The sequence below is a fragment of the Cnephaeus nilssonii genome (genome assembly GCF_951640355.1).
Source record: "Cnephaeus nilssonii genome assembly, chromosome: 3".
In the NCBI taxonomy this organism is placed as follows: Eukaryota; Metazoa; Chordata; class Mammalia; order Chiroptera; family Vespertilionidae; genus Cnephaeus; species Cnephaeus nilssonii.
This window is the reverse complement of record NC_137074.1, coordinates 37643303-37715391: the sequence shown is the minus strand read 5'-3', so window position 1 is coordinate 37715391 and position 72089 is coordinate 37643303. Positions and strand designations below refer to the sequence as shown.

The window sequence follows — 72089 nt, the reverse complement described above, 5'->3', positions numbered from 1 at the left end:
AGCCAGCCCCCTGTTTTTGTCTTCAGATCTGTTTGAATTTTGAAGGAGGCACAAAACCTAGTCATTGTCTGGCTGCCTGGATTTCTCTTTCGGCAGGTGTTATGTTTCTGATCTAATTTCTCTTACAGTATCCTGAGGCTCTTTCTCACGGATAGAAGTTTCTTATTGTGAAGAAAAAGTGACTTCTAGAAGGAGGGAGGAAAGGCTCAGTGTGACAGTTCATTATTTCTGGAAGCCAAGGTGAAAACAAGAGGTGTATTCAGCCCACCAGCAGACTGCATTTGTTGGGCCAATATACACCCTTGGCCCTGAGAGAAATCCATCAATTCTTTAGCCCAATTACCATATCAGCAGACTGCCCACTTGGGATAACAGCACAATGTGATAACTGACTATCAGTGTTTAGTGAAAAACTTGGTACTGGAGAGACAAGGGCACTTTTGAAGTTATGTTTATAATTATCCATAACCAGAAAGCAACTCTGGAAGGAAAATAATGCGACTTCTCATTCTAGCATGAAGAAGCCGATTCCAGGGTTTTAGCATTTAAAGGAAAACTTTACTTTTGAGATGAATATTCCACTGTATAGGTACAAAATTCATTTTTTAGGAGTGTCACCTTTTGTTGATGGTCATCAGCAAGAAGAATGTGGTACCCAGAAGTTATAGATGTAAGACAAATAGTACTGAAAACAGTTCATATAATGACACAAAACCTGCCTTGAACTTTCTCTTGAAATTAACTAAATGTAACTGGCTCTACCAGATAAATTACTTTATGTGTATTTTTTTCCAATGTTGTATTTTAAATGTGAAAAACATATGTGAAAGTGTTACAACTGAAAGAGATTTATGTGCAGCTATTATTTGTTTTTCTACTGTGTAGCAATCTACTCCATAATTCAAAACATTTTAGGTCTGAGCTTTCAGACACTGTGAGTAACCATGATGACTGGGCTAAATTGATAGGGTAATGTGATGGTATTTTTATGGACTACACAGTATTTAACTTGTTATTTCTTTTATTCACTAAGAGAATTTGTTCTTTCTCCCAACCCTCTTCTTTCTTTCCTTTGTTCTTCCTTTTTTCCCTCTTTCCTTTCTCCCATATCTTTCTCTCTCCATTCCTTCCTTCCTTTCCTTTTCCTTATGGGCCTGAGAAGGTTTTAGTTTTACCCCTTGCTATATAATACTAAATTTTATAAAATCAGTTAAACAGTGTTTACTGAATAGCTTCTCTGTTCTAGTCATGGTTCTAGGCACTACTGATACAGTGAATGAAAAAAGGTATATACACCTCTGTTCTCATGGAGTTTATATTCTCAAGAAAATCTCTAGATCTTGTGGGGCTTCTTTTGAAGCATTTTGGAGGGTTTGTCATAAACTGTAAAGGAAAATTCAATTTCTCTGGTTTTCAGAGAAATAGCACACTCAAAAGCTATTTCCACCTACTTAATGAATTGAAGATAGCCCATTATCTAAAGCTTGGGAAGCCTTGACCTTAAGACCACTGTTATGGTCAAATGCCTTGAAGATCTCTATCCTTAAACCTCTCATTTCAAACGAAACCCATCTAAAACTTCTAGAGTTATAAATCGTTTTTTTAAACTAAAATTCTTTTTCTTTCTTTTAGCCTTGATGGATTGTCCTATTTCCTGTTTCTACTGGAATGTCTATAAGGCAAATGCAACTCAAATACTAATTTATCTTGTTCATTTAGGTTCTAAATTTATATCCCTTTTCCTCTGACAAACAATAGATGGCAACACGTTCTGCATCCAGATCATAGCCATTCTGTTTTTCTTATGCTTAATATATTTTTGAGTTCCTAAGCATGAACTGTCCAACTCTCAGACTATATGTTAACAAATTAGATGACAGAATTCAAAATGCAAGCAAAAGAACGAGCTCTCAATGAGATCCATTTTATATAATGCTAGCATTTATGAATGGCAAGTTTAAGACAATTTAATGGAAGTAATTACCTCTGTCTCCCTTATTTTAGAATCTTTTCCCTTGTACTATTTTCTGTCATAGTTCACTGAACTATTCCTAGCAATTCAGACTGTGAATAAACTTAGCTAAGAACACACTCAAATGATACCAGGAGAGGAACCTACTTGTGTGTAGGACCATTTTCATTTTTCATATTTAATGTTTTCTTTCCCTTTCAAAAAATGTTTTTTTTACCTAATTATGGAAGACAAATTATCCTTTAAATGACATAAATTTGATTTCTGATATTCTACTTACTGACTTTTCTGAGTACAACCATCCTATAGTTTGACTTCTCCCTCAATGAGAGGTGGTGCATGCAATCTGAATTTGGTGGTCATATTCCCTTTCTTCTAATGATCTAGGTTCATAGGAGAAAGTTTTTGGTACTTTTTTCTTGGAAAGCTTATATCTAAGGCAAAAAACAAAACAAAACCCCAAAACAAAACAATTAGTTCTCTTTTCCCTCCCTCCCCTAACTTTTGTCCTCAAATATTTAATAAATTCTTAGTATGTATAAAGCACCATTCAAGGTGCTATTCTTGGAGGTAAAAATTATTAGAAATAATATTATGCTTTTAATAATAAACATACCATTTGGTGCCTATTTTTGCCATAAAGCTTACATAGTTTATTCATGAACATATTTTAAAGCCTGGCTTGCATTTTTATATACTAACAACAAAATATCTGAAAAGGAAGTTAGAAAAACAATCCTATTTACAATATTAGTAGGCCAAAAATATTTAGGAACAACCTTAACTAAGAAGGTGAAAGACTTTGGCTATAAGAACATTGATGAGAGAAGTTAAGAAGATACAAACAAATGGAAAGACATACTGTGTCTATGGATTGGAAGATTTAATATAATCTAAATATCCATACTACCTAAAGCAATATACAGACTCAATGTGATCCCTATCAAAATCCCAATGGCATTTTTTTACAGAAATAGAAAAAGTAATTCTACAATTCATGTAGAATCACAAAAGACCATGAATAGCCAAAGCAATCCTGAGAAAGAAGAACAAAGCTGAAGGTACCACACTTTCTGATTTCAAAATATATTTACAATGTATTATGTTAATCAAAGCAGTATGGCACTGGCATAAAGACAAACATGTAGATTGATGGAACAGAATAGAAACCCCAGAAATAAATTTATTCATATATGACCAACTTATCTTCAAAGGTGTCAAGAATACACAATGGGAAAAGTATAGTCTATATAACAAATAGTGTGGGGAAAACTGGGGATCCACATGAAAAAGAATGAAATTGGATCATTATTTTACATCATACACAAAACCAATGGAAACCGTAAAGCTGCCAGAAGAAAACATAGACGAAAAGCTTCATGCCATTGGTCATGGCAATGATGTAAAGGACATGACATCAAAAGCACAGGCAACAAAAGCAAAAATAAACAGGTGGAACTATATAAAACTAAAAAGCTTCTGCCAAACTAAGGAAAGAATGACTAGAGTAAAAATGCAACCTATGAAATGGGAGAAAATATTTGCAAACTGTTTATTTGATAAGGGGTTAATATCCAAAATACATTAGAAACTCCTATAATTCAATAGCAGAAAACCTAATATGTAACTTGATTAAAAAATGGGGTAAAGACTTGAATAGACATTTCTTCAAAGAAGACACACAAATGGCTAACAGCTATGAGATAAAATACTCAATGTCACTAATCACCAGAGAAATGCAAATCAAAAATCACAATGAGATAGATAGCTCCTCACACTGATCAGTGTTATAAACAAATGAACAAACAACCCACCCCCCGCTCAAATCTGCAATAACCCCTACCTCCCAAAGACAACAATATGGGAGAGGATGTGAAAAAACTCTTGCACACTGTTGGTGGAAATACAAAATTCAGTTCTATGGAAAACAGTATGGAGGTTCCTCAAGAAATTAAAAATAGTTCTATCATATGATTCATCAATTTCATTTCTGGGTATTTTCCCCAAAAGAACTGTCATCAGGATATCAAAGCAATAGCACTGCCATGTTCATTGCAGCACTATTCATAAGCTTTAAGATGTGGAAACAACCTAAATGTCCATTGACAGATCGATGGATAAAGAAAATGTAGTCTTATGCCTACAATAAAATACTATTCGGCCTTCAAAAAGAAGGAACTTCTGTAATATGTGACCACATAGATGAACCTTACAATATTATTTTAATTGAAATGAACCTGTCACAGAAAGACAAACACTGCATGATTCTGCTTATATGAGGCAACTAAAATGGTCAGAATCATGCAAAGAGTGAAATGGTGCTTGCAGAGGATAGGAGGAGAGGGAATGGGGAGTTACTAATCAGTGGGCACAAAGTTTATCAAGATGAATAAGCTCTAGAGATCTGGTGTAACATTCTACCTATAGCCAACAAAAATAAATTATACCCTTAAAATTTGTTAAGAGGGTAGATCTCATATTAAGTGTTCTTACCACAATAAAATAAATTTTAAAAAGGCAAACTTTATTTTTTTAAATAACAGCTTTATTGAGACATAATTCTCTTCCCTATAATCCATTCGTTTGAAGTAAACAATTTAATGTTTTTTAATATATTCACAGAGCTGTGCAACCATCACCATAATCAATCACTGTTGACTTTATCTTTATTTCCTCCAGAGACTTTCATGGTTTCATTGAGCCATTAAAATTTTACTTAGATTTAAGTTTTGAAATAGTGATTTAACTATATTACCTTTCCCAAAACTGATAGCTAGTTATCTCATTGCCATTTATCACCATCATTATTTTTCTATTAACTTGAAATCCCATTTGTGTCAAATATTTTATGTATTTCTGGACTTTGTATTGCTCTACTTACTTTTCTGCACGGGTACAATGCTGGTAAATACTCCATCTTTACCATCTGGCAGGGCCAGGCTCTCTGTCTTAACTTTTCTTTAAAAATTTTCGTGAGTAGATTTTTAGTTTATTACTTCAGAAGAAGTTCGGAAATGCATTTTCAAGTTTCCCCCTCCATTCTTTTGAAAGTTTGATTGCATTAAATATATAGATTAATTTACTGAGACTTTACAATAGCAAGTCTATTCATACAGGAATGTGGTCTCTAATAAAATCTTTTATGTCTTTTGGCTAAGTGTTTAGCATTTTCTTCATACAGGTTATATGCTTTTCTTTTTTGCCACCGGGGAATGGCATTTTCCCCATTATATTGTATAACTAGATATTGCTGGTATAAATAAAAGCCATAGCTTTTTGTTAGGTAATGACCGCCTACAAAACTTGATTATTGTTTCTTATAGGTGAGACTATTGTGGGTGTTTTAAAGAGGAAAGCAGGTGCTCTGGGAGCCAGGAAGGGGCTGCTGACTGGCCACCTTAGAGGTCTCACAGGTGAACTTCAGTCTTGCAGTTACAGAAACTGGACCTTCACCAGTACCCTCCTCAGATGGATAAAAACCACATTAGCAGATACCTAATGGATAAACCAGAATCCTAACTTATTAACACACTATGGAGGATCGTCCCTTTGTAGGGATGGGAATGACCTTATGTGTCAACCCAAGGCACTCTCATCCTTTATTTTATGACAGCTAGGGAATAAAATTAATAATGAAAAATTTGTGTGGGGAGCAGAAAAATCATTTCGATTGGGTCATATTGGAATTGAATTTTCTCAAATCCTAAGCAGATAGCTAACATTTCTCCAAGGTCCAGAATGTTAGAGTTCTGCCTGAGCGAATTTCATTCTCCTGGCCAGTGTTGGACAGGTGCTCCTAAGATTTGCCTTCTGGATCCAGCAGTTTTCTGCTGGCCACTGACTTCTGTTAGTACATTCTTTGTTTAGACACATTCTTACTATCAAGAAAGTTAGATAGTTGTTTTTAGAAGAGTGAGTCTTTCTATGGGGACAAAGAGACGGTGTCTCTTCCTATTATGTGTTGATTTAATTACATTAACTTTCAGTAGGTTGCCTTAATTTTCTAATGTCCCAGTTTAGGGTATGTGTCGGGAAATTTCCTAACTATGAACTTCTCCATCTATGGTTTCTATAGCCATAGTGAAAAACAAAAACAAAAAAACACACACAAAACACAGGAGGATTGGTGGCTATGTTGGTTTTTCTAATTCTTTTTGTGCAAATCAAGGTTGGTAAATACACAAAGGTAATGTTAATAAATACATTGGGTATTGCCAAAGGTTGGGAAATATGGGACAGATAAAGTTTGAATGTATGTACCTATGACCTCCACCTCAGTTCCCTTTCTGTGGCCAGTACCAGCACCTCATCTGCAAGAATCCCAATGACATGAAGGATGCTCCAGGGAACAAAAGGCCCAGATACTTTTGAGAATATTGTTGAATAATAAGCAGAGGGTTCTGTTCCTGTCTGTGCCTCCGCAGAGTATGTTTTGTTTTTCCCCTCAACCAGAGGAGGAGAATCAAGCCCCTTAAGAAAAACTGGGCAGATAAAACTGCTCAACTTAATAAATAAACATAACCTCATTACAGTTTGGCTTAATGCATTTATTGGAGTCAGTCCATTGGGTGTTATCTGAAACATTCGCCAGAAAAGCAGTTTCAGCTAGGCTTGCTTAAGCTGAGAGAGCACACAAAACACCCACCATAATAAAAAAGAAATACAAATGGAAAGAAGAGCAAGATAGAAAGTAACATACACTGTACATGTAATCTTCTCAGGAACAAGGGCTAATTAACCTGAACAGGTGCATTTTTCTTGGTCCTGCTGTTTGAACATCGATTACTGGCCCTCTGCTTATTTCCTTTATGACTTGCATATTTCTGTTTATAAATTATACTCTAGACTTCCCACATGCTGCTGAAGTGGGTTGATGGTCTTACTTCCACTTTATAAATAAAAAAGAGGTTCCAGAGGGTGCCTCCCTCGACTGAGTTGGGATGGTAATAAGGTACAGAAGAGAGTCTAGAACAAGCATGTCAAACTCAAAGGCTAACACGGGCCAAATAAACAAGGTTTAAGTTTATGTGGGCCGCAAAAAAACAAAAAACAAAAAACAACAAAACAAACCCTAAAGCTTCAATTTTCATAAAAACATAGGTTTATTTTGAAAAGTATAGTATAAAAAAAAGAACAAGAGCAATGGTAAAATTAATGTTTTCTTCCTGACACTTGGCAACTCTTCTCTGCTACTATCTTTCCTACTTCGGGGGAAATCTTGTTCACAGCAATTACTTTCAAAACTGACTCAAGGTGAATGTCAGTAATTCTGGATCTGACAGGAGACTTATTTCCTTTCATAGTTGTAAATAACTGCTCACACTGTTATACTGGCTGGGCCGCAAAAATATTCGTTGTGGGCGGCATGTGGCCCGTGGGCCATGAGTTTGACATGCTTGGTGTAGAGAACTGGGTCCTGGAGGGCAAGGGAGAGCATGCCTGATGTCCGATTGTGAGGTCCAGGTGGGAAATAGGCCAAGTGATGCTGGAAATGAGATGTAGGTCAAAGAGACTAGGGAATGGAAGGGTAGGTGGAGGTGGAGGTCAGATGGATGTTTTACTGCATCTTTCCAGAATTCACACTAACTTCCATGGAGTTTAAGAGACATTGGCTTTTTGAACACACCAAGGCAATTTTTACAATAAAAAACAAAAAAACAACTTGGCAAACCTTTACTAGAAACAGAGAAAAGCTTTGAGCCTGTTTCCTTTTGATAAACACTAAAAAATGCACGGAGGTCATTCAGTTTTCTTGGCCAAATGCTTTAGCTGGATATTGACTTCAAGGTCAGAAAGACAGGAAACTCTTTATATCCAACTCTTTATATATCCAACCCTAGGGGGACGTATGGGCAGCAAATCTACTCCACATATGGAGAACTGGATACACAGAAATAAATTCTCTACTTCAGGATTTTTGAAAATATGAACAGTTGAAAGAAGTATTTTTGGCTTATAGAGACAGTTTATGTGTAGATAAGTCACTTCCCAGATCATTTTTAAAAAATAGCCTCTTCTAATAATAAACGTACCATGATGAAAAGAACACTTTTAATCCTCACAACTCTGATAGGTGGGTACATAGTTTTCTGTGGCTGCTAGAACAAGTCACCCCACATTTAGTGGCCTAAAACAACGCAATGTTTTACAGCTTTGGAGGTCAGCAGTCTGAAATGGGTTTCACTGGGTGAAAATCAAGGTTGTGGCTGGGCCTGCACTCCTTCTGGACGTGCTAGGGGAGAATCCACTTAGTTGCCTTTCCAGCTTCGAGGCTGCCTGCATTCCTTGCCTGGGGAGTTGGTACTCCACTTTTAAAGAAAGTAACACAGCATCTTCAACTTTTAATTTCTCTCTCTGACCTCTGTTTCCATTGTCATGTATTCTCTGACTCTGGCAATTTCTGCCTCTCTTGTCTGAGGAAACTTGAGATTACACAGGACCGACTAGGAAAATCCCAGGTAATCTTCTTATTTCAAGATCCTTAATCACATGTGAACAGCCCCCTTCACCATGTATGGTAGCATATTCACAGGTCCTAGGAATTGGGACATGGACATCTTTGAGGCGATTGCCTTGCCTACCTCAAAAGTTATTATTACCCCATTTCGTGGATGAGGAAACTGAGACTCAGCATTTAAGTGATTTTCCATGTAGGTAGTGATGAAGCATGAATTAGAGCTCGAGGCCATCTGAGTTCAAAGATCCCATCATTTTTATGATACCACGGTCCCTTCTCTAGTCATGACAGAAGTCTTTGATATTTATATACAAGCACTACATGAATATTCCATGTATATTAGTTTCCTGTGGTCACTGTAACAAATGACCAAAAACATGATGACTTAAAACAATAGTAATGTATTCTCTCACAGTTCTGGAGGCCAGAAGTTCAAAATCAGTGTCCCTGGGATGAAATCAAAGTGTCAGCTGGGCGTTACTCCCACTGGGGACTCTAGGGGAGAATCTGTTTCTTGCTTCTTCCAGCTTCTGGTGGCTGTTGGTAGTCCTTGATTTGCAGCCACATCACTCCAATTTCTGCCTCTGTCTCACCTGCTGTCTCTCTGTGTGTCAAAACTCCCTCTGCTGCTCTCTTATAAGGACACCTGTGATGACATTTAGGGCCATGTGGATAATCCAGGATGATCTCATCTCAAGATCCTTAATTTAGTCTTATCTATAAAATAATACTTTTTAAAATAAGATAGTACAGGTTCTAGACATTAGGAATGTCTTAGTCAGGGTTCCCCAGAGAAACAGAACCCATAGGAGACATCTATCTATCTATCTATCATCTATCTATCTATCTATCTATCTATCTATCTATCTATCTATCTATCTATCATCTATCATCTATCTATCATCTTAAGTAATTGACTCATAGGAGAGCTGGCAAGTCTGAAATCTGTAGGTCATAGGGGCAGGCTGGGAATTCAGGCAGGGATTGATGCTATTGTATTGGATCAGAATCTCTTCTCTGGGAAACCTCAATTTTTACTCTTAAGGCCTTAACTGATTGGATGAGGCTCACCCACCGCTATCAAGGATGATCGCCTTTAAAGTCAATAATCAAGATGTTAACCACATCTATAAAATATATTCACAAGAATAGTTAGTGTGGGATAAATAACTGAGTACTAAACTCTACCCAAGATGGCATATGAGACTAACCACTATAGGACACATATCTTTGAAGGCCTAGTACACCATGCTTTAAAGATAAAATTTAGGTAACAGAGAAGAATAAAGAGTAAAAAGTGAAAACCCCTTCTTTATTTTTTGTCCTCCATCTAACTCCCCCAGGAGAAACCACCGTTAACTGTTTGGTGTTTATAATTTCAGGTTTTCCCCATGTCATTTATATATTTACATAATATACTTATATGTGCGTATATCTTTTATGTGTTATAAATTGGACTTGCTTTTTAAATATTATGTCTCAGAGAAATGTCTACATCTGTGCATACAGGTCTACTTCAATTTTTTAACTTCTGTATGGATGTCTAAGGTATGAATGTACTGTAACACATTTAACTATTTTTCTTAGTGATGGACCTTTATTTTTAATTTATTTTTATTATGAACAACACTATTACAGTGTACAATCCTTGCTCATATGTCTAAGTGTAATTACATTTCTAAGAGATATCCTTAGCCATGGAATTGCTAAATAAAATGGAATTTGCATTTTAACATTTGATAACACTTCTAAATTATTCTCCATAAAGGATATATTAATTTACACTCACACAAACAGAAAGAATACTCATTTTTAAACATTCTTAAGACTGGGAATCATACAGTTTTAACACTAACAGAAAGAATACTCATTTTTAAACAGTCTTAAGACTGGGAATCATACAGTTTTAACATTTTACAGCCTGATGGAGAGAAAGTAATATATCATTGTTGTTTTAGTTTGCTTTTTCTTGATTAGTAATGTGACTAAACATCTTTTCAAACATTTATTGGCCATTTTAATTTTGTTTTCTATAAATTACCTATGCCTACTAGTATTCTTTGCTCATTAGCTGTTGCCATGCCTTTTACTCATTGATTTTTAGGGGTACATTATTTATTAGACATAGAGTTAATTTGTCTATTTTATGAATTACAATTATTTTACTTATATCTTTCACTTGTTTATGAACTTTTTTTATTTTCTGGATGGTTTTGAATATGTCAGTGTTTTCTTCAATGGCTTCTTGGTTTTGTGCTTTGCTTAGGAGAGTCTTACCAATGTTCTATTAGGATATGAGTAGAAAATGTAATGATTTTATATTTTTTGTAGAGGGTTTATATTTGACTGTCATAGTGCTAGCAAACCCAGCTGATTGTACTATGGCCTGAGAGTTGGCTACGGTTGTCACAATTGTCTATGGACTGTTCGTTCGTCCAGCGCTTTATTAGAGCCAACCTCTCTAGGAATCTTTGTTATAAAATAACTTTCCATGCTGATTAATTCAGATGTTATTTTAATTACTTTTTTTTCTGAAAGCACCAGAAACTAGTTAATTCAGTTCCTTATTTCATATCCTATAATTCACAGACATAGCTTTTTGTTTTCTTCCCATAGAATCAGTGACAAAGAAAGCAAAATAAATAAATAAATAAATAAACAAACAAACAAATAAATAAATAAATAAAATAAAATCAGGGGATAAACTCACAGTCAAACCTCCAGTATTACACTGGTAATGGGGATATTTCTTAGTTTCCTTCTGTGTCATTTGTATTTTGGCTTTTTATTCTCTGTCATTTCATTGATGGAGAGTTAGTTCCCTATCACTTCATTTTTTATAATAAGTTTCCAATTGAAGATTGTGTCTGAAATTGTATCTTTTTAAAATAACATCTGCCATTTCACACTGCAGAAATTGGTCTTGATCAATGCATCACCATCAAGCTACATGGCTTTAAATGACATTCCAAAATCCCAGCAATCACTAAGTATGAATGATTATCCTGTGACTTAGTGCAATGGGGCTCCCTGTTGGGCTGAGATTGAGTGCTTTCTTGTTTCTTTGATGTTTTGCTCATTTCAAAGTAATTCGCCAGAGACATTTTTATACACAACACTGAAGCAACTAAAATTCCATGTATTCCTTTATGTCTGCTTGTAATCCCAAAGTTTGGCGCATATAGATTTTGGAACAATTTCAAGCTCTTTTAAAATTATGTTGTCCACTGAACCTTTTAAGTCATGGATAGTTTTTTATTTATTTTTATTTTTAAAAGTATGTTTTTGTTGATTTTAGAGAGAGAGGAAGAGAGATAGAAACTGATGAGAGAGAATCGTCAATTGGCTGCCTCCTGCACACCCCTAATAGGGATTGAGCCTGCAACCTGGGCATACACTTTGATTTGAAATCAAACCAGTGACCTCTTGGTTCATGGTTGATGCTCAACCACTGAGCCACACCCCTGGTGGCATGGATGGTTTTTTAAAAAGTGATTTTTTATTTTTTAATTACAGTTGACATAGGGATGGTTAGTTTTAAGGAGTCACTTAAAACTTGAAAGTTATGTGTTTAAAAAGTAACTTTTTGGGGGTTTGTTGTCCCACTTATTTATTTATGCTTTTTGTTGCACTTGCTCTAGGGAGATCTAACAAAAAAAAAAAATTGCTAAAACCAGTGTCAAAGAGTTTACTGCTAATATTTTTTTCTAGGAGTTTATAGTTTAGGTCTTACATTTAGGTTGTAAAATCTAAAAACAAAACAGAGACTCATAGCTACAGAGAACAAACTGATGGTTGGAGAGGAGAGGGAAGTTAGGATAGGTGAAGGGAAACAAAAGATACAAACTTCTAGTTATAAAATAAACTAGAGGCCTGATGCACAAAATTCATGCAAGGGGCTTGGCCCTCGCATCCCCAGCTTTGTCTGGAAGATTGTCCGGAAGGATGTCCAGAAGGTCGTTCAGCTGTCTGGTCTAATTAGTATATTATGCTTTTATTATTATTGACTAGAGGCCCGGTGCATGAAATTCGTGCACGGGGGGGAAGGGGGTTCCCTCAGCCCAGCCTGGACCCTCTCCAATCCGAGACCCCTTGGGGGATGTCCGACTGCCGGTGGATCAGGCCGAAACCGGCAGTCGGACATCCCTCTCACAATCCAGGACCACTGGCTCCTAACTGCTCACCTGCCTGCCTGATCACCCCTAACTGCCTCTGCCTGCCAGCCTGATCACCCCTAACTGCCCCACCCCCATTGGCCTGGTTGCCCCTTAGTGCCCCTTCTGCCAGCCTGGTCTCCCCTAACTTCCCCTCCCTGCCATCCTGGTTGCCCCCAACTGCCCTCCCTGCCAGCCTGGTCACCCCTAACTGCTGCCCCCCCCCGCTGGCCTGGTCACCCCCAACTGTCCCCCCCACCCTGCTGGCCTGGTTGCCCCTCACTGCCCCCCTCTGCTGGCCTGGTCTCCCCTCACTGCCCCCCCCTGCCAGCCAGGTTGTCCCACACAACCTGCTGGTCAGTCATTTGGTCATCCCTCGCTAACCCCCCTGCCAGCCTGGTCGCCCCACGCAGCCTGCTGTTCAGTTGTTATTGTGAGGGCATCATGAGCAATTTGCATATTACCCTTTTATTAGTATAGATAAGTCATGGGGATGTAATATGCAGCACAGGGGATGTAGTGAATAGCACAGGGAATATGAAGTGAATGAAGTGAGTTCCTTTATCAGAAGCAACACTGTGTGGAATACCATGATAGTGGAGAAGGCATTGTGCAAGTCCAAGGATGGTAGTTTTGGCAGAAGCATTTGTGCAAAGAAAGCAAATCCACATCCAGAACCAGTGTCTATTTCAGCCCGAGCAAAGGGCTGCCCCTTCCATGATGGAAGGGTTCTGATGTAATCATCCTGCCTGCCACTAGATGGCTGACCGCCCTGAGATGGCGCCCTCCTGGGGACTCAGTATTGGTTTCTGTTGCTGGCAGATTAGGTGCTTAGCAGTGGCTGTAGCCAGATAGGCCTTGGTAAGTGGGCGTCCATATCGCTGAGCCCGTGTGTAACCTCCGTTTCTGCCACCAGGGCCATCTTGTTCATGAGCCCACTGGGCAATGATGGGGTGGCTGGGGAAGAGGCTGACTGGTATTCACAGAGCAGGCCATCCTATGTACTTGAAGCACGTCCTACATACTAGCTTCTCCTTTACGATTTTCACTAAATAAGTCCTTGACAAATAATCCATATCAGTGCATTAAGAGCTTTAAGAACACGTATCTTTCCAATAAATTTTTTTCTTCTTTTGTATAATGTGACCAGACTGGATTTACAGCAGTGTGATTTAGTGGAAGTTAACAATGAGGGTCAAATGCATGTCTAGACCTGAACTGTGTGGTATTTTCTGATGTATTGATTTGATTGCACAGAATTAGAAACAGCATTCATTTAGGAAGCCTGTGCCTTCAAGATGACAGGGAAGTGGCCAAGCTTCAGTATCTAGGCCAGGTGAGGTCATGACTTTAGCACATAGATGGTGAGTAAAAGCACTGAGCTAAACCAGTGACTGCCCTGGGATCCTCGTCTCTTCTCAACTGCTCTCTAACTTAACAATGACCATTCCTTTTATTCATGAATCTGTGTATTCAGTCTGCAATCTCGTGGGCAGGGACCTTGTCTTAATCATTGCTACATTTCAAGTGCTTTGCATAATGCTTGATACATAGTAGTTCATTTTATAGTCATTTATTACTTTTTCAGCAAATATCAAGGGAGCCCACTAATATTATTACATCTTGAATGGACACTCCCTTTCTCTTTTCCTCATTTGTTTTTCTGGCTATAACTCTTATTCATTTTCTTTACTTAGCAAAAAGGAAAACAAGTTTCATTGAAAGGCAACCTACTCAATTCAATTCTACAAACACTTACTGAGTGCTTACTTTGCGCCAGGCATAAAATTGGGTAAGAGACTTTCCCTCAAGTCACTGTTTGGTAGAAAATAAAGACACATCCTATCTAATAAAAGAGTAATATGCAGATTGACCATCACTCCAACACACAAGATGGCTGACCCCATGTGGTCAAAGATCCTGCCCCCATGTGGACACAAGATGGCTACCACAAGATGGCCAGCAGGGGAGGGAAGTTGGGGGTGACCCAGGCCTGCAGGGGAGAGCAGTTGGGGGAGACCAAGCCTGCAGGGGAAGGCAGTTGGGGGGGACCAAGCCTGCAGGGGAAGGCAGTTAGGGGTGACCAGGCCTGAAGGGGAGGGCAGTTAGGGGCAAACAGGCTGGCAGGGGAGCAGTTAGGCATCAATCAGGCTGGCAGGGGAGTGGTTAGGGGGTGATCAGGCTGGCAGGTGGAAGCGGTTACGGGCAATCAGGAAGGCAGGCAGGCGAGCAGTTGGGAGCCAGCAGTCCTGGATTGTGAGAGCGATGTCTGACTGCCCGTTTAGTCGGGAATCCCTCGAGGGGTCCCAGATTGGAGAGGGTGCAGGCTGGGCTGAGGGACACGCCCCCCTCCCCCGTGCATGAATTTTGTGCACCGGGCCTCCAGTAGAAATATAATCAAATATCATCAAAAGTAATATGACAAATGCCATGATAGGAAAATGCTTTTGAACCTAGGAGAATGTCTTATAGCTACTATGGAATACAGTATCAAGGGTCAGCAACCCCACTTCTGGGTGTATACCCAAAGGAAATGATATTAGGGTCTTCAAGAGGAATCTTCACTCCTATTTTCATTGCAACATTATTCACAAGAGCCATGATATGGAAACAACCTAAGAGTTTGTCTACAGTGGAGATAAAAAAGATGATATAAATAAGTAAATACAGATAAATGAATAAGAAGTAAAAGGAATAAAATCCTGCTATTTGCAACCACATGTAATGACCTTAAGGCAGTGGTCGGCAAACTCATTAGTCATCAGAGCCAAATATCAACAGTACAACAATTGAAATTTCTTTTGAGAGCCAAATTTTTTAAACTTAAACTTCTTCTAATGCCACTTCTTCAAAACAGACTCGCCCAGGCCATGGTATTTTGTGTAAGAGCCACACTCAAGGGGCCAAAGAGCCACATGTGGCTCACGAGCCACAGTTTGCTGACCACTGCCTTAAGGCATTATGCTAAACTAGAGGCCCGATGCATGAAGATTCTTGCAAGAATGAGCCTTCCTTCCCCTGGCTGCTGGCACTGCCTTCGCTCTGGCCCGAGCCGCCTTTCCGCCTTCCCACGCTGCCCAGAGGCCACGCAGGTGTCCTGCCCCTGCCACTCGGTGCCTGTGTATGCAAATTAACCTGCCATCTTTGTTGGGTTAATTTGCATACTCACTCCTGATTGGCTGGTGGTACGGTCAATTTGCATCTTTCTCTTTTATTAGTGTAGATGAGATAAGTCAGACAGAAAGACAAACTATATGACATCACTTATATATGGGACCTAAAAAAGCTAAAATCATAGAAACAGAGAGTAGAATGGTGATGGCTAGGGGCTGGGGGTGAAGGAAATGGGAAATGTTGACCAAAGGGTGCAGGCTTCCAGTTATAAAATGCATAAGTTCTGGGGATCTAATGTGCAGTGTGTTGACTATAGTAGATAGTACTATCTACCTAATAAAAGAATAACATGCTAATTAACCATACCTTCGCAACACCCACCAGTCAATCAGGAGTGAGTATGCAAATTAACCCAACAAAGATGGTGGATTAATTTGCATATGCAGGCGCTGAGCGGCTGGAGGCGGGGAGCTTGCATCATTGCCATGGTGACGACTCAGGCGTTCCACACCACCCCTGCCGCTCCGGGCCTCTGGGCAGTGTGGGAAGGCGGAAAGGCGGCTCCAGGCTGGAGCGGAAAGGTGGCTCTGGCCGGAGCGAAGGTGGTGCCGGAAGCCAGGGAAAAGAAGGCCCATTCTTGCACGAATCTTTGTGCATCGGGTCTCTAGTATTACATACTTGACAGTTGCTAAGAGAGTAGATCTTAAATATTTTTACTGCACACACAAAAATGGCAATGGGGTGATGAAGGTGTTAACTAAATTTACTATGGTTCATTTCACAATATATATGTGTATCAAACCTCCAAATACACTTTTGGCACTTGAACCCTTGTCAGAGTCTACTTCTGGATGTATCTAAACCAAGACAAGCCTAAGATAGGATTTGAACCCAGGCTCTTAGCTGTTCCTCAACTGACACTAGGAAGCAAGCTGGCAGAGAGCAGGAGCTAGTGCACAGGGGCTTGGGAAAGGCTGGTGGGTTTGAAGAAGTGATTCAGGATGGCTAGAACAGAATGACATGAGTGGGATGTGGCAGTGGGGAGTGAGGCTTGAAAAATGCAGCCTGGGATGAATTCACGAAGTACTTGTAGGTCAAGTGAAGGTATTTGAGCTTTATCATAAAGGCAATGGGAAGTCATTGCACTGTTCTACTCAGGTATGATATGATCAAATATCCATTTCAAAATTTCTTTTGGTATAAGGAAAATAATGAATTGGGGCAAAGGGAAATGGAGGGACTGGAGATAGGAAGACTGAGTCTGAGGCTACAGCTATTAGGAGAGTGACAGTGTGGATAGAAGAGAAGGAGCTGGCCTGACAGATGCTTAGGGCGTAGTGTCAATGCAACATGGTGATGGGTGGGGTTGGATGCATGCACAGAGAGTGAGAGATGTAGGATGGATGGCAGCAAGGATTGTCTGTGTGGCTTTAGAAAGAGGACAATTTCAATTGGAGCTGAAATTGAGTTGCAAGTGGCTGAAGGGCTACCCAGGTGGAGATATCCAGAAGCAGATAAAGACAGAGCTCTAAGGTTTAGGCTAGAGCCCACAACTAGATACACAAATTTAGGAATATTGATTGATATTTGAAGATCTTAAACCCCTGCGCATGGATGGAATACCTTAAAAAATGGGAAAAAGGCTATAGAAAGTATATGAAATATTTTTGTGTACATTACTCCATTTGATCTTCAGAAAAACCATCTGAAGCAGAGAGGAAAGTTATTTTCACCATCATCTTTTAAGGGGGAAATTAGGACATGGAGCGAGGTTAGGTGACTTCAAGGAGTAGGCTTACTGGATTTACGTCTAGTTTTCCTACTGTTGCACCACTCTGTCCCTTTCAGAATACATTTGCATGCCTATATTGAGTGATCTAGGTCCTTTCCAGAAAAGTATTTTAGAGGAGGTATCATATATTTCCCCATGTTATGTATGTCTCCATTATATTGTAGAAGCCTGTCAAATGTCTAATTATGACATATAATGTTCTTTTCTGTAATTTTTACTTGTTTGCTGATAATTGGACAGGCATTTAATATAGTGATTGGACACAGGCATAGACGACACCCAATCCCATTTTTCAAGGTCCTGCTGGCTTTGCAGGTGAATTCTTGGAGGCTCAGTTAATTTAGCCTGCTGCTCATTTTTCTTGATCCATTTATTCCTGCATCACCTGTCACCACGGCTGTCTCCGTTTTCATTATTTTTGATTATGTGCTAAACACCCAGCCTAACTCTACAGAATGAAGTTTTAGGCAGTAATCACTCACATTTATCCGTGGACTCCCTAAATGCTTACAGCCGATCTTCCTGAGGCTTTCCTCTTGCCCCTTTTAGGTCCTGGGGAAGACACTTCCCAAACAGGACCATAAGTTACATCACAAAAGGTCCCTGGAGCAGAGCCACCTTGGAATGCAGAGAACATAAACATTTTTGGCCAAGATGTTAAAAAACCTACTTCCCTCTCTTACATGTTATGGAGATGACACTGAGCTTTGGAACCTGTTGCAGAAGAGCCTTGTATATGTGACAAATTATGACATAGTTTATTACATGATTTGTGGCCTATTTTATCTATTTTGGGGGAAACGCTGGCGATGTCACCTACGTGTGAGCCAGCCCGTGTAACCTCCCCGGGGCAGTCACAGCCAGAGCTGGGCTGAACAGACTGAGGGGCGGCTCTCGCTCACAGACAGCAGAAGGGGGCTGTCGTGTTCTGCTGTGGTTGGCAATTTGCTCTCCCACCTCTCGAAGCATATGGTACATGGTGGTGGGAAGACACATCCCAGATTATGGCAGAACACCCTCTGTGTTGTGCTTCCTCAGCTTTCTGCTGTTTTACCCAATTTCCAGTCAATTATACTGGTGTCTGGGGGTATTAATGAGTTTGTTTTAGGCAGAAAAAAAACCCACACCCGTACATTCCCATCCTGATCCTTTTCTTTGATCACCATAATGTGCTTATTTTATTTTAATTTTGATAGAAATCAGGTTATGAGTCATTTGTGAGAAGGGACAGTTTCTGGGACTTCTGTCCCTTACTTTTTCCCACTTTTCTCCCTTTCAGATGGTGAGAACAGAGCCACTGCATGATAATGACTCACGTAGGGAGCAGATGTGCCCTGCCTGATGGAAAACTCGGATAAGCTATTTTCTCCAGAGGCGTGTGTGTTTGTGTGTGTTATGTGTGTGCGTGTGTGTGCATGTATGTATGGGCTTTTTAAGTACTGTGACCCTTTCCCCACCATATCAGACCTCCTGAGTATCTAAATTATTTTTGTGAGGGCAGGGAGTATTCCACCTATAGCCATCCTTTCCTTGTGGGGAGAATAAAAATGCTTCCAGTGTGATGATATTTAGCTATATAGTTGGTCATTTTCTTCTTACTTTTTCCAGTTAGCTGAAACTTGGAGGCAGAAAGTAGGGGAAGGACAACATTTTCCTTTTCTGAGTTGACAGCTCATGTTTATTGTCCTTAGTCTCAAGTTAAAATAAGTTGCCTGGGCTGGTGTGGCTCAGTGGGTTGGAGTGTCATCCGGTCCACCAAGAGGTTGCATTTTCAATTCCCAGTCAGGGCACATACTTAGGTTTCAGGTTCGATTCCCAATCCGGGGTGAGGATTAAAAAAAAAGTCTCCAGAATCCTTTGCATAAGTATGTCAATATACTTGGATAAGGTGCGTGGTTAATCAGAGCCTGTTTTTTTTACTCTTTCCTAGGAAGAAGCAGGAACTCGGACCCAGTCTCTGACACTCTTGAGTGTAGCCTTGGTGCTGATGACTCTGGTTCAAGTGTACACATTCCCCTTCTCCTCCTCTGCCACGTCTCTCCCTGAAACTCCTGTTTCCTTTATGGGTGGCTCTCTGGTGTCCTGCATGCAGATGCTTGTTCATTCAGCCTCTTAAGTCCCTATTTTAAAAAAGGTTTCTGGGATTTATGCCCTGGCTAGATGAGATTCAATACAGGGCCAGAATCTCTTCTCTCCCTACTTGGAGAGGACCAGCATATCCTTCTTCAACAGAGAGCTTTTTCTTTCAGAGAAAGTAGGAAGCATGTAATGTAATATCTCAATTCAAGCTTTTGATTCCCCAGCTACATTCCTCCATTGACAGAGAGGCTTTTAAGTCTCCCCAGAACTGACCTTAGTTCTGAGGTTTTCTTTGGCAGGGCGATATGGCTGGGGCCAGTCCTAGGAAAAGTTGTAGGAGAGATGAAGCTCATCTTAAGGATCTTTTATTGCCCACACTGCACCCACCTTTCTACCTTTGCCTCCAAACTCTTAGGGCCTAGTCCTAAAAATAATAAATCTCTATCTTTTATTATTAATCATCATAAAACAAGTGCTGTCATTTCATAAGTGTTTATTATGTGCTAAACATCTTGCTAAGCACTTTATATATCACCTCATTTAATCTTATGAATTAGATGCTATTACTATTGCCATTTGCGATGAAGAAATTGATGTATGAGGAAGTTAAGTATATTTCCCCAAATTTCACAGCTATTGAGTGCCAGAACCAGGCTTCAAACTCATGCCTGAATGATTTCAAAACCTGTGTGCTAATCACTTACATAGACTACCCTCTCCTTCTTGAGCATTATTTCATTTTATAAGTTTAAGACTCCTACTGTCGCCCATCAGCACTTACCTTTTATGTTCTTGTGCAGCCCCGCTCCTAGGTGTCTGGGGTGATGTATGGTTCTAGGGTATATTAGTGTGCTGAGAAATTGATGGCTGAGAAAAAGCATTGTCCAGGGCTATCTGCAGTTTCATTGCCAGGAATAAGAATCTGCACTTAAAGGAACAGATCCCTAGTGGTAGATTTTCAGGTATTGTTGTTGTTTGGGAAGATCTTCAGATCATACAACAGAGAGTTCTGCTTAATTTGGCTACTTTTTATTAAGAATTCACTTGAGTACCTTTATTGAACTCTTCCTATGGGCCAGGAATTGTATCGAACTAGGTGATGAGAATATAACAACAAAATAAAACAGAGATGAATAAAATAAACCCATGTGTTCAAGAATCTTATAGGAATACCAGAGAAATAAACCATGGCTATCATGTGGGTTGATACGTGTTTTTATAGAGGGATGTATGGCGTGTTAGTGAAGCACAGAAGATAGGCACCTACCCTGGGCCTGTGGGACTCAGGAATGACCCCCTAGTGCAGATGAAGTTCATGCTGAATCTTAAAGAATGAGTATGAGTTAGCCAGGTGGGTGGAAAGGTCAGAGGAAGGAGGCAGGTAGAGGAAACGGTAAGCACAGAAGCCCAGAGGTGTGAATGAATTTGGAACGTTGGGATGGCCACTGGTTAGAGGGCTGAAACATGAGAGGTGTGAGGATGACAGTGTGAAAGAGACTTAAGGGCCAGTTCACTTCATGACCCAAGTCATTTGAAGATGCCAAATGTTACTAGTTCTTGGGGGTAAGTCTCAAGTAAAGGAAGAACATTAGGCTGGTCTACAGTCTGTTGTTGATTGAAAGCATCCTCGTTTTAGCAGACCTTGATCCCTGCAATTTTCAGGCCTGGGCTGGGTTTGGCTGGCTTCTTTAAAAAAACAAAACAAAACTTTATTGTTGAACGTATTCCATATGTCCCCTTTTTTTCTCCCATTGACCTCTTCTACCCTCCCTGCCCCCCGCCACCGCCCCATGGCTTACTTCTTTATACAAAATAGAAGTGAAATTGGGGGGAACTATGTAAAGATGGCTTGTAGTTTTCCCAGGGCTGCTGTTCTGGGATCACAGACGACATTGATATCAGAGGTAAAGTAAACTGCTGGCTTTACTGGGTCTTCCAAAGGGCCCTTTGTTCCACTTCTCCATAGGGTTTTTGAATCGGGTTTAGTGGTAAATGCTGGCAGTTTATGGGGCTCCTCAACTATTAAATACTTCATTCTTAAAAGTGGAGACAGTTGCTGTTCACTCTTGGATGCTTTGGACATGAGGCTTCTCAAGCACACCAAGTGGAACTTTCTAAAAAGTCTTGGATGTTTGCCAGACTAACTTGAGGGTTGTTAGTATTCAACGGGTTATGTATTCAGCCAGATAGTGTGACATTTTCAAAGACACAGAGAGTTGGAAAGCCTCTCTGTTGTAATAGCGCAGTTGGTTGTAAGTGGCCTCAACTGGCTGAACTGGACCTGGCTGCTGGGATTTCCGCCGACAGATGCCCAAGCTGTATTTACAGCACACTCTTTTCTAGGAAACCTGAAATTTCCCAGCTGATTATGACCAGAAAGAGAGGGACATAAGTGTCGCATTGGCACCGAATTCTGTTTCTGGCACCACTGTTGGAAAGGAAGGGATATGTTTTTCACACAGTATGAGTCCCCAATCTGGACTCGGTGCTTTCTTCTCAGTACAGCTAGATGTTAGTGACAGCAGCTGAATGTTATTGGTTAGAGACAGACACTGTTAATTGTTCCAAAATGATACTTCTGTCACGCTCAAGGATGACACAGGGACGGCCTGTTGTGTTTGCTCACCACAGGAAGGAGCTAAGAGTCAGGGTTTGCAGCTGCTGGATTTTTAATGCAGCACATAAAAAGGCTGAGCTTTGATGACTCTCCAACTGGTGGAGGCTGGTGAGTTTGGACAGACCTAGGTTGAGGGAATTATACGTGTGTCTAGATGTTGTGGTCACCACGGTGGTGTAGACAGTAGGTGAGGTTGCAGATAGATGGTGGGCGAATGATGCTTCCTGTTGGTATCTCTGTGACAAGATCTCTCACTGCCTGTTCAGGAAGGAATCATTTTCTTAAGTTTTATAATGTGTAAAAAACCCAAGGGGTAGTGAGAACCCACCTCTTTATCTCTTCATATACTCCTTAAATGAATTTACTCCAAAGTAAGCAATACATGGGGCAATTGAATGTGTGCAAGTCCAAATAGGTATTTACCAACCCTGAAGGATTAGTAAGGCCCTTACAAAAAATATAGAGACATTCTTTAGTATTTGATAAATAGCAATAGTTGCTTAAATTAGATTTTCTAATTCCCAATCTCTTCCCCCCCATGTATTATTACTCCTCTCCTTTCTTTCCTCGCATTGTGATGTCAGATGCTGCTAAGGGAACCTATTGTCTCTTGCTGAAAACAAATACTCCTGTATCTCTCATTGAGTGCCAATCAGAACATTTTTTTCTTTTAAATTTTATGAGATAACCGGGGGAGTCCTAGAAAAACTGCCAAGTTAATTCTGAGCACTGGTTCTTTCTGCTCCTTTGCCCTCTCAGTAACATGAGTTTTTCACCCCATAGAATCTTTCAGTGTTATATAAAAGCCCCTAAAGCCATGAAAATAATTACCACAATGGAAAAGCTAAAGGCTGGATATTTTCTCAATTCTCCACCATCTTAGTATCTGTGTAACCTTGGGGAAGTTATTTAACATCTCTGAGCCTCAACATTCTTATGTATAAGATGGGATAATAGTGGTCCTCCAATAAGGTTGTTAATTAATAAGACATTATTTAACACTCGCAAAGCATTTAAGACATTGCTACTAGTCCCAGTTCTTCCTCCTTTAATAATGAGCACTTAATGGTGTATACATTCAAATTACTTGAAGGGGGTGTTGTGTTATTGGAATTCAAGAAGGCACTAGTTAACTTCTTTTTGGTGTCATTATGTTGAAATTTCTACATTCTTATCACAGCTGGGAATTTTTAATTTAAAATACAGAGGAAAATAAAAATAACTCATCTAAAAGTTCAGTTGCATATTTTTCACACCTTGATCGCTGAAAGGAGGCTCAAGGAACATTAAAGATGTCTCCATAGTCACAAAGATTTCTCTTTTGTCTTCAGAATTATTATTTTCTTCTTAAATATAGTTTTATTCATATCAGAGAGGAAGGGAGAGGGAGAGATAGAAGCATCAATGATAAGAGAGAATCATTGATTGGCTGCCTCCTGCATGCCTCCTACTGGGGATTGAGGGTGAAACCTGGGCATGTGCCCTGAATGGGAATTGAACCCTGCCTTCCTGGTTCATAGGTTGATGCTCAACTACTGGGCTATGCCAGCTGGGCCAGAATTATGTTTTTAAGATGTAGTAGGAATTGAGTTTTCCATCATATTTTTCAAATATTCATAATATTGCATGGGTATATGCTTGGGTGTTACAAAAGGAACTTTCTTTATAATTTCTTTAAATATCTTTGAACATAGTGAATCATAGGTTTTTGGATTACCATGTCTTGTCAGCTTAGAATGCAAGAGGTATTGATATCTTGCTGATGTGATGGATTTTTCCCCCTAAATTTTAATTACACATTTGAAGTCCTGATTATACCTTAGGGGTTTATTTGCTTATGAAAAGTCAAACTATGAATTACAATATTGCAGAATACTTTCATTTCATCAGATTAGTTTCACCATTCATTTCACAGATACGATTTGTAAAATTTTGTAACACCTAGAAAACTACATTACAAAAAGGTATTTAAATATAGATGAGAAAGACAGATGTTTGTCTTCGTTTTTTTGATGTTGATGTTAAATAAAAGATGGAATGTTTTTGTTTAAAACCAATCCCTCATCCCTCCCTCTACCCTCAACCACAATAAGTAAATGGAAATGTGAACAAAGGCTTTCTTTAAATCTGTTATTCAGTTCAAGTGTGTGTTAGGAAAAAAGGTCTATTTTGTGTATAAAATCTAGCAACAAAAAAGGCAATTGTAAATAGAAAAATAAAACATGTAGAGGAGACAAATATTCTGCGCACACAACTTTAAAATCCCAATAGGGGACACATGTTAGAAAGAGAGAAACTACACACTCATTAACTTAAACATAAATTCCCAAAGAGCAATATTCCAGCGTGTTCATTTGCCACAATAGATCTACCCATTGAAATAAGTCCACTAGTCTTGACCAGCAAGTAGGATCTTAATTTTACCATCTAACAGTTCAATTGAAATGGAAGAGAGATTTTCACACAAATATCTTAGTAACATAGACTTTCCTGGATTGGAAAAGAGCATCTATTCCACATTCAGTCAGTTCACAGGTAAGGAGATTCATGTAAGTGTCATCCCCTCACACAGTAGCAGGGTCTTACATGGAAAAGGGCTCTGTTCATTTTTTATTTAAGTCACAGGAAATGGTTATAGAATTGGTGAAAGAAAACAGCTTTCTTTTTTGGAAATTAGTTTGAAAATCTGAAGTTATGAATAGAAACTAATAACAGAAAAATAGCTGGCTGGGTCTCCCCACTTCTTTACAGTGATATGGTAGAAACACAGGAAAAATGCATTAACATCTTTTAGGAAATCTGGTCCCTTCACTTGCTGTGGGGCTCAGTTCAGAATAGGAAAAGAAAAACAGCATTTTTGGCTGCAGCTCTAGTAAACAATGAATGATGAAAAATATTGCAGAAATGTCTTCAACACGGACCTTATCACATTGATATTGTCTACATTCCTCCGGAAACCTTGGCAAATGAATAGCTGAGCCCTATTTTGGTGGAATGAGAGAAGGAAGCACTAGTTCCAGCATCGAAACAAGATTATGAAAACAACCAACCAACACAAAACAGTATTTCTTTTCCTGAATAATAAAGACGTCATGTTTGCATATAGAACAGCTTTTGCATTATTGCTCTATGTATAAGAATATATTAAGGAACTCATAATAGACTGCACATTACAAACTTAAGGTTCTTTGGTGAAGAATGAAAGAAAACAGTATTTGAGCTTTAAAGAAAACGATTTCGTCCATTTTGCCTTTATCTATTGATCCGCTGGATCCTGTCACAGAGCAGGGAGAGGTACTGTGTGAGCTTCACCATGGCAACGATCACCACGCCCCCAGCCATCATACACGTGGGCCAGAAGAGTGAGTGGAACAGCACGTTGGAACTGTAGAGTTTGGTTAGGATGACACTCTTCTGGTTTCCTTCTGGGTCAGAATAGCAGGAAAAGTGTTGGTACTTCCTGAAGTTTTCCATGACAACACTCACCAGGGACATGGATTCTTCAAAATTTTTTCCACACTTAGGTATATAGGAGCACTGTGGAAAAGGAGATAAATTGTCACCAGAAGATACTGTGTGTGTGTGTGTGTGTGTGTGTGTGTGTGTGTGTGTGTGTGTCCATCCGTGTCCAGTACAGGCGGATACCTAGGCCAACTTAATGATCTGTGAAATAACCATGATGGTTACTCTTTTCATATTCAAACTAGTGCCTCCAGAAACCCCAAGAATGCACACATTAATTAAAACAATGTTTTCAAGGATCCTTCCAAGATGTACTTTGATAGCTCACCCAATAAGTTTAAACATTGATTAAACTGGATGACATCAATGGAGTCTTTTTGCCATAGCTAAGCATAGTGGGTATTAATTATTCCCTATGAACACACTTTTCCATGGGATCAGAATGTCAACCTTTCTGTCTTTTGTCTGTCCACAGCTGTCCGTGTAACATCAAAAGCTACCGGGAAAGTAGTTTCTCTTATCTTTTTGGCTAAATTAAGCCAAGCCACCTTGTTCACCTTACTACTATAGTTAAAAAACAAACACCCAACAGTTATACCCCTAGTGAATTGCTGACAAAGAATATCAGAAAGTGTAGGAATATTGAATAAAGAGCTCTGATGAATGTTTTATGCCCAGTTAGCATAATAAAGTAATTTTTTCCATAAACCTAGAAAAATTAAAACAGTACCAAATCAGTTTACTCTTCAACCAGCACCCACCTGAGAACTTGCAGTATCTTTGCTTTGAACTGTCCCCTTCTCTCTTTCTTACTATATCTCTTGTACTATATGTCTCTCCTTTCTTCCTTTCTATATACTTAAATGTTTGATTTGATTCTTTCTTTGCATCTCTTTTCCTTCCCTGCCTTTCCCTCCCCTTACCTTGCTTTAATTTTCCCCTCCATTCCTTCTTCTTGTCCTCCTTTCTCTTTTTCCTCTCTCATCTCTGAATACAGATGGCATTAATAAACTGTAGTTTTTTTAAATTATAATTTATTGGATATGTTTTTGAACACATTTTCCTAATTATAAAGCAGTCTCTGAGGAGATGAAATCTCTGTGACCGTCTTTCCTGGGTTGCTAAATGGGCAGTGACAAAACTTATAACAACAAATCTAACTTTTTAAAAAGCTAGGAAAAAAGTGATTTAAGTCATTTTTCTGGGAGATGTGTGAATCCTTGGTTAACTCTTTACCCTTCCTATGGTAAGGTATATCCTAATAAGAAAAAGAAATCCCTGTCTCTTGTTATATTCATTATCAAATAATTAATTTAATTGATTTATTTGAATTAAATTGGTTTCTGACAAGATCACGGCTAATCCAGTGTTTTAGCAAACCAGGCCCTCTCTTCAAAATTGTTATTTTTCTGTTGAAAAACTGTCATAATACTGATTTTATGAAAACGACAACAACAAAAAAACACCTCACCCATTTTACTGTTCTTTACCAATTTATTAGTTGTTATAAATAATCACATCTATGACTTTTGCAATGTGACTGACACTCCTGGGGTTGTGCAATGCACAACTCACGTGACTCTGAGACACCCGGATGAGGTGGGCTGCTGGAGAACACTGAGGTACGCCCAGGGCAGCTTCAGGTAGGATCCTGGAACTGCACCATTTAGACTTGTAGATTTCACAGGAAACAACTATAAAATAAATGGAGTGCCTTTTGCTAGTGGAGTATGTTTGACTCACTCTTTCCTCTGATGTTTTAGTGGCTACAGTGGTATCTTGCTTTGTTAGCCAAGCTGTGCTATAATCATTGGATTATTTGACAGCAGGAAAATTCTTCGATTAGTTAAGAATGGAGGATGAACATGCGGGCTTTTATCGTAAACCAGGCTTAAAGTAATGTTTTCATAACAAGAGCTGGTTGGCAGCTTCAAGTCTAATCGGCTAAGAATAAATGTGAGTATACTCATAAATGTGAGCACAGCAGAAGCTGGTACTAGGACAACATTAAAGGTCTGAAAGTATCTCCAGGAAAGCACAGTTTCTCAGTGAGTTATAATTTAGTACGAAAATTTGCCTATAACTACCATGAAGCAAATTTTCTACCAGCAGGATGCATTCTGGATCAAAAAGATTTAAGGTAATAAACAGATACATTTTTTTCCTTCTTCAATGCAGCCATCATGCCTTTAAAAAATTTAAAAATGTTTCTGGAAGCAAAATATTAAAAAGAAAAATCACAGACAAGCCATTTGTGGTTGAATTCAAAGAGAGTGGATTTCGATTCTGAATGCATCTGGCTTCTGTATATTTTTGTGCCAAGACTGTTTATAGTAGTAGATTCAGTGGCTAAGATTACTAAGTTATTGAAAGGATCTCAATAAAAATGGCATTTCATTAAAAATGGAGGTTTTTCTTTTCTTATGCTCTCATGAATTGATGAGGCTTTAAAATATTTTTCAAGAAGCGTTTGTCAGCCAAATGACAATAATTCTGGCACTAGATAGGATTCTTCCAAATAAAATGGGATATAAATTACTTTTGAGACCATCTAGCAAGGTCATAATTTAGAGGCTGCTTATTATAGTTTCAAGCCATCAGGGTCTCAAATGTACACATTTGGAGTGGCCAGACGAGGCATATTCCATACCTGATTGGACTTGGGTCCTGGGGCCAGTGGTACATACAAGTGCAGCTCCACATTGCTGGTGGAACAATGATTCCTTTGCCCGGGTGTTTTGAACTTTTCTAACCTTGCCACCTGCCACCTTTTAACACACATAAATCAGCTCCCACTAAGTCTGTTACTGATCCCTGAAAACTCTACCCTAGTCATTCCTTTACTTTTCTTATTGCTCAGATCTCTGTTGTGAAAATGAACACACCATGTGGTCTGACGAGCCCCTCCCTGACTTGTGTTCAAGAGATCTGGGGACTGTGTTTTTATAAGTGAGCTACTTGGCTCCTCAGAATCAACTTCTTTATAGAGCCTTCCTGGCAGGGTTTGTGTGAAGATTAAATGATGAATATTAAAAGCCTCATTGAATTTTCCCTAATGTATTTTCTTATTGGAATATCACACTCTCCATGTGATCTCTCAAGTCTTTAACCAAGTGCACATATTAAACGATGAAAACTCGAAGGAGGGCAAAACTCCTAGTTATATGGTTTTACAGGAGCAGTCCTGTTGGATGGCTTTTGTCTCATATTCCTTGTTTTTGTGTCCGAGGAGATTTGACATTATGCTGAGTAATCTAGTATTCGAATTCTAGATTTCTGTTTCTGTGGCTCAAACTATAGCCATGTGTATGTTTCTGAGGCTGATATGAAATTGTGGTGAAGATTTAGTGATCTTATGATTTCATCATATGTTTCAAGGATAATTTGATGTGCTTGGTTAGATTACATAGAATGCATTTTTTAACAAATGGAAACTGTACGGAGTGATCTATACTTAGCTGGAAAAATGTAAGTAGACCAAAAAGATAAAAATCTTGGCATTTTTATTGTATTATATATATTTATTGATTTCGGGAAGAAAGGGAGAGGGAGAGATAGAAACATAAATGACGAGAGAAAATCATTGGCACACTCCTGCTGGGGAGAGAGCCCGAAACCCTGACATGTGTCCTTGACCAGAATCAAACCTGGGACCCTTCAGTAAGCAGGTCAATGTTCTATCCACTGAGCCAAACTGGCTAGGGCAAAATCTTGCCATTTTAGATCCTTTTATATTTTTAGTGGGAGGTGTGGGATAGGAAAGATTAATTTTCAGACTGTGTGATATATAATACCAAGCAACATATGAATAATAATTTTATATACACAAGACACATAAGTACTAATCCAAATCTATATATATAAAAGCCAAGCGACCCCTCTCCCCCACCTCCTGGCTGTCCCCATCCCCAATGGGGGGGTGATCAGGGGCGGGGCCAGCTGGCCAACCACCCATGGCCCCTCCCCCTGTCACCTGGCTGATCGGTCCCCATCAGGGCCGGCGGCTGGACCCCACCCATGTATGAATTCATGAACCTGGCCTCTAGTATGTTAATATATATATATATATATATATATATATATATATATATATATTTACCATGGCTATAGGTTATTCTTTTGTGCTTTAACATGTAAATATATAGACCTAGCAAATCTCTGAGGCAGCCATTCAGCAGAAGATTTAGTCCCACATCTCTCTTCATCCTGAATTTTGTTAATAAACCTTTCTGCTTTCCCAATCCCTTAAATTCTCTTTAGTATTGAAAACCACAGAGATGGCCCCACAACATGACCTTTCCTCTCCCAGATGAGGACACCTGGCTCCTGTCACCTACCCCTGACTGTCCTTTCCCGACATGGCAACAAAGGTCCAGCAAGTACATCTTCTCCCCAGTTCTTCAGAAAGTCACTGAACATTTTTTTCTTGGGCTCATTTCTAGAATCTTTTACACCAGTAGAGTTATTTTTAGTTTCATGATAGAAGTTTTGAGAAACTACCTCTTGAGCTTTGCTTAGACATTCTTTGTAGGCCTGTGTGAAGCCCAAAGTGACAGGCCTTCACCTGAAAATAAAGGACGTGGGGAGGAGTGGGGGCCAGGCGGAGGGGGTGTTTGGCTGAATAACCAACCTCACCTGTCAGCCTCCTTTTCCATCTGAAGGTAGGAAGGGAACTATCAATTCTTAGGATCATCTTAGGGGAAGGTCTTGTTCTTTTATAAAAAGAAGGGTGTGTTATTTCAGAAGGGTTAGATGTTAATAAAATCCAATCACTATTGTCTCCAATGTGCCAGGGGGTGTGCTAGGCATAGGCATCAAAAACATAAACATGCCCTGGCCGGTGGCTCAGTTGGTTGAGCATTGTCCTGCACACCAGAAAGATTGCAGATTTGATTCCAGGTCAGGACACATACCTAGGTTTTGTGTTGGATCCCTGGTCTGGGCACTTATGATAGGCAACTGATTGATGTTTCTCTCTCACATCAGTGTCTCTCTCTCTCTCTTCCTTCCTCTCTCTCTAAATTAATAAAAACATATCCTCAGGTGAGGATTATAAAAAACATAAATAATATAAGGTAGATCAATTAAAAGGAAACCGGAAAAGTACACAAACAAGGAAAGGTGGCGGATGAAATAAATGTCACCAGGAATGAGGTTAAAAAGGCTTTCAGTAAAGAGTTTACGCTTTCACAGAGGCGGGCCACAAATTTGCTCTGAGAACTTTTTAGTAGCCAGGACATTCTAGTCCACAATATCTATGAGATAAAAATGAAAACAAGCCCTGACTGGTTTGGCTCGGTGGATGGAGCGTCGGCCTGTGGACTCAAGGGTCCCAGGTTCGATTCCAGTCCGGGGCATGTGCCTTGGTTGCAGGCACATCCCTAGTGGGGAGTGTGCAGGAGGCAACTAATTGATGTTTCCCTTCAGTGTTTCTAGCTCTCTCTCCCTCTCCTTTCCTCTCTGTAGAGAGTCAATAAAATATATATATTAAAAAAACAGTAAAAAAAAAAAAAGAAAACAAAAATAAAAACATTGCTCATGTGAAATATAAATATTCTTGGTTCTTGCCCTGGCCCGTGTGGTTCAGTTGGTTGGAGCGTTGTCACATGCTCCTGAAGGTTGTGGGTTTGATTCCCAGTCAGGACACATCCCTAGGTTGTGGGTGTGATTTCCTGGTCAGGGTGTATATAGGAGGTAGCCAATCTATTTTCTCTCACACATTGATATTCCTCTCGCCCTCTCTGTCTCTTCTAAAATCAATTTAAGAAAATATTTTCTTGGTTCCAAAGTCAGATGGAACTTTTTCTAGTGTCCTCAAACAACAAATATTGTGCACATGTTTATTAAGCATGTACGATGTGTCAGGATTTGTGTTCTGTGCCAGAGGAAAAAAATCATCCCTACATTCAAAGAACGTAGACAGAGGTCACCAGCTGGCAGCCTTGGGCTGCTCTGGCTTCCCAGCACATTTCGGTCTTTTAAGTTTTTTGAATATTAGTGATGGACAGAGGAGCTGAGAGGGTAAATTGGGACCCTATGTTCTTTTTCTTTTAAGACTTCCTACTCTGTAAGAAAGTGAATCCTGCAAAATTTAGTTTACACTTGTTAGTTTGTACTTCTAGTGTCTGCTTGATTTTTGACAAGCAGGACTGCGTGAAATGTTTGGTAGATGAGAGGAAGATAGGATTCACACTCTGCTATGTACCTGTTTCTTTCAGTATCGAGACAGGTTCCTCCCGAGAGAGGTTTTTCCTTTTTGTGCTTTCACATTTATGACAGCATTTCTGCTTGATTTGGAATAGAGAAGATACTTAAGAGACCCAGGAAATCCACTAACGAAACAGAAGCTGTGTAGAGCCTTGGGATTAGTCAATTCCCAGAGCATTAACCCATGGAGCTCCCAGACCCATGACGTCTCCAATTAGGCTGAGAGTAAGTCAGACAGGTAAACTGACCTTGCCCTTCACCAGGTTCCCCTTTCTTGGAAATTGGAAAGGAGTAGGTTCTTTCTCCATGCTTCTCTTCTTGATGCTCAGTATGAGCCTCCTTCAGGCACATTCCTCCTTTCATTTATGCATAAAGGTACACTTAGCTGTTCCAGAATTCAGTTTTGGTGAGCAGTGACTGAACTCCATTAATAACCAAAGCATTTCTGAATCTTTGGTCCATTGCAGTTTCAGCAAATGCCTAATAAATATCCCTAAAATTAAGGTACTAGCTTTGAGGATATCATATGTCAAATTTCCAGCAGGCTTTCTCCTCTCCCCCCTATCAGGTTGCACTTACATCTGTTTAATATCCACCCTCTGTAAACTGGTACTAAATATACACCCCTGACCTTCCCTATGGATCACAGATAATTCTATCCTTTGCTCATGGCCTTTTACTTAAGTACCTCTAGAATATGATGGAATGGCATGAAGTTTCAGCTGTTCACTAAAATATGCCATTCAGAAAGATAACTATTTCAAGGAATTTGGATTTTTCAGAACTCTTATCTTTCCTTTCTCAAGAGAATGCTCTAATATTTTCTCTTTAAGAGATAGTATGATGAGGTAAAGAGACTTAGATTTTTAATTCAGACCTAGTTAGTGAATGTGTGACTTTGGGGAAATTATTTCATTTTCCGAGCTCAGCTTCATTATTGTGAAGTGGAGGTATTAGTGGTGCTTAATACGTGGGATTTCTGCTGAAATTAAATAAGCGAGCTTCATGTAAAATATTGAGTACTATACTGCACCTGGCACTTGTTGAGCTCCTGATAACATCTTTAGAAGTAGGGATTTAGTCAGGATTAAATGAGATAATTTTTATAAAGTTCTTAGCATGGTGCTGGGCTCAGATTCATAGTGGAAACTTAATAAATGTTGGGTCCCTGTTTTTTCACATTTAGATTCTCAACTCCACTTAATTTTCTTCCCTTCTCCCCTTACCTTACTAATGCTGTACAGAGGAACTCAATGGGTACAAGGTTCGCTTAGGATTCCAGAATCTCACAGAATCCAAGCTCAAAGTGAAATAAAATCTAGAGCAGTGTTTCAGAACTGTGTGGATCCATTTTTAGTTACCATAACTGGAGGGAGGAGGAGGCTAGGGATCTCGTAGTTAGAGGCAAGGGATGCTGCTAAACATCCTGCAACATACAGGACAAGCCCCCCACTCACCTTCACAGAAAACAAAGATTTATTCCACCCCAAATGGCAATAGTGTTGAGGTTGAGAAACCCTGTTCTAGATATGCATATTCTCAGGATTTAGCCCAGAAGGCTTCAGAATGGGTGACAAAGTGAGGGGTGACACTGAGTTTGGAGTGGTAAATAACTGGCTAATTTATGGAACTTATTCTCCACCAAAAATAGCTATCTTCTCCATGATAGATAAAATACCATATATATATATGGTATTCTGCCACATACCAAAAAAATGGTTATATTTTCTTGTTTTGTACCAAAATTCACTGTAAATTTACTTTCAAACCAGATGGGTATGTTTTAAGAATCCCTGGTGGGTAGAAATGTTTAAACTCCCAAAGCACTGAGAAATTCAACAACCGTAGTGAATTAACACTTAGCCACCGTTTAAGATTCCAGTGGCACCTTGTGACCAGGGGAGCCAGGGCCTTGAGCCCACTTGTAGCTCCCAGAGACTGTTAAGCAGGTAATGGCCCCACAAGAGGAGCCAGCGTATCAGCTTAAGCAGCTTTAGCTGTAATGTTGACGAGAGGCTGGGCACTGTGTTTGCAGGCTAAGGAAAAGGGATATATGAGAGAGTGTAAAAATTTAAAAATAAAATCCTTTGGATATTTTCTACAAAAATACCGACAGCTTGCTTGCTTGATGTCCGTTGCCTCCTGTTGTCTCAAATCAAACATTGTCAGCAGTGCCTTATGTATCTGAATAAAAATACCATTTTTTTTTGGTAACTAGGGGGAAGGCTATTATTTTTAGTGAGCTTGGGGAAGGGTAATAGGAAGGAAAGATCCACATAAAGAGTATTTTAACCCCCCACTCCCAGAAATATCTTGAATATTTTTCATGCTGGACTAAGATCATGGTCTAATGGCCTGCTGACATGCAGATAACTGTATTTTCAATGCATATATTTCTGATTTTTTAAAATACATTTTTATTATTTTAGAGAGAAAGGGAGAGGGAGAGTAAGATAGAAACATCAGTGATGAGAGAGAATCATTGATCGGCTGCCTCCTGCACGTCCCACACTGGGGATCGAGCCCACAACCCAGGAATACAACCATGACCTCCAGGTTCATAGGTCGATGCTCAATCACTGAGCCATGCTGGCTGGGCTATATTTCTGATTAAGGGAAGAGGACAGCTATTCAGAGAGTGAAAAACTACCAGGCCAGGGAGGGGAGTCAGTGTTTGATGCCACCTTTTCCCTGGGAGCATCTGCTGATTCCAGGAGAGGGCTGAGAGCCTGGAGGGTGAATGATATTTCTGACAGCCTTGCAGAGTGAGGGCCTATCAAGTGGGGCCCCTGATGACGTCCCCTCATTTACTTTGTGTTGGGACTCTTAAGGGCTGCATCATAGGAGTAATGGTAAACCTGAAGCAAACAGGTCCTCACAGGGACTTCAGTTCAGACTTGAATGTCTCAACTTATGAAGTCAGAATGAGATGGTCATTAATGGCTAATATCCTCAGGGGCCTGGCAGAGGCAAATGGAAATAAGTTTTGGAAAATATGACATCATTCTAGGATTAAATTATTATTATAATAATTTAAAATATGATGTCTGAAACCTAATAAAAATTAACCAGACATTATACAACACGGAAAAAATATCCCAAGAGAAAAGAATAGGCACATAGGGGCTTCAGATATTGAAATCATCAAAATAAACTTTAAAATAACTACAATTTACTTTTTATGTCAAAGGATTTAAAATACAAGAATTAGAATATTACGGAAAAGTAAAAATTATAAAATAAGACCCAAATGGGTGTTTTATGCATGAAAATTACAGTAAGAGAAATTAAGAACTCAAAGGATGGATTTAACAGTAGATTAATCAGAGCTGAGGAAAGAAGTACAAATTAGAAGATAGGTCAATATCCAGAATGAAGCTCAGAGAGACAAAAAGAGGGAAAATAAATAAAGAGAATAAAACACACAGAGGATACATTGAGAAAACCTAACATATGGTCAATTTGGATTTTAAGCAGAAGAAATGGGAGAGAATGAGAGCAAAGATAGTATTTGATGTGATAATGACGAAAAACTATCTAAAATTGACAAAGAACCTCAAGGAACAGGGAGAGAAACCCTGAGAACACTAAGTAAGCTAAATAAAAATAAATGTGCACTTTGGCAAATAATAGTTAAATTTCAGAAAACCAAAGAAAATAATCTTTAAAATAGATGAAGATTACCTTCAAAGAAGCAGTAACTAGCTTAAAGCTGATTTCTAAATAGTAAAAATGCTCACCAAAAGAGAATGGCATGTTTTCAACGTGCAGAAACAAAATAACGACAAACTTAGAATTTTATCCTCAGTGAATGAAATTTTTTATTGTTCTTGATTAGTCAAGATTGCAAGTTGTAATTTGTAGGCTAAACACTAAATTAATAACAATAGAACAGATAACTTTTAAGAAAATAGAAGGGGAAATGGGATTATAAGAATAATCGGGTAAGGAAAGGGTGATCTTTTCAATAATGGATTTGGGCATATGGATGCTCATAAAAAAAAAAAAAGAAAAAGAAAAAGAAAGAAACCCAGAAACTTGACTTCTACATAAGTATCAATTCCAGGCTAATCGTACTCTAAGTGTGAAAAGAGAAACCATATGCTTCTAGAAGATAACTTAGGAGAATGACTTCATGACCTCAGGGTAGGTAGACACTTTAAATAGGATGCTCACACGCACAAAAATAACACACCGAAAAATATAACATTTGGCTGTATTAAAATGATAAACTTCCTTCTTTCAAAGACATCATTAAGAGAGTGAGAAGGCCACATAATGGGAGAAGATATTTGCAAGACATATTAACCAATGGAGGTAATATCCAGATTTAAAGAATTTCTAGAATGAATGTGAAGAAGAAACACTCCAATAGAAAAATGGACCAGGGGCTTGAACAGATATTGTACAAAAGAGGATATCCAAATGGCCAGTAAGTAAATGAAAAAGCACTTGAGTCCTGAGAACCAAAGGAAATATTGCCATATTAGCTAAAATTAAAATGACAAATGATACCAAGTGTTGGTGAGGATTTGGAGCAATAAACACTCTCATACCCATAGGGTTGGTGAGAGGCACTTTGGAAAACCATTTGGCATTATCTCCTAAACTAAGATAAGTATGCTTTATGATCTGGATATTCCATTCCCAGGTTTATACCTGACAGAAATGTGTGTGCTTGTGCACCAAGAGACATATATGAGAATATGCCTGGCTGAATTATTAGTATTGGTCCCAAACTGTAGAAAACTCAAAATTTCCTTCAACAGTAGAATGAGTAAATAAATTGGCATGTTCATACCATGGGCTATAATACTTTAGTAAAAGTGAATGAACTACCACCAAATGGAATGACTCTAACAAACATAGTGTTATGTGAAGGAGGCCAGGTACAAAGAGAAATATTCTGTATGATTCAATTTACATCATGTTTAGAAACCAGGCAAAACTAAAGTACAGTGTGTAGGGATATATACTTAGGTGATAAAACTACAAAAAAAAAAAAGTAAGTAATTGCCATAATATCAGGACAGCAGTTATCTTTGGCAGGGGGCAGAGTCGATAGTTATTGGGAGGAGGCATGAGGGTGTTTTTGTGGTGCAGGAATGTTTTGTTTCTTTACCCTTGTGGTAGTTACATGGGGATCTCTGTGATAAATGCTTGAGCTGTATACTTTCACTTCTTGCATGTTTCTACATGTGTGCTGTAATTCACAGTAAAAAACAAGGTAATGGGGCAAACAACAAACAAATGACCTACTACCATGCTGACAGCAGACAAGATACTGGTCCTAAATTTTTACCTGAGACTTTCTATGGGAGGTCCAATTCCTGTTTATAGCCGTGTTTATGCATTCACAGGGCTGTAGTGATAAAATGTCAAAACGAGGAAATGGAACGATGTCCCACTTTTTTCATGCTTATTTAACTTTGGCCAATTTCCAATTCCACGAAGATGTGAGAGTTTTATAGGCCTTCGTTGTTACAGGTCAGCTTTGATTTAGAAATCTGACTTGAGGGAAGATGTTGAAAAACACACGCTATGTGGGAGAGCTGGGCTTTAAAGATTTGCAGAACACGGCAAGGACTGGTATTGTTTGTGGCTACCACAAACAAAGGAAATCAGAGCAGAGATCTTCAAAAGACATTCCCTGAAATACTCATTATTTTGAGTCCTCAGAGATATTTGCAAGAATTCTTTTAAGTTATTGCAATAAAAACAAAATGTAGATTTCCTTACTTTGTGCCAATCTATCACAAAATAAAGCCTATGTTAAAGTATCAAGCTTCAAAGCTCCAATTCATACAATCTATGTCATTTAAGAGCTGGTAATGGTAATGAAAAGCATTGACAAGAAGGACAAGAGTTCCTGAGGGCAGTGTCTGGGTCATGAGGGCCATTTATTCTACTGCAGTGGCTTCGGGTTGTTTTGGCATGGGAGAGCACTCTGGCCTCTGAATTACTACCATACACCCCCAACTAAATATGTTTAACTTCAAACCGATAATGGCAGGTTGGTTCTGCTGGCACTTTACTGGTCATCCCAGACCTTAGAACTACAAATTTTATGTGCAGCTTTAATACAATACGCATGTGTGGAGCACCCACCCTGTGAACGTGAGCAGGGCTGGAAAATGCAGCCCCTATGGACATAACATACATGGAGAAAGACACACAGGCGCACACACTGTGACCGTGGATCGAAGGTCTGCCCTGTGCCAGGCACCGTGCTCCGTTCAGCACCTTACACCCTCTGCTCTAACCCTCACAATGACCTTGAAAGATGACCATTGTCTTTACCTTCTCAGAGATAAGGAAGCTGAGGCTCAGAGAAGTTAAGTTACATCCCCAAGACCACAGGACTCAAGTGACAATGACTGTGGAAAAGCCAAATACAGCTTTACCTCATGGCTCCCAGGTATATGACAAATAGCTGGTTTTCTGGCTGGTACAACTCTAAGCTGTATGTTTGCTTTGAGAGACTCAGTCCAGTTGTGAATAAATAAGGATGGGAAGTTTTCTCTTCGAAAAAGAAGGAAAGGGTAAATCTGCACTGCCACAGCATGGGGGAATGATTTGTCCACAACGTGCACAGAAAATAAATGTTTCCCAGGCCAGAGTCAAATAGTGAGTTCTGTTTACAGATGAGGCAGGGCCTGCTCCCTGGTGGTGCTTTCCTTTGAAATGCTGGCACAGGGGTCTTCAGAGAGGGGAGCTGGGTGTGGGAGCCCTGTGGGGGTGACCTACCTTCTGATTGATTTTCATCGTCTCTTCGGTGTGGTAGAGAAGGAGCTTTTCGCCTGAAGAAGTCAGGTTGACGTACACCTGGAGGCAGGGGTACTGAGAGAGTTTCAAGCAGTCCGGGCCACAGCTGAAGGAGCAATTAAATGTTTCCGTGATGGACGCATTCAGCAAGGTGCATTGAGATTCCTCGGTCCACACGCTACAGGGAGACGGGGAGAGTAAACACAGGTCCAAAGCGCTCACAGCAAGGAAGGCATAATTAGAGGGGATCATTTGTCCTTAGCCTGAAGAAACGTTTTCAAATCTATAATACAGCCTAGTTATTAAAGTTTATGCTTTTGAGTAGAGCAGCTTCGGGCAAACCATAATATAAACATAGATAAATTTACCTGGCACCTGAGAACTCTTTCAATGACTTGCATTGGTTATAGTATAATATTTTCCAATGCTTCTTTCCTATCTCAAATTCACTGGTAAGCATAAAACATCTTATGACATCAAACCTGCACTCACCTGTATTACCTTGCAAGCAGCTTCCTGCCATGCCCAGTCCTCACCTCTGCAAAGCCTGCCCAGTTTGTAGCAGAGACGGTATAAGGGGAGAAGAGGAGGGAATATGACAAAGGGGTGGAGGCTTTGAGGTCCAATTTGACAGATGGAGGGGCAGGGATACATTTCTTTAAGGCCTTTCTAATAAGATCAATCATTGTACCAAGAGCAATCATTTGTGTATCTCTTTTCACCCTAACTGGTGTTTTATATGCATTATCCTCTCTTATCCTCCCAACAACTCTATAAGTTGGGTATTAATTCCCTTTGAAGGTGAGTGAACTGAGGGTCAGAGAAAACAAGTAGCATGTGAAGACATGCAGCTAGTGAGTGATGGAGATTGTGATTCCACTCAATCCTGATTTCTCCAAGGCCCAGACTGGGTCCGTGGAGTTGTGTGCTGTGGAAAAAGAGGACAAATGTCCTCTTGGGACCTCTCAGTTAGAAAAATTAAAAAACAAACAAACCCAACAACTTCCAGCTGCTCATTGGCCAGATTTTCATTCTAAAGTATTTAAAAGTATCTGATCAAGGGTCACATTTGTGACTAGGAAGAAACACACCAGCAATCAAGAGTTTGTTTCTGGGGATAAGCCAATAACCATCGTGAACAGAAGACAGCCGCTTTCTTTGCAGATGGATACCCCTTCCTTTTGCAGAACATGTGTTGACAGGGCCCCCCATGCAATGTCCAATTTTATGCCAGAGGCAGCATAGTAGCCCTGACCCTCTCTGGTGTGGCAAATTGTATTTTCCTAGGACCTGGGTAGTCAGAGTTTGCTTATCCAGGGAGGAAAGAGTCTTTGATGGCTCTAAGCAGATGTGAGGATCCGAAAGTGGTTTTGGAACCAGTGAACACTGGGACCCTGAGGCAGCAATCAGCACTTTCATTGAGAAGGAGACAGCTGAAGGCATCTGAGAAATAGAGCAGAGCAGCCACAAATGGGAAAGAAGATGCCTTAATTTTAGCAAATTACTGTGTTTCAGCTAGAGTTTGCATCTACGTGAAAGTAGTAATTTAGGTGGAGAACTGAATGCCACAAAATCATTTGATTTTCTTTTGGATTGAAACCTCAGTTTTTCATTTGAAAGACTCTCATCTCTTTAAGCTGAACCACTGTGAGATTTTTCTCTATTTGTTCGAGCAATGCTGGGCTTTCCTGTGCTCAAAGTGTCCAAATTATGGGCAGAGTTAGCTAGAGATGCTGTGGCTTACTCAGGGGAGAATACACATGATGTCTCAGTACTTAACTGCCTCCCTATCTATTCAGTAACCCATGGGCAAATGTTAAAATAAAAAGGGTTCAAAATCTGTAATTTTTTTTCAAGTTGGTGCATAGCAGTGTTTCTCAGCCTTGACAGCATATGTATTAGAATTACCTGGATACATTTAAAAGGTACTGATGACTGGTTCCATTCCAGGCCAATTAAATATGACCTCTGGAATGATGGTGGGGAATGAGACCGGTATTTCAAAAAGTTTCTCAGGAAGTTTTAATGTACAGTTGAGACCACTGATGTGTGGGGTGATGGAGGAGTGGGGTGGGTGGGGGAGGAATGAGGGTGGAGAATGAACAGAAGTGTGAAGAGGGAAGAACAGGGTCCCTGGAATTAGTGGGATGTGGGTTTGAGTCTTGGTTCTGCCATATGCTAGAGCTGTGTGGCATTGGGCAAATTATTTCTATCCCGAGCCTCAGTTTTGCCATTTTTATGGTGCATATATTCATGTATACCTTATAAAATTGTTATGAGAATTAAACAAGTAATGTATGGATCCTGGCACATGGTAGGAAGTTTATACACAGAGCTATTTTATCATTATCATTAGACAACTTTATTGAAAAATATTATGTTCAGCTTAAAGTTCTTATTAGGAAAGAAGGGGAGGAAGAGGATCTGAGGTTGATAATCTATGGGGGAGGAGGGGGGAGGAGGAGACAAAGACAAGTGACCCAATCAGCTAATGGTGTTACCTCTGCATGTATGAGCGCAGGAGTGTGATTCCCAGCAGAAAGTACATCATGATGGAGCACACCATCATGGTCAGTCCCAGGAGAATGGCCCGGTCCTCTCCTGCTTTCAGTGCTGTGACGGTTTTCCTTTTGTCCAAGAGGTCGTGGTCCCTGATTTTTTGGTAAATATTTCTGAGGTTGAAAATAATAAAGTCTTATATGAGATTTACAGCTACCAGAGAGTAGGTAAGTCACTTCCCATGCCTTATTAGGGCAGGGCAGCTAAGAGGAGCCCCTCCAAACCTGCCTGAGTGCAATTAGATCCCAGTATGTGCCCATTGCCTCCCAACACACACACACACACACACACACACACACACACACACACACACACACAGACAGGCACACACACACACACACACACACACACACAAACACACACATCTCAACCCTGAGCAGAAACAAGTAGCCCAAACTTTCCTTTCATGGAACACCTGCATTATTTGACCATTTGCTAATAAAATATAGACAGTTTGATAAAAAAAATTTCAGGAGCATATTCAAAACAACAATAAAATTACAAGTGTTTTAAAAATATAAATTATTATAATGTATCCCAAGAATTTTTCTTTAAAGAAAAAAAAAAAGAAGTCCTTCTTTACTTGGGTCCATGTCTATCTGCAAATACTTTTTCCTTCTCTCTAAATCTAAAGAAGGGAAACAATCCTCTCAACCCTTAACATATACTTTGGGTTTGTTCCTTTGCCATTTAACCCCCAGCTGATCATCACTGATATTTTTATACTCTCTGAATACATAATGGAATGTTAATTCAGAATCTGTCAACTTCACACCTTATTTCCCCTCAGCAGTAAAATACAGAATTTATTTTGGTTAACATTTTCCTTAAGCTTAGGGTTGCGTTGGCTTAAGATTTATAAGCAATGTTGAGATATGGAGTGGTGAATCAGCCTTCTTTTATTTGTAAACCCTTGAGTGAGTTCAGAAAAATGTTAGTCAAATGAAGGCAAGATTCTATGACTTTGGATAGTTATTATTATTATTTTTGCCATTTATCATACAGCAGCAATATTGGGTCTGAAAGAACATGAAATTGGAGTAAAACGATCTCCTGAATTCAAAGCTTGATTTCACTGCCTACTAGCTCTGTGATCAAGGACAAGTTCCTCAGCCTTTCTGATTCTCAGGTTCCTGGAAAGTGGAAATAATATGTCCACTGCATTGTAATTGTTAAATGAGATACATAAGTAAGTTATCCAGTAGAATAACTAGCATTACGTGAATGTTCCCTTTGAAAAATGGGGTGAGAGTTTGGGTCCATGACATGAGCCTCAGAACATCCTAAAATTACTATTCTCCAAAGAATTTTTAAATGACTGAATGGCCAAGAAAACAAAAAACATAAAAAGCTCATCAGTAGAGGATTGGATTGAAACAGGTCTGGAAGAAAAAGAAGAAAAGAAGTAAGAAATTGCTCGGGGTGCTTGGAGAGATACGTGAGAAGAATAGGAAAGAAGGCAATGCTCAGGGATTCCATCAAGGCAGGTGGCCAAGGAGCAGTATGAGATCTCGTTTAGTTTCTATTTTGAGATGGGAGCTCTGAATCAAAGGGGTGTGGGAGCTGGGGAGTTGTAGGTCTTTAGGGCCTGGGAAGGGAGAGGACACATAGAAGACTGAAAATGGAGAAAGAAACTCATATCATTTTTTTAGCTTCAGGCAATAAAACAACATACACAAGAATAACTTCAGATTTTTCTTTAACATTTTTTATCATTAGTCATTCTTGTTGTTTAAAAAAGAAACTAGAGTAGAATTCAGTATAGAACTTGGCAGGAGAGGAAAGAGATGTCTGGAATTTGTGCAGATGTGTGTATATTCAATTGTGTGAATATTCATTTAACTCTGTGCTCCAGAATGGCCTTACTAGTGTTTATGGCAGGCATCTGTTCTAGTTGGCAGATACATTTTGGGCTGGTTGTTAAATATTTTGATTCCTGATATATGTATTTCTTTTTTAAATTCCAGTTCATAAAACATCAACTTTAAAGAGGTTGTTTATATACTTAATGTATTTCCAAAAGGTTTTAAGGTATAGTATTTATTAATCTGGTTATTAGATGTAAAATCAACCAATTAGCTTACTATTATTGCTATTATTTTAAAGTTCTCTTTATGAGATAGTTATACAAATCTTACTCTTTCCTGGAGGAATGGGCCCATCATGGGAAGAGAATAATAGAGAGGCCTTTGTTCTTCTTCTTTTCATGGCTGCATCCTTCCTGGCTTCTGCCCTCACTCAATCTGGCCATTCATTATCCTGATTGCCAGATGCAGGGAGAGACCCTATTGTTCATTATTCTCAGGTTCCCAAACCCACTGCTCCTGGACTAGCTAGCCACCTCCCACCCTCCAATATTTCCTATTATTTTCTGAGATTTTCTTTAGAAAATGTAGGTTTTATATTGAAGCTCTTTAAAGTTGATCCTTTATGAACTGGAATTTCAAAAAGAAAAAAAAAATCAGTGCCCATTAGCAGCTAAAGCTCTTGAGCAGGCAAATTTCTGAAACAAGAAGAAACAGGCTGAATCTGACTTTAAAGACCTTCTGTGAAATAATAATCTGATGTTACTTTGCTATTATTGTTCATCAAAATGTAGTTAATTCTGATGGCTGCCATTGAGAGTTGCATTTTCTGCAGATGGAAGCCAGCAAGGAGGGAGCATTAGTCTCAGTTCCAGTGTTAGGCTGTTAGACAGCATCACTTATGCCAGTCTATCCTCATAAAAAAGACAAAGTGTAATCAGTCAGGAATGTCACTGGAATAAGAGCATATAAAAATGATTCAAGTGGGTAATTTACAAATCACAATTTGAAAATGGCTAACAAATGTCTTCATATGCTCTGGAATGTGTAGCGAAGCGGGAAGATGATTGGTTTCCACACAGGCCAGACACATCTGGAAAATTAGGATATTACTCAGCAAAACAAAAGTGGGTGAGTGGGGTGAAATTCATAAAATTCATTAATACGTTATTGAATTAATGAATAAATCAAGGAATGAAATGATTTAGGAAAACAAAGAGTTCAATTTAAATCCGCAAATTTATCTTGAGTGCTGGTAACCTCTAGTTACTGGAGATATGGCCACTAACCAAGAGGAAGACAGACGTGAAAAAAAAATCAACCCAGGGTAGTCAATTCAATGATGGAGCTATTCACAGAATGAGTACAGAAGAGGAGTAATTTCCCCAGCTTGAGGGAGCAGGGCAGGGACAAGTATTGAGATCATGGGAAGCTTCTGAAGGAGTGTTGGCTTCAACAGAATCTTCAAAGTTGAATCAGAGTTAACCAAATGAGACAGGGAGTCAAGAGTTTTTCAGATGGAAGGAATCACATGAACAAATGGATGAAGATTTGCAGCTGCATGGTGACTGTCAGAAACTACAAGCATTTCCATGTTATTGGAATGAATATGGAATGGGGAAATCGGGCAGTTAAGTTTGGAAAGGTAGTAGGACATAAGAGTTCTGTAATTCATTCTAAAGAGTTTGGCCCTTATCCCTGTAGTTAATGGGAAGCTGTGTGTGACATGAGGGTGACATAATAAGAACTGAGTTTCAGAATGATCATTCTGGCTGTAATGTGGAGAAACAATGGATTAGAAATGGAACAAGATTTAAATCAGAAATAAGAATTAGAAGATTGTTACTGTTGTGTTGGCAAGAGATTATGAGGATCTAGGATCAAGGTAGTCTAGATGGAGAAAAAAGGAAGTATGGAGAAAGATCTGGGGGATAAAACTTCAGGATCTGGTGATCAATAGAATATAGGGGATGGTTAGGAAGTAAGAAAAATGATATAGTTCAGATTTATGTCCAAGAACTTAGCTTAAATGACTGGGGAATTGGCAGAGAGTATTAAAGAAGGAAACCTTATTTCTCTACTTATCAGGGCTCCAAAGAGAGGACCTTTACCCTGGTGGAAGGGAGAGGTTGATTGTACATTTATAGATTCTCTCTCCGACAAACATAATGTCCTGAGCTCAGGTGGAGAGGAATGACTAATTGATTGATGAGATGGGCCAGAGTCTGACAGTCAGGGGTCAAGTCTATCTTTTGGGTGAGTTTGAAGCACAATTTTTTTTCATCCTTTGGACTTGCCTTTGTTCAGTCAGGCCTGGTGTGTACTTCCTATCTCCAGGAAGTAAGTTCCAGTTGGGGAAGGGAATGTCCACAGCCTGAGACTAAGTGGATTAGTGAGGTATCTGTCCCATCCCAAGTTGTCTTCAATGCTAGGAAGAAGAAGTACAATGGTGTATTTTGGGCCTCAAGCCTAAACATCATCCTTAATCCTAGGAAGCCTTGTACTTTGGGAGTTACTGTGCCACTACTAACAGCTAATATTTTATCTCCCTTTGGCTCTTTGTAACTACTCTCTGTGAATCTACTTAAAAGGGGTTTTGGGAAAAATAAAGAAATGAAGGCCAATGTAGTTCACTGAAGTTGAGATTTCAGGAGGAAGAATGAATCTGGGGCATGACTACAAATTCAGTTTCAAATATGGGGGATGTCCAACAGTAGGTATAAAGGAGGAAATTGGATTTATAAGTATGAAGCAGATCTAGCCTTGGTGTGTGTTGGCAAAGCAGTATGTTTATGTTCTGATGGGGCAGTCTTGGCTTCAGGGTTCCTGGTGAACCATGAATTAGTATGGTTGATACAAATCAACATTTACACATGTTGACAATAACAAATAGTAGATCTGTACACTCTTTTCTACATATATAGGGAACATTTTGCCCAAATCCTTTTGGAGCATATGAATTATTGATAAGTCTACAAGGCAAATTTAAACATAACAAAATATTTTGCATAAAATATTTTTAATTGTCCAATAAAGCTTCATTTTTACCCCAAGCAATAGTCAACACAGTACAATTTTATTTCAAGCTCCATATTTGGATAGTTTCTTAAACTTTGATATTAGGTCTATAGTTCATAAGCAAAATATTTATGAGGCTATATACATACAAATATGGATATAAAGAATAAAATGTGCAAAAAATATTTTTCTCCTTGTCTTTCTCCCATTTAAATTAAGATTCTCTGGGTATTAGTCTGCAGGAGAAAAGTATTCAGGTTAACACGGGGTAAAGATCATTCATTAATTCATTTGTCAATGTTTTTTAAAGTCTTCATAGCACACTGTGCTAAGTTCTGGGATACAAAGTGAATAAAACATGTCCTGAGGGAACTGGGGAGATATCAATAATTATGTGCATTGCAATGAGACTGATTAGAGAGGAGTACAAGAGGGAAGCAGGCCAATATATTGGGGGTGGATTTGCCAAGGGATCAGATACTGAAAGGCTAATGCACCAAGATGAATCAATTTACCAATTTATTGAAGGATTACTTTGCTACAATGAATAATTGGCCCACTTTATCACATTTACAGATGTAATAAAGTAATTTTAAGAAGTGTTGTTATATTAGTAAATTAATATGAGTACATTTTTCTTATAAATATTTTGACTATATTTCAAAAATACACTCAATTATAAAGTATATTCTTATGAATATATTCTTTTTAGCAGTATTTTAAGATCTGTTTGATTTTTAAAAAAGCTGTTTTCTAGGGAGGCTTAGTCTTCTTATGACTATATTCATAGATACATCTTTCTTGAATAGGTATCTGAATATATTCTTCTAATAAATGTAACAAAAGTTTAATATTTCCTATGGGAGCCTTTCAGTGTATATTTATTTTTAAAAATTATTTTTAGAATCATTTGCTATTTTGCTAACATTTTAGCATCACTGAGATCCTTATGGCAAATTTCACATTATGATTATTTTAATATATTGATCAGCTTAATCAATGAACCCACATTTGTTTCTTTTAACCATTCATAAGGTTACGGTAATTGATTTTGGATGGACATCTTTAATAGCTTTTTGAAGATTCATGAAGTTTAATTTACTTGGTTTTTATTTTGTCTTTATTACATCATTTTATAAAATGCTTAATGTGTCTCTGCTCTAGTCCTGTTATTTTAATAGGAGGGATCTAGGTAAAAATGGTGAGAATCTCAGCTGGGGCAAAATTGAAGGAGAGAATCAGCATAATGAACAGTCTAACCTGCTGATCCTAGAGTGAGGCAACCTAGGGGCAGAGTGGAGGGGAAACTGAAGATTAGAGAGAGCAGTAGGGCATGACTGGGGTGGGCATAAGAAGGAAAGACCAGGGGACAGAGAGAAGGGAAGACTAGAAGCAAAGGGTGTCCAGGACACAGGGAGGGAAAGACAGAGGGACAGAGAGGTAGAGGGACAGTGGCTGCAGAGGGGCAGAGTCTGAAGGCCCCAAAAGAGACAGAGGGGCAGAGTCTGAAGGCCCCAAATCTGGACTCCCTGCAATGTTTTTGGTCCCTGCTAACCCACTGAACTATGTGGAGTTATAGTGATCATACAAAATTTTTGGAACATTGCAAATTTGATAAATTCATCAAAATGATTAACTGGCAAATGAATATTTTTGGCATATTGGCTTCAGGCAAATTGGCTGCCACTGTATTGGGCATTCCTTGAAGGGTTAATGGTAAGTAAATTGACCCAGGGCTGTGATTAAATCAGCATGAAGGTGGTTTAGAAGGCTTCCAGTTAGAGGCCATAACTTGGTTTAAGCGGGGATGGTTCAGGTCCTGTGACAGGCAGAATTGAGCCTCCAATGAGTAAACAATTGAGAAGAGGAAGGATATCTAGGCAGATTGTGAGGGAATTAGGGTAGATGTGTATAGTTGGATTCCAGGATCTGGTGGGTGAGGGATAAGAGGGGGCCAGAGATAAAGGATCTTGGGTGTCTTCTGAAGTTAGAGGAGCAATTAAAATAATCTAAGCTAGGACGTGGTATGATTAGATTTGTACTTTAGAAAGATCACTCATGTTAGTGTGGTTGGTTGCTTAGAAAGCTTTACATTTGAATGCAAAGAGACTGATTCTGAAACTCTCCCTGCATTTTAGGTGTCAGATAAAGAGGAGTTGGAAAAAAGCAGGGGTGGAGGAGATGAAGATCTAGATCTAGGCATCATTTGTGTCCAGAAGTAACAATCAACACTGGGTTTTTATGAGACTTTCTAGGCAGTCAGAGGAACAAAAGACAGCAAGGGTATTATAGCACATAGAGGCAGGAAGACAGGGCTGCAAAGGGTCCCAAAGTTGTAGGGAGGTGAGGGGGTACCTAGCGGGTGTAGAAAAGAGAAATAGGACAGATGTGATTAGAAGTGAAGAATTATGCATATCTGAAATTACTTGGCAGAAAGCGCTTCAGAAACTTACACATAATACTTAACATAATGAATATCTATATTTATGCCTCTCCGGCCCACTGAATACAGAGCTGCTCAAGAGTTGGAGTCAGACCACATTCATCTTTGTAAGTTCAATCCCTTGGCATTTGTTAGGCTCACAAAATATGTTCCTTTTATCTGGGCTAGAAATGGCTACAAATGTGTGAGATAGCCAGCACAGGGAGGCTAAGTGGTCAATTGAAACCAAACAAATCAGAGAACCCTGGCTGGAACAGGCTCCTGGCTTCTGGCTTCCTATCAGTGCCCATTGGACTTTACTACTGACCAAGTTAGTATTCCTTCTAGAAAAACTTCAAGCTTTTCAGGCAAAAAGAGCTCTAGGAAAAGTGCCTTCTGTTCTGTCCCATGAGGATGAATCTGCAGGGCGATGACTTGCGATGTGCCAGCTGAGCTGAACTGAGCAGAGTTGCTATGTATTTCTGCCCCAGGACCACTCAGCCTGTTATCCCGTATGGCAGAGTCGGGAGTGGCATCGACGAAAACAGCCATTGGTCTGCCCTCTGTTCACTAAAGCCTTCCATATTTTTGAGATGGGCTTCTCATAAGTATATCCTAATAAACTGATAAAAGATGAGAATCTTTCATTAGTTTCAGATTTCATTGTGTATTTTATCCTTGAGCTAGTAGGTATTTATTTATTTATATGGTCCAATTTGAGCAGTTTAATTGTTTTCCTTTCAGTCTTTTAAAGTGTACATTCCATTGGGGGGAATGTGCTTTTGAGTTTGGGAACAAATGATAGTCACACTTAATACTGTCATTAACATGAGGGCTTTTGCCCATGAACTTAATGTTATTAATTGTCAAGGAAGACTTATAATATTATTTTATGGGCGAGAGCAAAATTATAGAAACAAAAGTAGAAGGTAATTCTTTTTAGTCAGGCCTTTAACTTATCAGATCACATAGTTTCCCAATAGTATGTTAATTCCTAATTCTTATTTATTTTTACCTGATCTATTAGCATATTAAATTTTATAAAAGTCTTCAGTGAAAAATACAAAAGAAGGCAGAAAATTATGTGAATTATTCAGATAATTTAGACTATTTCTATAACCTAAAGAGCCTTTGAGGAGCATTACCTTTATATTAACCACATTATTTGGCTTTAGTGCAACAATGGTAGAAATAAATAACAAAAAATAAAGTGACTCTATACATAGAAATAAAAATACAATTCCCCAAAATCATGGGTCATAGAATAAAACATGATCAATTAGGATGTATTCAGAACTTAGTGATAAGAAAAACACTATAGATTAACTAGTGGCGTGCAACTAAAGCAATATATAAATAGAAATATATAATCATAAATGTTTATATTAGATAAGAAGAAAGCTGGAAAATTAATGTGCTAGTCATCCAACTTAGGGAATTAAAATAAAGTGTAAAAAAGGAAATAAGAAACATTAGCAGAAATAAATAAAATAGAAGATAAAATGATACTAGGAAATCAATGAATTCAAAGTTTATTTTTTGTTGAAGACTAATGAAATAGATAAACCTCTGACAAGACTGATCAATAAAAAAAATAGAGAAGTCCCACATAAATATCAGGAATTAAAAAACCATAAGCACAGATACTTAATAGATTACAAAGATAATAGAGGATGTTAGAAATAACTATAGCAAGATATTTGAAAACTTTGACATATAATTTGCTAAAATATGTAGTAAATTCTTATAAATATATAACTAACAAATGGATTCAGAAGCAACTAGAAAATCAAAATAGTTCTAAGTCATTAAAAAATTAAAATATCTTTATAATAAATATAATAGGCTCTGATATTTATAGGTGAGTTCTAACTATATTATATAAATCATTCCAGAGGGTAGAATAAGATGGGATGCAACCTAGTCTATTTATGAGGTTAGCAAAATTTGGCACAAAACCCAAATCAGACAAAAAGAAAAACTGCATATCAATTTTACTCATAAACATAAATGCAAGAATTTTAAAAACAATGTAGCTCACCAATCTAGCAATATATTAAAGTGAAAATGCATCATGATCAAGTTGGGCTATCCCAGGAATATAATGTTGTCATAATTTGATTATCTATTAATGTACTATATTACATAAATCTTTTATTTTTATTTTTTTATACATAAATCTTTTAAAGGCCTACTATCATAGAATAATATAATAACTGTAGAGAAACATATTTGATAAAATTTAACATATATTCATGATAAAATTCTTATCAAATTAAAAATAAAAACATTCTGTGATAAATAATATAGAGAAAATACTTATACTAAAATTTATACTTAATAGTGAAATGTCTAAAGAATCTACTTTATGAACAGGAACAAAGCAAAGATGTTTACTATATTACCTGTTTTATTCATTATTTACAAGCTAGTCTAATAAAGCAAGGAAAACAAATGAATGGTATATAACATATTTACTGATAAAGAAGAGACAAAAATATACTATTTACTAATGATATAATTATAAAGAAAATACAAAAGAATCTACATATAAATTATTAAAATTAATAACAAACTTTAGCATAGCTGAAACAAAATGTTAATATACCACTTGCCTTCCCATATACCTGCAAAAGTAGAAAATATAATTTAAACATTAAAAAAAGAAGGTACTTAGGAATAAGTCTAGTTATGTGCAAATTCTCTTTGTAAAAATTATAAAACTTTATTGGGAGATATTAGGGAAGACAAATTAATGTAGAGATCAATCATATTCATTCAGAGAAACATTTGGTGACATGATGCAATTCTACCACAATTAAGTAATAGATTAATAAAATTCCAATAGAAATTACTAAGAGGTGTGTGGTTTTTTTTGAAAGTGGGCTTGACAAGTTGATTCTGAAATTTGTGTGAAAATGCAAATATCTAAGAATAGCAAGTATACTCCTGATTACAAAAAACAAGGTGGGTGACTTGTCCTATCAGCAAGATGTAGTGTAAAGCTAAAATGTGTAAGTTCAAGTGTGGTGTTTGTCTGAGGTAGACAAAATTAAATAGAATAGAGGTCCAGGAATATATTCATGCATATATAGAAACCTAATATATAAGGCATGTGTGCTTTTAGATCATTGGGGAAAAGATAAACCATCCAGTAAAATGTACTGGGACAATTGGCTATTCATATAGAAAAATAGATTGGATGCCTATTTCACAACACATACAAAGTCAACTTCAGATAATTTAAGACTTAACTATGAAAGGCAAACCTACAAAATATTAAGAAAACACTACAAGAGCATATTCTTTGGAATATGGAGTTGGAAGGGATTTCAAAATGTTTAAAAACTTGCTACATTAGAACACATTAAAATGAATAACATATGTTCATGAAAAGACATCGTAAAGAAAATTAAAACACAGGTCATAAACTGGGAGAAGCTATTTGCATGCAACAGATGGACAAAGGGTTAATATAGACTTTTATAAAGAATTCATACAAATCAATAAGAAAAGGACAAACAATCCTGTAGAAAAATGAGCCATATTCTTGAACAGGCACTTGGCAGAAAAGAACTGGAAAAATAGGTTCAGTCTTATTACTAATCTGAGAAATGGGATTTGAAAGCACAATACCATCTGAATTGATGAAAATTAAACATCTGAAAACTCTAGGCAAGGCTGTAGGGCAGTAGCACCACATGTATAGCTGCTCTGGAAAGCAATGGCATTGCCTGGTAAAGTGGAAACGGCATACTTTTGAACCAACCATTCCCAAGTTAGGTATATATCCTAAGAAGTGATTGCACATGTACAAGGGGACATCAACAAAAAGCATTATAACAGCATTGCTGGTGGAAAAAGAACTGAAAATATTACAAATGTCTATTAGCAGGAGACTGGATGAATACACGGCAATACATTCATATAATATAATGCATACAGCATGAGATAAAATGAGCCATGGCTACTCACATATAAATCATTGGAACATAGTGTTTGGTGAAAAAAAAGTGAGTTGCAGAACAATTCACATGGTATGATTCCATTTATTTAAAGTTTCCAAACATTCAGAAGTAAACAACATATTGTTTAAGGATTCAAATGTGACAGACTCATGAAGAAAAGCATGGGAATGGTAAACACAAAGTTCAGGATGGTGGTTATCTTTGGATGGGGACTGGGATAGGAAGAAGGATGCTCTTAGAAAAGCACCCTCAAGGGTTTCAAAAATTCTTATTGTTTTGTTTTTTGCCCCTTAATGAAGGGTACTCAGATGTTTATTATATTATCCCTAGAGGCCCAGTGCATGAACTCATGCACGGGTGAGGTCCCTTGGCCTGGCAGGTGATCAGGGCTGATCAGGGCCATCCAGCCAGGGGTGGGACCACGGGAGGTTGGCTAGCTGGCCTGGGAGGGACTGTGGGAGGTTGGCCAGCCATGGGAGGTTGGCTGTGGGAGCGCACTGACCACCACCAGGGGGCAGCATTTGCCCCCTGGTGGTGGTCAGTGTGCCTCATAGCCACCGTCTGGTCATCCAGTTGTCCGGTCATCTGGTCATAAGGGTCTCTTAGGCTTTTATATATATAGATTCTTGATATATTAACATGTGATATGTATTCCTTCATATCAGTTCAAGATTTAATAAAACCACTTGAAGAATATTTGATAAACACTCAGCATTTGTTTCCTTAGCAAATAAACCCTTTCTTCTAATTCTAAATTAGTTATTGTTGCTGCTGTTTTATTTTGCCACCTGAAATTAATGTAAGGTCATCTATCAAAGAAGTTTGTTCAGAAAAGGAAAAGTATTCCTTGATATTGCTGGGCCTGTGGAATGAAGGATAAGGACAGAAACCCGTGTTTTGCATGTATGATCTGAAAAAGGACTGGCTTTGAATTAAAATAAAATTGAAAGTAAAATTGACTTCAACTTCCAAGCAGCTATAAAACACTTGGTTTCAGAATTTTTGGTGGACTTTTCCTTCCACTTAGTTGCTGAGCCTGTTTATAAGCTCTTTCCTGATATTCCACCTCTTCAGGAATCCCTGGGCAGCCAATATCCTGACAAGTTTGGCGCTGGTGTCAGGAGAGGCAGGGTGGAGTGGAGCCAAGGATTTTGGCTGCCTGGCCTCTGGGATTGCGGCTGGAGCACAGCTGGAGATGCAGGACACAGAGGCCAGGCTGGCAGAATTAGAAACTGAGGGTGGAACAATTACCTGCAGTTCTGGGCAGTGCTGCCAGACGATCTAGTTAATTTGTTTTTGAATAATTAACTTGAGGACTTTAATTATTGAGATTCATTATCAACCATGATCACCTTCATTATCACCATGATTACTGCCACCAAGAGCATCTTAAGCAGAGCAGTAGATGCTGTTCAAAGTCTGTTTTGAGATGTGAGTCTTATTCTACAGTGAAGATGAAAATGTGGTCAAGAAAGGTACAGACAGATGAACCAACATCAAACTAAGGAGACTGGCTTAGTGGCAGATTCTGTTGCTGTATTCGTTGGCTTTTTTTTTTTTTTTTTCCCATTTGCTTTTGACTTTGTAGCACAAAGCCATGCAGATTGATTTAGTAAGCCTTGGCAAGTCCCACCCCATAAATACAGCCTGCTGAAAGTGATTTACTTAGAGTCAGTGTTTTAATTATTTTAAATCCCATAGTTACTGAAATCATTCTTTGAAAAAATAAATAAATGTAGTAATTTAAGACTTTCATAAATCTTATTGGTGCATAATGAGAAGCTATTCGCTCCTTTTAACTTCACAAATATTGCCAATATGTCATATTCACATGTTTATTATCTCCTTCAATAATACTATTTTCAACTCTATCTTAACACAGTTTTCCTTTTTGAGCTTGGCTGTTCCCTGCTTCTCCAAATATCTCATGTTTGATGCTGTGTAAGCTGTAGGGTGCAGGGGAGATAATATGACCTGTTTGTAAACTGTAATCCCTTTGTTGTAAGAAAATATATATACAGCAAAATGTATCTAATAAATTTTTTTGATGAGAATAAATGGAAGGTGAAACAAAGACATCTCACTTCACCTGCTCTCATGAAGCCTTCAAAATCTCAGGAGGGCTGGTCACTCATAGCCACAATATTCCCGTAGGGCAACAAAATCTCTGCCCTTCCACATCATCACTGAGAGTGGACAGGTTTTTTTTCTTTTTAAAGAAATGAGGAAATTACATATAAAAGATGGAACTTTGGAAATGACATATGGAGTTTTAGTTGTGGAGTAAAAGTCTTGCTGAAAGATGATTCAACGTACTTGGCTTGAAAGCAAATGAAAAATAACTTGATTAAGCATTGAAAAGCATGTGAAAATCTAGAGATGAACAAAGACAGTAGATTTTCAGTTGATTTGCTTATATTATGATGTACACTGGGAGTTTTTTGAACTTTGTTCAAACACTAGTTGTCTTCTGGTCTGTAATTTTACTTTAACATCATATCATTATTTATTCCATAATTAAGATAGTATATTACAAAGCACTTGGGAAATGGAGAATTTGAAAAACATGCTTTTCCTTCCATCGGGGGTGGGGCCGGCCAGGGGGAGGGGCTGCAGGAGGTTGGTCAGCTGACCCTGCCCCAACCCCTCCCCCGCATCATGCCGGTTCACTGTCATAGCAACCAGTCATTACAGTGTTCTGGTCACTGGCTTTATATATATATATATATATATATATATATATATATATATGTATGTATTTTGTGGCTGTAATCATTGTATATAATTTTCCAACTTAATTTTTAGTTAATATTATGACAAAGTATTTTTAAATGCTAAGTGTTAGATTTACTACATTTTATTATTTATTTAACAGGTTTTCTACTGTGCATATTAAAATAGCTTCCCAATTTTTGCTGTAACATAATTATTGTGAAGGACAGTTTTGCTTTCAGAATTTTTCAAAGGCTTTTATCTGGATGGAAATGCCGACTTAAAAAATAAAAATAAAAGTTCTCAAAACTACATTCCAGCAAACTTCTGCCAGGTCTTTCCTTTTGAGCCCAGCACAATTCATCAATCCTGATTTCTCTCACAACCTGCAGGCAGGTGAGCTCTGCATAAGTTGCAAAAGATGGTAGAGGCAGTTTTGCTTAAAAGTTAGCTTTACTGAACCCTAGTAATAGTACAAGGTCAATGAGAAAGAGAGAGATCTTGCTGTAGCAACAAAGTCTAACCTATTCCGGTGTTCATTCCTCTATGAGACAAGCCATTATGTAGACTTATTGAAACAAACAAACAAACAAAACACCAAAAACTAAAAAGAAAGAGAGAGAAGCAGAAGAAAACATTTAAAACTGTCCAGAAAACTTTATGCATGCATTTACTCCCTAAATTCATATGGGAGGGCTGGACTAAGTATCTATTTGTCACTTTATCTTATTAACACTGTTTTTGACCTTTAGTCTTTTTTCTTATTCCCCCATTCTTCCTTTACCCAGACTGTTCTGTCAAGGAATTTGAGGACTCCATGGACTTGTCCATCCTCTTTTTATCCTCTCTAGCTTTCCTTCCCCACCCTTTGTCCAGTGTCTTGAAATGTAATTTTCATTATTTCAGTTCGGAAAGTACTGAGCATTGACTATGGGCCAGGTATGGTGGTAGGTCCTGGACATTCAATGGAGAGTAAACAGAGTATGGGCTGGTCAGAGGATGGTGGGAGGTTCTGACCGAATTGATACCTGAGGCAGAGATGGAGTTAGCCAAGTGATGAGTGGGTGTGCGTGTGCATGTGTGAAGGGTATGTCTCAGAGGCAGGGCTTTGCAAAGCTATGTGGTGGGAATGAGTACAAAGAGGAGGAAGACCGCAATGTCTGAAACCCCATTCCCTCAACGTAGAGCCCAGCCAACAGTTGCACGTGCAAAACACAAAGCTCAGCTGTCCATGCTTTCCCGGTGGCATCCTGTCTGGGTCGTCAGTTACCTTTTCTCATCGTGTCTGTAAGATGAAGAGGTCCGGCCGCTGGTCCATATAAACATCTTAGAGGATGTGGGTCCAGAGGCTCCTTTCCTTAGGGTGGAAGTCCTGGGGGAATGATGGAAAGACCTAAAAGAGGTACACACTGAAGTTCAGTCCATTGCTTTAAATTGTGGGAATTCTGTATCTGCAACAACCAATAGCTCTCAGTGGATTGACCTTTAAATAAGACCGGGTTTCTGATGCTGTGGGGCAGCAGGTCTCAACCCTGGCTGCCCATGAAAGTCAACTGGGAACTTTGTAAAAAAACACTGAAGCATGCACCCTTCCCCAGAAATGTGCGAGCGATGTTTTGAAAGCTTCCCAGGTGTTTCAAATGCATTGCTTTTGCTGGGGTTGAAAGTCACTGCCTTAGGGCAACACATTTTTTCAATTGATATTAAGGTCATATTGCCTCTAAAATGCCTCCTCCAAAATATAATTTTGGTATTATTTCACACTCTTTGGTACACTGTATATTTCCAAAATTTTGGTTCAGATTTGAATACTAACTTTTTGCTTCTTTTCTCTTCAAAATGTTTTTCCTGAAGCTGATAGATAGGAGATTTTGAGAACGTAGTATTTTTTAAATGTGCTCTACTGTTGCCAAGCTGTGGGTTCATCCCCTTGCAGCTGAGAAAATCACAGCAGCGGTGGCAGCAGATACTGACTGGCTCCTAGAAGCCTGGCTTATAGGATCTAGAATCAAGATATCAGAGGAATGTCGTGTTCTTTTGGCTACGAGGTGATTTAGGGATAAGTTCTTTCATCTCCAAGCATAGCACTAAAAATAGTTAGCTATTATTATTTATTTTCTACATAATAATCATCTAGGGAGTTAGAAACATGAAATATCATAGAAATTGTAATCACATATACAATTTAAAATGATATTTAACAAATAGAAAAAAGGAAGGGAGGTAGGAAGGTGATTCCTTATGGTTTCATTGTCACTCTTGGCTGTCTTTCTGGTTGAACACAATATTGATGGTAAGCCTGGGGATCCAAATAATATTAGCCACTACATACTGTATTAGCTACTAGATGTGATATATGCATATATTATCTATACATATGTCATGAAATGTACATGCATGTATCTAGTATACTTATATTATTAAAACTCTGCAAGCTATTATTTCCAGATTACAAATTATACCTCCAGGAGATTGGGATGTTTGTCATATTGAGAAGAGGTGGAATCATGCTTCCAACCAATGTCCACTTGCCTCCAGTTCTTGTGCTCTCTAGGGAAAGACTCATTATGGTCTACCCAGTGATCCTCAAGCTGTGATGTGCATGCGAATGTCCTAGGGATCTACAATGTAGAATCTGATTCAGTGGGTCTGGGGTGGGGCCCAAAATTCTGCATTTCTAACAAGCTTTTGGGTGATGCTGATATCACTGGTCTGCAGACAACACTGAGCAGCAAGGGCTAAGGGTCAGTGCTTGCTTATAGGCCCAATTTTGCTACTAACTAGCTGTGTGGCTTTGAGAAACTCACTTAACTTTTCTAGGGCTTAGTTGTTTTTAATCTGGAACATGAAATGTTTGAAACAGGTAACTCCTAAGATCCCTCCCTCAGCTCCAAAATTTTGTGATCCAGTAAGTTAAAGAATGAATTTAAGTATATTGTAATTAATTGCATTGCCTACTTTCTGAAAGTAGGTCTGGGAGTGGAGCTCCGTCTGTAACACTTGGGCCAGCATCAGAGGTAGAAGGAACAAAGGCCATGGGAGGTAGTAGGGATTTGGTAACCAGTATGGACACGGGAAGTCATACTTCCACCCTTGCTATCCTAGGACAAATGGCAGGAATGAATGGATGCCCTAAATAGTTTTAGAAAGATTTAAAAGTTAAATCTGCTAGCTCTTTCAATGACTTGGACCTGGTATATTTAAAGTTATTTATGTTGCCTTTTTAAAAATATTTAAAGCATATCAAAAGCATAATATTCTCAAGATCCATTCATGTTGTAGCAAATGGCAAGATTTCATCTTTTTTATGGCTGAGTAGTATTCCATTGTATGAAAGCTATAAAGAAGATGTGACATATCACATCCACAAACACTTAGGTTGTTTCCATGGCTTGGTTATTGTAAATAACGCTGCAATGAACATAGGGGTCCATATATCTTTATGAATAAGTGTCTTCATATTTTTCAAGTGTATATCACAAAGAGGAATTGCTGGATCATATGATAGTTCTACATGATTTTACTCATGTGGAATACAAAACAAAAAGTAACAAACTAACAAAGCAAACAAAAACAAATTCATAGACACAGACATCAGAATCCTGTTTACCAGAGGGGAAGAGGGATCAGGGGAGGGTGAAGTGGGTAAAGGGGGTCAAATATATGGTGATGGAAGGAAACCAGACTTCAAGTCATGAGCATGTAATGGAATATATAGATGTTGAATTGTAATGTTGTACTTTTAAAACTTATAGAATGTTATTAATCAATGTTATCCCAACCATTTAATTAAAAAAACATAGACTAGAGATTAAATGCATTAGTATTAAAACCCATCAGCCTTCAGGAAAGAAGAATGATTTTAATCTAAGTTGAATAAACCACTTCATAAGAATGAGGATTGGCTTAAACTTTCCAGAAGTTATTGCAACATTTCTGATCTTTTTAGTCACCCCTCAAATGGTTGGAGACGTGGAATAGACAAAGAAAAGTGGTACAATTTGAGTCAAGGTAAAGCAAAAAAATGACCGAGTTCCTGGCCTGTTACTGGTTATTAGCCTGCATTTAATGGACAAACCACACGTATTACAAATGCTTTGAAATCATTCCAAGTGAAAGGGGCTGCAGTGATGTCAATACACTTAGGTGACTTCAGACTGCATTGCTCCTTTGCACTGTTGCTCTAAGATGATAAAGAAAGGGGAGATGAAAGATCTATTTATTCTAATGAACTGTCTAAAACTGGTTGAAAAGGCCTTATTGACTCCTCAGGTTATTCCAATAAGTGGATTTGAGTATCTTTACCCCAGGTTTTTTTTTTGTTTTTTTTTTTTCATAAAGATGCAGTTATTTAAAACCTGCTACGTTTGTTGTTAATTAAAAGGGAAGGGAGTAACCGCCTTAAGGACAACAGTGTAAAGGCTCTGTGCAGGTTGAAAACAATTTCCAGGCTTCAAAGAAACACTCGGATTATGCTAATGAAGCTGGTTAGGCGGTTCTCAGCTCAAAGGCAGCCCTCCTGAACTCCTCACATAATTACCTCAGTTCCGCTCACTGTCTAAGGCAAGCAACATTTCTTTTGAATTGTGATGAGGAAAGTTATACAGAGACAAGAAAGCACTTTATTAAAGTTTGCCATTTGGAATCCTACCACGAAACAGAGATCTGTGTTGGTGGCTGCACAGGGCTGTGGGCAGGGGGAGAAAACCTGGTCCAATTCCATCATTAAATGACCTAGGAACTGAGGAGAATCGGACAGAGCCACGACTATACGCAGATGAGTGTGACCTGAAACCCAGAAGTCCTAAAGCGGGGAGTCAGTGAGACTGGAACAATATCTTTGCCTCGGGAATTTATAAGGGGGCCTTTCCCATTTCCAACGCACATGCATTGTGGGTTTCTACCTCACTGACTCAGCTCACACTTTCCCTCTGCCTTCCGTCCCTGCCAGGGAGGGACTTTCTTTGTTTTGAAGGCCATCTCAGATGTCACCTTTTCCGAGAAGCCTTCTCTGGCCCACATGTGCACTTTCCTCAGATCTGCTCCCATTCCTGGTACTCGCCTCTGTTAGAGCAAGGCACAACCTATCCCGCCTCCCCTGCCAGGCCGGGGGCACTCGGGGCAAGGCTCTGTCTTAGGCACCTTTATGGCACAGCACAGGGCACACAGTGACACACTGGTTGTGTTCGCTGCCTTGACCATTTAAGTGTCTCCTGGAAGCATGACCATTGGTACTGGCCCTGGCGACATGCGTGGGGCTCACCACCGCAGGGTGCAGCCCACAGCTCCTTCTGGATCCTTCCCTTAGCTTGGGATGTCCCTCCTTCTTCCATCCCCCACCGCCTCTCTTCCCTTGATGGTCCTCCTCCCTCTGTCTCATTCATTGACTTGGACAGAAGGCTTCTATTTCTTGCTGAATTATCACCCAGTAAGGTTTTCTTTAGAGAGGGCAGCACGGCTAATGGACAGATGAGCAGGAGAGCCCCAGGTGCCAGTTTGTTTGCTCACATCTTGGCATCACCACCTACCAGTTGAGTGACTTGGGACAAGTCAATTTAACATCTCCGTGTCTTAGTTTCTACAATTGTACTAGTGGGAACAATAATACTTGCCTTTCTGGTACATACTAAACATTATTAATTTTTCTCCTGTTATTAATTTTAAAAGCAAACGCAATTGGATTTTATTTTTTGTAAAAAAAATCCAATTAAGTTGTTTTGTACATGTACATTGAGACTATTGATCCTCCCCCTCCCCCCCCATGGATCAGTGGCACTCAACAGAGAAAACACAGTTTTCTGAGGTATTGAGATAATAAAGCTGAAATACTTCCTCATTCACATTAAGTTAACACCCATCCTGAGCAACAGCAGCATAAAGAAGGTGCCTCTGAGTCCTGGACACACATTAGAATCACATGAGGGAACATCTAAAGAAAGCTGGTGCCTGGGTCTCAAGCCAGACCTGTGAGAAACTTCAGGGGTTATCATTTTTAAAAAGGTGTCCTGGGAATTCTGCCATGCAGCCAAGGTGAGAAACACTGTTACAAACTCTTAGGCTCTGACTTAATTAAGGTGAATTATTTTCTTTAAAATTGAAGTACAGTTGGTATACATAGTTATATTAGTTTCAAGTGTACAATACAATGATTTGACATTTTTATACCTTACAATGTAATCATCCCACTAATTCTAATAACCATCTGTCACTGTGCAAATTTATCACAGTATTATTGACTATATTCCCTTCACATTTTCAGCCACCTCCTCCCCCTCCTTTCTGGCAACCATACCTTTGGTGGATGAGTTTCTATGAGTCTGTTTTTGTTTTGTTAGATTACACAGTATAGGTGAAATCATACAGCATTTGTCTTTCTCTGCCTTACTTCACTTAGCACAACACCCTCTAGATCCATCCATGTTGTCACAAATTGCAAGATTTCACTTTTTTATGGTTGTGTAATATTCCATTATATCAATAGTATATATACGTATACTATATGTATATTGCATCTTCTTTACCTATTCATCTATCAATGGACACCTAAGTTGCTTCCATATCTTGGCTATTGTAAATTCCATATCTTGACTATTGGTACATATCTTTTTGAATTAGTGTTTTTGTTTTCTTTAGAGAAATACCCCAAAGTGGAATTGCTGGGTCATATGGTACTTCTATTTTTAGTTTTTGGAGGAACCTCCATACCGTTTTCTATAGTGGCAGCACCAATTTGCAGTCCCACCAACCATGGGCAAAGGTTTTCCTGTTCTCCACATCCTTTGCCAAAAAATCACAAATAAGTTAAATTTTATGGAGACTCCCCTGGCTCTAGAAGCTTTGGGTGGAGAGTAACTGCTCTAAAGAGCCACTCTGCAGTGGCTCTTCACTTCCCACCCGTGACGAGGCCTCACGGTGACAGCGGCAAGGGCGAGTGGGACACACGGCAGGAAAGAGCTAAGTGGATCCATTTTCTGGTGTCAGTGGCCTTGAGCTATGCACATGGGATACTCTTAATGCACTCTGCTTTATTATATGGCAAGCAGGAGCCAGAGGAACCATTTAACACATAATTACATGCCTAATCTTGCGTAAAATGGTAATTCTAATGACATCACAGCAGCAACTTAAAAGGTCACTCAAAACACAGAAATTTAGGAATGCTTCTAATGCGTGGGACTTCATCTTCGCGGATGGCATATGACATGTTCTCCACAGGAATTGAGTTGTTTTGGCTTCAGGGCCTTTGGAGGAAGAAGGAAAATGTATGGTGATAATTTTAGACCTAGTGATTTAATTTAGAAAACATTGGTACTTTTTATTAAGGGCAGCTTAAAATGTCATGGGGATGTTTTCTTCCAAAATGAACTACGGCATCTGGTTTTAATGAATTCATTTGGGCATCTGCTTGACAATATTTATTATGTGTTGTCTATGTGCCAGGCACTGTACTGGGTATTGCAGGCACCAAGCTACCTTTTTCTGTTTCTGAGGAATATAATCCATGCTGGGTCGAAATAATACATTGATTTTTGCACTATATTAGAACTGTCCTTTTTATTTTTATTTATTATTTTTAAAAATATACTTTTATTGATTTCAGAGAAGAAGGGAGAGGGAGAGAAAGATAGAAACATCATTGATGACAGAGAATCATTGATTGGCTACCTCCTGCTTGCTCCACACTGGGGATTGAGCCCACAACCTGGGCATATGCCCTGACCGGGAATCAAACTGTGACCCCCTGGTTCATAGGTCGACGCTCAACCACTGAGCCATGCTGGCCGGGCCAGAACTGCAATTTTTAAAGGTGCTATAGTTGCTGTTCTCTCCTCATCTCACTTAACCTCTCAGCTTTGATATCAGTGTCATTGGTCATTTCCTTCTTCTAAAAATGACTTACAGGACAATGCTCTCTTGGTTTTCTTTTTCACTCTCTAGCTGCTCCTTCTATTTCTTTGTTCCTATTTCTCTACCCGCCCCTTACATGTTAGTGTCATTTGGGGGACTAGCAAGTACTCCTGAGTGATTTCTTGACAACGCCTCTGACCAGAAATGGAAAAGGCCTTTCTTCCGCAGATTGATGCCTGGACGACTGAGTGAACAGCTCCATTTGCTGCCTAGTTGTAGAGGCAGAGAAGTGTATTGCTGAACACCATGGCCTCTTTGAGAAGAATCAAATACGAGAGGATGGATTCTCTACATGTTTATCACGGGCTGCTTTTCAATAGCTGGGTCAACCATGTATGGGCTCTTCTGGTTGGAGACAGGTGTGGGAGTCACCATGACCTCTGTCATGTATGTGGGCCAGTCCTTGATGTAATTGTGTTGTGTTTGACTTCTGCTTCAGGAGATCACAGCTCAAGTTAAATAATGGACCTGGGCTTCTAATCTTTACTCTGTCACTGAGTAATTGTCTTACTGCAGGCAAAGCACTCCTTTTTTCCTCCTCAGTGTTGCCATATGCGAAAGAATGACTGTGGATTTACTGCTATTCTTTTAGTTAATTCAGCATTAATTCTTCATTTGTTGAATGTCTGACTATGCAACTGGTAATGAGCCTGTGTATTGGGATATATTGGTGAATACAATGGGCATGACCTTCTCTTATGGAACTTATAGTCTAGAGGAGGAGACAGACTGGTCAGACAAGTGTGGATCAGGGTCTTTGACATAAGATTGTCATGCATGTGCCTGAAATAAAATACATATTGCATCACTTCTATAGTCGTAACAGCTTTCAGAAATGGTTATCTCATGACTTAGTCGAAAGAACTTTTAAGTTACTTTCAGGTTGAAAACTCAGCTCAATATATTGTTGAACTTTCCTGACACTCATTTTGCTCATCAAGAAAATCAGGGTAATAACATATCATAAATTACTGCCATGTCAATGATTTGAAATAATGTATGGCATTGAGTAAGCACTCAGTAAATGTTAGTGGTTTTCATTTGCAGGAAATAGTAGAAAAATTTTCCCTAAATTGGCCATACCAATACATCAAGTCCTTCTGTTTTTTTTTTTAATTTTATTAAAAAAAGTTCTATGAACAAATGGAGAACACGTTTTTACATAGTCCTAATTAGTCTACTATTTCATGATTCACTCCTTAATGAGCTTTTCAAGTAGATAATCACAACTGATGTTCAGTTTGATTCCTTCTATGCTGCATATTTAAAGCCAGTTTAATTGTTAAACATTCACTCTACCGAGAATCATGCAGACACAGCTGGTATGAGAAAACCTGCTCATAACTCATGTGTGCTTCCTACATTGGTATGAACAACAGGTTATGTGGATAACCATTCATCCCTTCTCGGCAAATGTGGTTTAATTCTGGCTTCTAGGTGGAAATCTAGGGAGGTAAACTATAATAAAAGCTTTTTTATAGAGAAGAACTAGAAATAACAATAAAGGTATAAGGTACTTCTCCAGACCTATATAAATACTGCATTTATATGCCTTGCTTTATTTAATTCTGACAGTAACCCTAGGGGAGCTCTCTCTCCTTACCAGAAGAGGAAACTGATATTCAGAAAGTAAGTAAATTGTCTGAGGTCACATAGCTATTAAGTTGTAAAGTCAGAATTTCAATACAGGCATGTCCAACTCCAAAACCTATACTCTCTCAACCTGTACATTTTTGATAGGCAAACCAAGTACCAAAATCCATATCAAATACCTAATAGGTACTAAATGATGGTGGCGACATGTAGCCTTTTTCTTCACTGAGTACTACATCCTTTGCCACATCAAACTTACAGAGAGAGGGTGGGGGTTGGTAGAGGAATATGGCAGGAGTGAGAAAAAGGCAAGAAAGTAAAGCATAGTAAGACAGGTGAACCCCAACTCTGCCTTTGCTCCTTATTACCTGTGTTACACTGGCAAACTTCTGACACTTTTCCACCTGTTTTCTATAAAATGAAGTTGATAATAATAGTACATTCCTCAGAGTTTTTGTGAAGGCTGAGTTATTATGGGTGGTGTGTTTTATGATTTTTAATGAAATAATCCTATATAATAAAAGGCTAATATGCAAATTGACCGGTGGAATAACTGGTTGCTATGACCCACACTGACCACCAGGGGGCAGACGCTCAATGCAGGAGCTGCCCCCTGGTTGTCAGTGCACTCCCAGAGGGGGAGCCCTGCTCAGCCAGAAGACAGGCTCATGGCTGGCGAGTGCAGCGTCAGTGGCAGGAGCCTCTCCTGCCTCCCTGGCAGCACTAAGGATGTCCAATTGCCGGCTTAGGCCCACTACCCACAGTCAGACATCCCCTGAGGGCTCCCGGACTGCAAGAGGGTACAGGCTAGGGTGAGAGACCCCCTTGAGTGCATGAATTTCGTGCACCGGACCTCTAGTCATATATATTATATCAGTACACAGTATATGTAATATGAATATATGCAAGTTTAATATATGTATCTATGTTAATAGATATGACAGCATGTAAACATATGTGAGTTAATATATGAAAAGTACAACATGAGGGGAATTAAGTATATGCTTTTATTATGACCATTTGAAAATGGGTTAAATATATATTAGATTTAAAGATAATAGAATCTGTGTAGAAGTTCATACAATTAAGTGCATTCAGTAGACATTTATAAATGAGATCTTTAATTTTTCATGGAAAGAAGAGTGGAGAAAAGATTAAGCCAAGGACACAGTACTGCTCTGCTTCAGACTAGTCTGTAACTGGGCCCTTTTGCCCCTGGCTACCTGTTCCTCATATGTAACATGAGAGAATGAAAAGACAGGAGTGTAAGGTTCTTTTTGTCTAAAATGTTTTATTTTGTTCTGCTTTAGAAAATTGCAATCAAGGTCTATTCCTATGACTTATTTGACTTCTAATTTGTCTTAGGTTAGATATGATTTATTTCTGTTTTACATTCTGTTGATTTCTTAAATGAAGCATTGAGTAATGCTCATGGGAACTAATAAAGCAGAGGGAGGAGAGAGTAAGCACCAAATGGGAAGGCAACATGAAAATGCCTGCCAACGATCCCTAGAAAGGATTTCTATGGACCAAGCCATTGCTATAGAGCTGGACATCTTGGGCACAAACCTTGTCTGGCTGTCAGGATTCCAACAGTCTCTTCTGCCTAATTCCTCCCGCCCTAAACTGTCTCCCCACACAGCCCCATCTCTAGCCGAGTTTTAAAACCACTGCTCTTTCCCAGATGGGATTTGTGAGAGTGGAAATTTTGGCTGCTACAGCAGATGGTGAGGGAGATATTTTGTCAGCAAGGAAATATGGTTCATAGGTCCTGGTCTGTCCACTGTAATGGTCATTGGGTGAATTATAATTAAATTTGTCCATAGCCTCTCCCAATAGGCATTTGAACTGACTACTATTAATATGTGTAAATTTCTACTCCTGGAGGAAATCAGCAATACTAACTCAGTGTTCTCAGCATCAAATTGAATAGTCCAGCCGCTTCTCCCCGCCCCCAATAGTCAAAGATTCACTTAATTTATCCATGTGTTTTATTGCTAAGGGGAATAGTGGTATTAAACCATGAGAATAGGAAGCAGAGCACACTGACTTGAAGCTCCATTTCTGCCCTTTTGCTACTAATATTACATTGGATGCAAGCTAATTAACTTCTTTCTCTCTCTCTTTGTGTGTGTGTATGTGTGTCTCCTTATCTATAAAGTGGGAATATTAATGCAATCTTTGACATTTGTTGTGATGATTAATTAAAATAATGAATCTGACATTATTGGCAGCTATTTGTTTATATATAGCTATTTATATGTATATAAATAACTCTTTGTTTATTTATATATCCTAATATACATAATATGTCAAATTAAGACCATTATCTCAACTAAAGGGATTTGAGACAGAATTCATAGAAATCATTGACTACTAACATTTTAAAGCTGGAAACATTATGAGAGGTCTAGGCCATATGCCAATATTGAGACTTAATATGTTTTGGTTTTCTTGGACTGATGAAAATACAGCAATATGTATCAGTTTAAAATGAAGTGAGAAAGCCGAGAAACAAAGAAATGGGTTCTCTTCTTAAACTCATTTTTGCCATACTGCTTTCAAAACATGTCAATGAATGAAATAAACACGTTAAGCAAATTGTAGAGGAGAAAAATGATCATTGTTTCTTTCAAGAAACTTCTTTTTTTTATTGTTTGAAGTATTACAAATAGTAGTACATATGTCTCCTTTTTTTCCCCCATTGACCTCCCCCCGGCCTCCCCTACCCCCCCGTACATGCCCTCACCTGCCCGCCCCCAGTGTCTTGTATCCATTGGTTATGCTTATATGTATGCGTACAAGTCCTTCGTTTGATCTCTTACAGCCCCCCGCCCCAACCTCCCCTGCCTTCCCGCTGTAGTTTGACAGTCTGTTCAATGCTTCTTTGCCTCTGTATCTATATTTCCCCCACTTCTTTCCTTTAAAAAATCTTGCCTCTGCAGACTAGAAATAAACTAATAACAAAAAATGTTTGAGTCCCCATTTCAATGTCCAACAGTTCTGAGTCCCCGTTTCAATGTCAAGGAACTTCTTTAAGAAACAAGGAAATGCAGGTGCAATAGCCAGGGATAGCTGCACCTGAGGACACTGGCTAAACACCATGAATCATGGGGCCAGGGAGAGTGTTTCAGAGGCTGTAGTATAGCCTCGATCTAGAGTTTACACAGCTCTAAGAAACAGGTTTACTGAGGGAAACCAGATGACAAATCAACCTAAGCTGGTGTTAGTGACATATATATGCTTCATAGAATTTTTTTTTTTTTGAACTTTAAAACAAATTTTTATTACACAAAGGCTTCATAGAATTTACCAAAAATAATCAATTCATATGAACACCTATTTACTGTTAACAGATAGGTTAAGTCCTTGGTCATCTGAGACTCATAAGATGCTTAGAAGTTATTCTCCCCTCTATCTGATGCTTTGATTCCTTTAGAATACTTTAAACAAGGAGTTATCCAGCTCTTGATTAAACAACTCTAGTGGTGGGGAATTCACTTTCTCTGGAGACCACCCCTCCCATTGTAGAACACCTGTATTTCATGGAAAGTGTTTCCACATGCTGAACTGTAATCTGTCGAACTAGAGTTCTACTATTGTTCCTGGTTCATCCCTCTGGATTGCTTTCTAGATGTTTCAGTATAGCTGTAATATCCTGCCTACACTTCCTCACTATGAACTGCATGTTATCTAGCTGTTCTTCACACAACATGATCTCAGTTTCTTTTCTTATTCTAGTCACCTCCTCAGGATATTTTCCATTGGTTGATATCTCTCTTAAAGTATCATGGGCATACTATTACTAAAATTTATTTATTAGTGCTGTATATATTTCAATTAATTTAGTTGCCACAAAACCTCTATAAAGACAGGTACTCTTATCATACTATCTTACTTAAGAGGGAACTAAGGTCATTAAAGAACTTTCCCAAAGTTACAGAGCTGGTGGATGAAGGAGCTAGGATACAAATCTGGTGCCTACATTCAGAATCTACACACTTAAACACTGTACAATTCTATTTTTCTGAATATAGTGTTTCTAGTGTTATCTGATTGTTGAGTATGGCAACTCTATCACCTTCTTCTATTTTTGTTTCCTGAGAACATGTTAACATTCCTGGCTGGTATGGTTGATTATGGTATGTACAGGGAATTGAAAATTAAGTCAAATCTTGAAATTCCACCTGTCTTGCAAAGAGCATATAGAGGTCCTGGGCTTTATCTTAAAGATGATGAAATCCTATTATGCATTTAAATTTTTTTTTAATTTTGAAATTCATTACAGATTTTTAAGCAAGGAACCAAGCCACAAGATGATATTTACATATTTGAAAGTAGTATTGATAAATTAGAGCAGGATGAAATAAGCAGGAAGGAGATGATAATGGCAATAATCCAAGTAAGATCTGAAGGAAGTGTGGATGCCTAAATAAATAAATTAATTAATTAATTAAATTAAATAAAGAGATCCAAGCAGTGTTTGGAAGGTGTGAGGTCAGGACTTGGTGACATTGAATTAAAGAGGTAAAAAGTGATGGAAAGAGGATTTTATTAAAAAGTTTTTAAAATTTTCATTTTTCCATTGCTTTTTAGTAAGAGTGAAAGAGAGGGACGAGGAGAGAGAGAGAGAGAGAGAGAGAGAGAGAGAGAGAGAGAGAGAGAGAAACATTGATGTGAAAAAGACATATAGATTTTTTGCCTCTGGCGTGTGCCCCAGAATGGAACCTGCAACCAGGGCCCAGAATGGAACCTGCAACCCGTGTACATGCCCTTGACCGGGAATCGAACCAGAGACCCCTCAGTGCATGGGCTGACACTCTAACCACTGAGAACACTGCCCAAGGAGGAAAGAGGATTTTAAAAGGATATCCAAGTTTCTCCTTGGGAATTCTATGGATGGGTGGCCATCATTAACAGCAGTGGGGAATATAGTAAAAGGAGTGGTACTTTGGGGCAGGGTGGGTTGTCAGAGCTGCCGGGGAAGGTGCAGAGTGACTGGGAGAGCTAAAGGAAATGCCAAACAAAATGTCCAGGGTGGAGGGCTGCAGGCAGTGGACAGTACAGGGACTCAGAAAGAGGGTCCAGATGTAGGCAGCAAGCTGCTGTTTGGCTTTTGTTCTTGGGAGCCCCCAAGGAGAAAGTCCCTGAGCTGCCCTTGATGTCCTATGTCAAAACTCCAGCCGAATGATTCTAATTTTCTTTATCGCAATGTCAGTTGTAAATGAATTTGTATTTACATAAGGAATAACATGTTTGACAAGAACCATATTCATCATTTCAAAATGTTCCCCATATACTCTAGCAGGGTGACCATTTGGTACAAATGGTATGTCTGATGATGGTGATTATTTCTCAAGGAAAAGAATTCCTATTTTAAGAATCTAATGTTTTTATTGTGAAAATTGGTTTCCATAAAATAAGAGCTAAGGGTGTATATTATCTAGACTGTAAGTATTAGGTCATTTCTTCTCAAAACCCTCTCTACTATTCTCCTTTTCTTTATCATTTAAACTGTTTCAGTGGGCTTCTGATTTACTGATGCATTCATTTATATATTATTTGTTAGAAACAAACCAGGTATCAGATACCATACTAGATGTGAGGGATTAATTTTGTATTTTTGGCCAGTATGAGGAATATGGGAAGTCTTAAAAGAAATCAAGTGCTTAAGCACAATAATGATCTTGGTGAATTGGCAACAAATAGTAATTGGTGAACTGCTGACCATTAGTAATAGCTTGCTCATTCTCGTGTGAATCACATATTAGTTCTTGACCCGGAAAAGTCAAAGGCACTATGATATGTCTCTGAAGTTTGGATGCATTTATGGAATTGGGCTGCAAATATTCGATGGCATAGAGACAAGTGAACCTGGTTCAGAAAGCAGTTCTATACCTTCATTTGTATGAGGTTGGTTCTGCGAGGCCTGTTGCCCTCTGCAAGTTGAAATCTTTTGCTACCTTTCATAAGATCTTCTAGTCAAAATTAAGGTAAAAGAAACAAGGAAAATACTGAGATGCTAGATAGAAGAAACACATAGCATGTGCCCTTTAAAATTTCCCTAAGTTTTAAAATGTCATAAATAGTTTTGAGCCATTATCCCTACTGTCCTTTCATTTTGGTTATATCCTCAATGACAATGGGGCAGAGAAGGATGGCAAGTTGTCCCAAGCTTGAATGGAGAAAAAAGTTTCCATGCTTGTAGAAGCAGTTTTTGGCAAGACAATCACTCTCATCTCTATTCCAGTCCAGAGCTGGTTCTTCTCAGTGTGTGCTCCTCCCATTGTTGGTGACACAGGTCTGGTCTGCCGCGCCCCCCCCCCCCCACCCCCCCGCCCCAAACACACACACACACACTCTGGAATGTGAATGAGAGCTGCAGGCTTACAGTCCCACAGTGGCCAGAACTCCTCTCTGTGTAACTTCTCACAGAACTATTGTCTCAGACCATGTCTTTCCTTGTTTAGGCCCTCTGTATCTAACCGATTTCTCAAGACCATGGAATGGAAACAAGGGGATCTATGGCATAGGGGATGAGCCATTGTTATGGACTGAATGTTTGTGTCCCCCTAAAATTCATAAGTTGAAATCCCAACCCCCAAGGTGCTGGTTTTAGTAGGTGGGACCTTTGGGAGGTGAGTAGATCATGAGGTGGAGCCCGCATAAATGGGATTAGTGTCCTTATAAAAAAGACTCAAGCGAGCTCCCTCACCTTGATTTTGGACTTCCCAGTGTCCAGAACTATGAAAAACAAACTCCTGTTGTTTATAAGCCACCCAGCCTGTGGTGTTCTGTTATAGCAGCCTGAACGGACACACGTAGTAAATACTCTATGGATCTGTTTCTTCTCCTGCTCATCCTTATTTGTTTTACCCGATATCTTCCCAAGGCTTGGTCTGTAAAAACGTGTAGCAATGAAAAGTAGGGCTGTAAAACAAGCAGAAAACCCTGTCCTAACAAATTGTTAGGCTGATGTTTTTGAATAGGGACACACTGAGCATCTGCTCTGCGTTGGAAATGAAGAGGTAATAGCTTTCTGTCTATTAAAGAAAACCAATTAATCGGGACCGCCTTTCTTCATGGTGTTTGACAATTTCTTCAGTAGGGAAAGATGCAGTGTCATAAACTCTAGGAAGGATGTGCCTAGTGAATTTCTAGAGTTCCCAAAGGGGGCATTGAGCTGGAGTCTGGGTTAGTGGGAAGTGTGAGGAGGAAGAGGCAGTGAACATGTGTATTTCCAAGACAAGCATATTCTCCTCACTGCATTCCAGTAATGCTTGAGTTCTGAGTGTGTGACTGTCCTTGTTCTGTTAAAAATAAATCTGGCTGAACAAAGGGGTACTACCTATTTGATTCTTCTGGGCTCAGATTCAAAAAGGGGTGAAAAAGCAAAGTTAGATTATTAAGCGTTTACTGCTATGAAGAAGAAATCACCCATGAAAATATGTGTAGGTCATATTGATTAGGGAGAAAGCAGTAAAA

The 72089-nt window shown here is 38.9% G+C and overlaps 1 protein-coding gene across 1 annotated transcript; it reads right to left on the bottom strand.

The window, feature by feature from the left end:
- Positions 1–25437: 25437 nt before the first annotated feature.
- KCNMB2 (potassium calcium-activated channel subfamily M regulatory beta subunit 2) lies at positions 25438–56429 on the bottom strand (the record flags this gene model as incomplete). Its single annotated transcript, XM_079767314.1, has 4 exons — positions 25438–25722; positions 38602–38797; positions 41121–41291; positions 56374–56429. The coding sequence occupies 4 exons, from the start codon at positions 56427–56429 to the stop codon at positions 25438–25440; spliced, it is 708 nt and encodes a 235-aa protein (XP_079623440.1).
- Positions 56430–72089: the final 15660 nt, after the last annotated feature.